The 72,089-nt window shown below is 39.0% G+C and overlaps 1 protein-coding gene across 3 annotated transcripts; it reads right to left on the bottom strand.

The window, feature by feature from the left end:
• Nucleotides 1–395: 395 nt before the first annotated feature.
• Nucleotides 396–47,993, bottom strand: runx2b (RUNX family transcription factor 2b). Of its 3 annotated transcripts, XM_028439557.1 has the most exons (8): nt 47,435–47,993; nt 47,100–47,223; nt 28,005–28,261; nt 26,591–26,747; nt 22,932–23,036; nt 10,797–10,964; nt 6,873–7,034; nt 396–2,396 (listed from the first exon to the last, which is right to left on the bottom strand). In XM_028439557.1, the coding sequence occupies exons 2-8, from the start codon at nt 47,155–47,157 to the stop codon at nt 1,918–1,920; spliced, it is 1,386 nt and encodes a 461-aa protein (XP_028295358.1). In that variant the 5' UTR covers nt 47,158–47,223; nt 47,435–47,993; the 3' UTR covers nt 396–1,917. The 3 variants fall into 3 exon arrangements, with proteins under 3 accessions (XP_028295358.1, XP_028295360.1, XP_028295359.1); XM_028439559.1 differs by lacking the exon at nt 10,797–10,964; XM_028439558.1 differs by lacking the exon at nt 6,873–7,034.
• Between the last annotated feature and the right edge of the window lie 24,096 nt (nt 47,994–72,089).

Genomic DNA, 72,089 nt, shown 5'->3' on the forward strand with positions numbered 1-72,089 from the left:
CGTATGCGTGCAAACCTTCAATGAAAAGTCTGAAGTCCCATCTTTGGACTGGGGCGTGTTTTTCTCAGCTTTTTCGAATTGGGTTATTATATTACCTACATGCACTGAGTATTATGTTGCATGAAGGCAGAGAAAAAGAAATGATTTTTTAAAACAAATACCGACTGCCATAGGGGATCACATTCAACTCCAATGTAAATGGCTTGTTTTGCCAAGTGTTATCCATTCTGTGAGCGAGACTCCAGTGGCGTTTATACTGTATCTGCGCTGAGGACTAAAACCACGGGCCCTGCTGGCAGCCGCCCGCATGTGCTATGCAAAATAAAATAAGAAATAAGTGCTTCTACGAAACAAACATACACAAGTCTCCCGAATTTTTTGGTTACCAGTTTGCCGCCAGCAGCTGAATCCAATCACTTTGGCTTTTTTTTTTTTTCCTTCAACTTAGGCCTCTTTCTCATACCAGAGCCACAGTGATTTTGGGCTGTGGCGGTTATCTGTGAGGAGGGTACATATCTTTAGGGTGAAACTGTGCCAACGAATGCAAAATAGAAAAATAAATAGACATCTGAAGGGATGTCACAGCCTCTTTTGGTTTTTACTGTGTGATTTCCTTCACAAATTTAAAAACATAAAAACTACATAAACCCAAAAAAAACCCCAACTTTTTAAAAATCGAACAGATATTCTAAAAGCTACGATCTCAAGTGTTTTAAGCCAGGAAGAAAATGAAAGAGGAAATGCACATTAAGCTAAATTGTTGGCTCTGAAAATGCATTATTCCAGTTTTCAGGAGGTCATGTACCAATAACTATGCATTTAAATCTGCATCACTCCACCGACCTTTGGCCCGCAGGAGTGATTCCTTGTTGAAATGTAGCATTCTTTCTTTGGAAAAGACGACCATGGTCATGAAATCAAACTTAATTCCCCCCCAGTAGATAATTATTTTCTCCCAGTAAAGCTCACTCTTTCAGGGCAAGTTATTGCTCAATAAATACCAAACGTTTCATTTCTATCCAAAAGTGTGTCAACGCCTTGAGAGGATGTTAGGCTCTTCATGCAAGGAGCAGTTAGACTGAAAGCTACACCAGAAGAAGACATGTTGCAAAAAAAAAAAACTCTTTGGAAATTACATTTCGTATTAGCGATGGTTTGAGTCTTATATAGGATGCTACAAAAAAACAAAATCTGACTTCTTACACTCTTAAATTACCTATAAAAAAGATCCTTTTAACTTAGTCATATAGTTGCATCAAAAATATTCAGATTACATTACTTTGACTCAAGTTTCAAATACAATACATAATTTATGGCTTTATAAGTTAAAATTAAGGAAAAAAAAAACGCCTCAATCTACATCAAAGTATCATCCACAATGTACAAGTTAAATTAATTGGTTTGAAGCTAATTTTGCTCTCCACACTTAGCGTAACATAATTGTTACTCTTACCACTTGCTACTCAGTGCTTAAGTTGCATCTTGATATATCATCGCAGTACAAAAACATGCTTCGCAAAAAAAAAAAAACAACCTTGATGAAATACAAACACTATACAAAAGAGACAGAGTTTCTTACAAATATCATGGAAGCATCCCTTAGCTCGTGGAATATAATAAAACTGGACTAAAGTCTCATCCACATGGGCCAAGTAAACCCAAATAGTCTTTTATTTCATTATTGCTGTGAGAATTACTCCCTTTGTAGTGCTTTGGTCAAAACACATTCCAGGAAGACAAGTTTGCACAAGTCTGGCCTTTGCTTCTTTTAATCTGTTCTTTAATTTCCAAGCGGAAGGTAGAGCTAGCTGAGAGCTCACAAAATCCTCTTTTCATTTAAAAAAAAAAAAAAAAAAAAGCTCTTGTGCTTTCAAACTGTGACATCAGTTTTTTTTGTTTTTTTTGCATTGTTCTAAATCAATACGGCCTCCAGACGGCTTCATCCATGCGACCTCCAGGGTTGAGAATGGTTGGAGAGTTACTGTGGCTCCCGTCACCGTCCACCCCTCCCTCTGTTTGATTGGGCAGGTTAGGGTTCACCAAGGTGGTGCCCGTGGAGGCGCTAGTGCAAGGTGGGATCATCCGGGACGGAGAGCGATCCCCTCCTGGAACCATGGAGAACTGGTATGTGTTGGAGGAGGTCCCGTAGTAAAGATAGGGCGTGCTGCTGGTCTGGAAAGGTCCGCTCTGGTTCTGGGTGGAGCCCGGGTAGGGTGGAGGAAGGTAGGTGTGATAGTGGGCACTACCCAGTGACATGGCTGAGGTGACGGGTGGGGTGTAGGTGAAGGTGGCTGGGTAGTGCATTCGAGGGCTGGTGAAGCGGCTCTCTGTGAGGGAGGAAAGACCTGGGAACTGACGCTCGAACTGACCGGGGAACGGACTCAAGTCTGAAGAACCTGGAAAAGCACAAGAAATATACAGTTTTGTTAGCAATTCACGTCAAGAAAAGCACTATAATTGCACAGTTTGTGAGTTTGAATGGTATAATTGCGGTTTGGACGCCAATACTTAACACATTTTCTTGTAGAGTAATTTTATTTAGGAAACAATTCTCCTAAGAAATGAAATGGTAAACTGATGTGTGATTTCAAGCTTAATTTGTATCAAAACACTTAGAAAAGGTCATGATTTCTGTGTACAAGTTTGTGGGGCGGCAATTATCTCCAAAAGCTGTATTAATTAGATTAAGGAGCATTTTTCACGTCAACTCTTAAGCTAAACACTTGCACACACTGTATGCCTTAATATGTTTACACCCCTGCATATTTATGTTTCTGTGCGAGTTGGCGCATGTTTGTGTTTAACTGCATGCAAATCCGCGTGTTAAGATGGTGTGTGAGTGTGTGTTGAGGGTGGTGGTGGTGTGTGAATACTGTATGCACATGAAAAAGCAGTTGGGATGAATCAGGAGCTGCACATGTGGAAACACTTTGAGCAGAAACAGTTTCCATGAGATCCATAATGAGGCAGGGCTGAGCTCTGATGTGGCTCCTCTCCTCGCCTCCCATCGGCTCCAGCATGTGTGTGTATGTGTGTGTCCGCACGCACGCACACGCGCGAGCGAGCAAGGCGAGGAGGGAAGGAGAGTCGAGAAGGAGCTGCTCCATCTCACCCTTCATTCCTCTTTTCGCTTCATCCCTTTAAAAAATACCCCAAAACCACTAACTGGTTGTGGCGAGCTTCGCGCTGGGCGAAGAGTTTAAGGAGAGAATAGGAGCCCCCTTTTTCTTCCCTCCCGTCTCTTCTTGGTGGTTTAACCCAACCGTAGCCCTCTTATCATAAATCACCAGGCGTCTTCCGTGTCACCATGTCTGCTGCGAGAGGACAGGGGGTGGCGTGAAGGAGGAGGAGGCGGTGAAGGGACACCCGAAGAAATGCTACGTCGGATTTGTCGCTATAGCCTCGCGTAGCATATGCTGCCAATTAAGACCATTACACTTCCTCTTTCCATGAGATCCATTAAAGTTCAGGAAAAATAGCAGATCGGCTTTACTGTACACGCATTTTGATCTGTTGTCTGACTGATAGGACTTCCTGCTTGTGTTTTTCTTGCTGGATCTGCATAAGAGTTCAAAACGTGCTGTAAGGACAAGTTTGACTATAATTGCCCTCTTCAGAAAATGCAAGTGAGGATGCATAAGCTGAACCCGTCAGAGTCAGTATAACCCTCAGTATAACGCCTCAGTGTCAGTATAACCCTCAGTATAACCCCTCAGAGTCAGTATAAACCTCACTATAATCCCTTGGAGTCAGTATAGCACTAAGTTTAACCCCTCGGAGTCAGTATATCCCTTAGTATTTCCTCTTGCAGTCAGTATAACCCCTCAGAGTCAGCATATCCCTCAGAATATCTCCTTGGAGTCAGTATAACTCCTGGGAGTCCGTGTAACTCCTCAGAGTCAGAGTCGGTATCAGCCTCAGTTTAACCCCCCAAAGTCAGTATATCCCTCAGCATTTCCCCTTGGAGTCAGTATAACTCCTGGGAGTCAGTATAACCCCTCGGAGTCAGTATAACCCTAAGTTTAACCCCTCGGAGTCAGTATATCCCTCAGCATATTCCCTTGGAGTCCGTGTAACCCCTTAGAGTCAGTATAAGTCTCAGTTTAACCCCTCAGAGTCAGTATAACTCCTCTGAGTCAGTATTACGTTACAGTAAACTGCATAAATGAATGACCAACAGCAGGGGGCACTGTGTTCATTGTTTCGAAAGGATTGATTGAGAAAATAAAAATGTCATTTTGCCAAATAATCAAAAATGTTAAACTTACAAAAACTCCAGAAGATTGCAGGAGTGTCCTTAGTAAACACTAGTGAGGATACTATACATACACTAATTAATACACTCAGCTAAACCCTATCATGATGCTGTCTATTTCTATTTCAACAGCTCCGAGCATCCATTCTGTGATCGGGATTGACTGTCAAAACTGAGAGTTTTCAAGCTGCACTCAATAAGGGCGAGGCGGGCGGAGTGTTTGCGCATCCATATCAGCTTCTGCTTGTACTTGTCGGGATGATCTGTGAAGGGATCCAGTTACAGAGCAGCCTTGGCGAGGTGTCAAAGGGATCTGCAGAGATCTGAGAACCTTACTCACATCACTTAGGGCGCATTAAGTGCTGGAGGTGTGCGAGCGGGGGGCGAGTGGGGGCAAAGCCCGAAGACGGAAGTTTGAACCACCTGTGCACGGACTCATGCATGTGTCACTTTGAGCAACAGAGGCCAACGCTGGAGAGATGAAAGCGAGCGAGGCGGCGCTAATCAAAGCCGACAAAGGCAGCTGGATGGATTTTAAAACCTTTCTAATGCGCAGTCACACCGCTGCATCACTTAATCTATCACCTTTTGCTTGGGGCGCACACATAAACACACATTCACAAAAGAGAGGGAGGTAGGAAAGCACAGGGAAAAACAGAAGAAAGAAGAGCAGGAAAAACAAAAAAAAACGGACAGAAAGTCAAACAGGTGTAGGAGCAACTCGTCGGCAGCATGTTGGGATTTAAAGGATCTTTCACATAAAGGAGGGGGCGGGGACTGAGACAAATTGAAACAAAGATGCTGCCGTTACTGGAAACACACTGGCTAATGCGATTACCCACAATGCCTTGTGAGAGTACCACTGTAAAGAAGCTTTATTTGTCAGTCACAAGCCTGTTATTATCCCTGGGCCTGTTATTACCCATACTGCTCTGAGATCAAAGGAGAGGAATTTGGATAAAAGGAAACAATTGTTTCTTTTTCTTTCAATTCGATCCAAAAAGCTCTAAATAGACAGTTCAAATAATTAAAAGGCTTGTCAGATTTTTCTCAGTTTCACTTGTTATCTGAATTATTACTGCCAAATTACACTTCTCACTCATCCTCACTCCTCCTACTATACCGGCTGAATGTTGCATCCGGGTTGGGGTCAATTACATGTTTCAATTACAATTACGCCTTCCATTAACCATGTTTAATTACAAGTACATTACAATTATGGTGACCAGCATTTTATCCAATTACAACTAATATGAAAATTATTGTTTTTTATTGTTTTTATTGTTGGAAGTCAATTACAATTACATTCTCAATTACTCAAGTCCAATTACAATTAATCACAATTACTGAGCGTGAAATACAATTCATAACCCCATATAACTTAACTTTCCTCTTGTGGTAGCCTTCTGTTATCATCTGTTATGATAAAGAGTCGGTTTTGACCCATGTTTTAAATCAGCTGTAAAATATTATTTATCATCCATTTGTTTCTCATCTCTTGGTTACCTTGTTAGGCTTCCTCATCCATGAAAATATTGGTATCAATTTTTTTGGTGTGGGCATCTAATTATACCCCTCGATTAAATATTGTTTTAAATGGTAAAATGAGGTAGTGGGAAACATTGATCTGAAACATATTTATACAACTGTTAGCTATGTATGTGTAATCCATAGAACTGTAACATGCAGTAATGGAATGGCCAATGTTTAGTGGAGGCAAACATGCTAACAAGGGGCCAAAAATGGTCGAAAAGTGGCAAAAACGTGGCAAGAAAAGAGTGTAAAGTGACTAAAATGGGCCAAAAGTGGTCAAAAGTGCCCAAAGTGGCAAAAAAAGAGGAACCAGTTGGTGAAAGGTAGTTTAAATGAGCAAAATGTGGCAAACAATAGTTAAAAAGGGCAAAAATGTGGAACAAAAAAAAGCAAAATGTAGGGTAAAAAGGAAACAAGTGGTATTTATTTGGCAAAAGTTAGCTTATTTGAATGGAAATTGGCCAAAAAAGTTAAAGAAAGGACAAAAAATGTATAAAAGTGTCAAAAGAAATTTGCAAAAATGAACCAAAAAAGAGGAAAAAATTATTAGCAAAAGGAGCTAAAATCTGAAAAAAAGTGTCAAAACTTTTTGAAAAGGGGCAAAAATGGGACAAAGGAAGTGGAAAAATAACCAAACTAAATAGGTAAGAAGGGGTTAAAAAGTTTCCCCCTTTTAAGGTTTTGTGGGAAATAATAATAATAATCACTGACTATATATTGGCTTCTACGTGACGTCGCTGATAATGTAATTAATTGGTCTGGACAGAAAATGCCAGGGCTGAATTTTGGTCCCAGTCCACCCCTGGCAACATGGTTCCACAGTTTTGTGTTTCATTAAATTGTAATTGACAAATTTCATGTAATTACATGCCAATTACGATTACAAAGTAAGTTATCTGAACTCTATTACAACTGAATTACAATTACAACAGCACCAGATGTTTTCAATTACAATTATAGGTGTAATAATGTCATAATTGTAATTAATTATCAATTACACGGTTACCATTCTAATTGACCCCAACCCTGATTGCATCTGAATTGATTGTGGAAGATCATGACACAGGGTGAGAAGCGTTTCTACCTGGCAATCGTCTAGGCACGTCACTGATGGCGGGCAGGCCAGTGCCTCGGCTGGAGGAGAGAGGGGTGGTGGAGTGGACTGAGGGGGACGCCATTGGACTCAGGTAGGACGGATACGTCTGTTCGTATGACCAGGGAGGAGAGGACTGGGACTGGCGAGGGTCTGATGGTGGAGAAAGAGGGCAAGGCAAAGAGAACAGGTATTCAAGGAGAAGCCAAAGGAAGGTATGAAGGACACAAAAAACAAACAGAGGAATAATAAAAGAATAATTACCAGTGGGCTTGTTCAAGTGGTCCAATTATTTTTGCTCCATTTTAACTCAATTATATTGAGCAAGTGCAGGCATTATTAGTTTTATCTGTCTCTCCGTACTTGTTTTTACAACTACAGGTAAATATCAGTTGGCTGAAGTTATGCAACATCCTCCATTATGACACATCCGATGTTTACCTTTAAAAGAAGATATACCCGTTTCCCTACTGAGCATTTTAAATACAGTATACTCATGTGTGGCATGGTAGAACAGAAGAAAGCATGTGCAGTAAGTAAATAAAAGCTTGATCACAGTCAAGGGATATTAATCAGGAAGTCAGTATTTGCACAATAAATATGTTGCATCAGAATAAAACTAATCAAAATGAACTTTTCTGTGATTATGGTACTATTTCTATTGGTCAATTCCATTAAGCCCGGGGTGTCAAACTAATTTTGGGCCAGGGGCCAAATACGGCCAGGGGCCAAATACGGAGAAAAATGAGTAAATTATTCATTATTGTGCTCTAGTTTGCACTTCCACGTATAAATAAATTATAAAATATGTACGGCACTGATAATATCCAGATATTCACTTTAAATGTATTTGATTTTGTGACCCACTTTTATGTAATTTGGGGAAATATTGTGGAATATTAGAAATAAATAATAATAATAAAGAAAATTGCAGATTTGGGAAAAATCAAGAGTTCTTTTAACAGTTTGAGATTAAAACTGACTGCCATCATGGGATATAAGCATGGAGGGAAATTATTAATATTAATATTGTGGAGTTTCATTGAATTTGTGAAATGATTTGGAGATATCTAGCTGAGCTATCTACAGATGAATTAGTTTAATTTGCACAATAATAATTGATATATTCTCTGACTTTTTTACTTTCTGCTGCAGGCTGAAATATATGCTCTGAAGGGCCAGATTTGGCCCCCGGGCCATGAGTTTGACACTTGTGCATGAAGGGATCCGAACACAAAAATCTGCCATAAATGCAAAACAAAGAAACCACACATCTCTTTTGCACACGGGTTGTAACGGGTGGTATATATTGGTGCATAGTTCTAACACCTCCATTCTATTCAACCATGCCTCAAATCATCACCGCAAAGCCAGCGCCAGAACATAAGAGAGAGCTAAATAATGACGTGTGATCACCCTCCAGAGGCGAAGCTGATCAGGTGGCGGCTGGTCCGAGCCGTGAGAGATGGTGTTACCTTGTGTGATGTAGATTGATAGAGTGACGGAATAGAGGAAGACAGACGATCTCGGAGGCAGTATAAGTAACGCATCGTTTTTAATGCGCCACCAATGCTTCTATCAGGATGTGGCTCCAGTAAGGGTTTGATATTTCAGCTTAGATACAGCTAGACTAAGTGAGTGCGACTGCTCTTTTGCTCTGACATGACTTCAGGACAACATTAAGGAAAAATGTGGTACGAATGGTTAATGCTCTATGACCTCACCAGGAAATATCTCTGTAGTACTTTTCATGCTTTAGATGTTATTGTCATGATTTCTTTAAAAAGCTTTACTTTATCAGAGTAAAGTGCAAAAGTTCTATATATAAAATAACTAAATGCCGTTTTTCCATCCATCCATGCATTCATCCATACATCCATCCATCCAATTTGTTTGTAGTACTTTTCAAAAGTGTTGGCTGTTATTGTCATGATTTATTTAAAAATCTTTACTTTATCAGAGAAAAGTGCAAAAGTTGTCTCCACAAAATAACTAATCCAGTTTTTCCATCCATCCATCCATCCATCCATCTATCCATCCATGATACGTACCTACAAAGACCTTGACAAACTATAAACCAAAGCCAAATATTTTTCTTTGATGTTGAAAAATGATGTTGTTAAATTGAAGACCTTTATAGGAGAAAAGTGCAAAAGTTCTCTCTACAAAATAACTAAATCCAGTTTTTCAATCCATCCATCCATCCATCCATCCATCCAGTTCCTCTGTAGTACTTTTCAAAAGTAATTTCTCCTCAGCACACGCCAGAGTTAACCATGGAGTTCCACAAGGTTCAGTTTTAGGACCACTACTTTTTACATTATATATGCTTCCACTAGGTAACAATATTAGAGATCAAAATATAAATTTCCATTGCTATGCAGATGATACACAGCATTATTTGTCAATGAAATCAAATGAAACTCATCAGTTATTAAAACTCCAGGCTTGTCTTAAAGACATCACATCCTGGATGGGCCGTAACTTTCTCCTTCTCAAACAAGATAACAGTTATTTTATTTGGTCCAAAACACCTCAGCGAGAAATTATCAGAGCAAATAGTGTCTCTGGATGACATTACTCTGTCACCCACCTCCATAAAATCAGGAATATCTTGGCCCAGAGTGATAACTATTGAAACTCTACTGTCAGGATGTCCCAGTAACTCACTACAAAGTCTCCAGTTAATTCAGAATGCTGCAGCCTGAATACTAACAGGTACAAACAGAAGAGAGCATATTTCTCCAGTATTGGCTTCCCTTCATTGGCTACCTGTAAAATCTAGAATAGAGTTTAAAATCCTCCTCTTAGCCTACAAAACACTACATGATCAAGCTCCTGTATATCTTAAAAACCTGTTAGTGCCCAATCATCTAGGCAGAGCTCTTCGTTCTAAGTTTGCTGGTCTTCTTGAAGTTTCAAAAGTATCTAGAAGTAGAACAGGCAGAGCGTTTAGCTACCAGGCTCTTCGCCTTAGGAATATATTGTATACCCATTACACCGCTCACACTCCTTACACACCATTTACACTGATGTTCACCCCATACTCATTCTTATTCAACTGTATTCTTGTATCATGTTTTTCTGCAGTCTGTGCCTTCTCCTCGCCCTTCTCTCTCTTTTCTGTTTCAGGTGTCTTGATGCTGGAGCTGGTGGTTCCTGATCAATGGTTCACGGCTCAACTAGTCTGGGACACTCAGATGGTCTATCTCTCTATCCTGTTCGGCGGTTTTTGATTCCCTCTGTAGCTTATACTTCTTCATGTGTATTTGTTGTTTTTTTTTTTCTTTTTCTTTTTTTTTTTTTACAAATTTAATTTTTGTTGTCATGATTCTTTTAAAAAGCTTTACTTTATTGGAGAAAAGTGCAAACGTTGTCTCTAAACTTAATCCAGTTTTTCCACTCATCCATCATCCATCCATCCATCCATCCATCCATCCATGACACGCACCTACAAAGACCCTTGACAAACTATGAACCAAAGCCAAATATTTTTCTTTGATGATGAAAAACGACTCAATTTGTTCAATTGAAGACCCGTCGGCAATATTTAACACTGTGTCACCGCTGACAAATGACAAGCATTTAAAGAAATTCAAATCACTTGCAGTACACCTTATTTTCCCAAACTAAAGACAACATGGTGGTGCAATCAACTTTTTATGGATGCCTCTTTCAGTCCTTTCTGTATTTATACAGTATTTATAGAGGTAATTGCATTCATTTATTTATTTTACTGATGAAGCCAGTTCTTGTTTCCTAACTTTGTGCAAATAGAGACTGAATAGCTATGAAGAGAGATGTTTTTTAAGACCAGAGTTCAAGATTAGCCACAAAGTGATCCACAGAGAGACTGTACTGACACTGCACCATCATAACCACTATGGCGGGGGGGGGCAGTCTAAAGGAGCTCACCAGTTATCTGCGTTTGCCCCTGCTGGTTAAAGGAGTTGGCTGTCGGGTTAAGAGTCGGTCGGGGGCCTTGTGTGGGGACTGTGACTCTCACTCTCATCCTCTCCAGTTCGCTGAGGCGGTCTGAGAACAAGCCAGCTTTGGGAGGATCCTCTAGCTTCTGGCGATGCCCTGCAGACACGAAAAACCAAGCAAATTAAGTCACCCTGGTCACCCTGACAATAAACCACTTATAAATTACCACTATTATATTCAATCAGGGATAATTATTGCTATATGGTTGCATGTGAATCATGAATGACTCTAAGATTACATACAAATCTGAATTAACCTGGATGTTGTTCTACTTTATCAGTTAATCTCTATCGGCCACAGCTAAATGGCTAAAGTCGACTGTGGGGTTGAGTTGTAATCCTTCATTCTCCTCAGTAACAAAGATGTACAAATAAATCCATGCTCGGTTCTTACCCGAGGCTTCTTCCTCAGGTAAATACAGGCTCTCACGCCATAGCTCCATTATCCCCACAGGAGTCATAACCCGTGCCAACTACATTATGCCCGTTCTTTTCCTGCATTCCTTTGCTGTCAAGTCAGGTTTACTTCTGCTATAGCCCAGATTTTTTTTTTTTTTTTATGAATTCAGACACAAGTGCTCAGTAAATCTACAAACTCAACACAATGTGTTAGAACTTCTGTTGGGGCCCATTCCTGAAATCTTGTATTGGGAATTGAATCCAAAAGTTGTAGTTTGGAAAAGGCGGGGGAAGACGTGCACGGAGTTCTTTTTTAGCACCGACACAGAACTGTGTCAGTGCGTCGGTCTGGTCTTGCACTGGTAGGTTTCCCTGTAAAAGCGGTAAAGTAAATATCAAACAGAGGAGAGTAGAAACTCCTGCTGTGCTTGGCAGAGCTCCAGCTGGCTCAGGCAAAAAAATAGCGAGCTACTTCAGAATCCTGCCCAACCTGCCTGCTGTCAAGGCTGGGAACAAAAGCATTACACCTATAACCCTGGGTGGGTACCGTGGAAAGAAGAGGAGAGGGTAAACAAAGCAGCTTTAAAGGGAATCATCATTTGTGTTGCTAAAGCGGCAATGCAAAGATCAAAGCGTGGATGAAAAAGCTGCTTCACATGCAAATATCGGTGATAATGCCGACCTAAGCTTTGATGTCACACGTTAGAGCTTGTGATCTTTCTTCATGCTCCGGCTTTTAAATCGTTAAAAAAAAGAAGAAAAGACTATAAGTAATGTAAAATGTCAATTATAATTGCCATCGTGGAGAAAGACAGATAGTACAAAAATGTTCCGTGATAAAAAAATTAAAAAAAAACATGAGTATGATGGCGAGCTACTGGGAGCCAGAAAAAACAGAAATTGTATTACAGTGACGTGACTGGACTAGTATCATCCAGCCCAGAATAAACAAACAATCCAATTTTCTCTTCCCATTCTGATATGGAACAATAGCCAATATCAATTAAACTTCAAAACCCAGACTTTTCTTTTTTTTTTTTCATATATTTTATATCTGTATTTCCAATAATATAATTTCCCCATCAGTCCGACACTTTGGGCCTCTTTTTTTCAAGCTGTGCCTAGTCAATCATAGCGTTTCCATTTTCAGCAGACTGAATTTCTATTCTAAAAAAGCCTTGAGACACAGTGCAGGCTTTGTGCACAGCCTGTCTCCTAGAGATGGGGATAAATAGCAATGGGAGACTAAGGGAGATGAAGGGAGACAGGCAGACACTCAAGAGGGGAGGAAGAGACCCCACTGACCAGTAAATTCAGAGTCCAAACACAAACTGAAAAAGGTACCGCAAAATGGTGAAATAGTCAGAGAAGTAAAATATTATACTTATTTAGGATTTGTGGTGCTTTTGATGTATAAACTTTCCATCTCGAACAACCCAGAAATCTACTGATGCAACAGTGTTTAACATAGACCGGTGAATTTTTTTCTTTCCATAGGAAGGCAACATGTCAACTTCCATAAAAAAAAAGTCCAATTTACACCCCAAACAGCCAGACCTCAAGTCCATTTGTTTCACAGGCCTTGACAGTAAATACAGTTTACCATGAGTTAATTACACCTTTTAGGACAACTGTTGCCAAACACAAGATGTCTCAGCTGTTTTATCGCAACCTTAGCAGGATGGAGAAAAGAGCTGGGGGTATTTAAAGGAGCGGGAAAGGCGAGTAATTTCACTGCCGTAGGGAAAGTCCCTCAGATTCCCATCATCTCTGTGAAAACAGCGAAGATTTTCGATAGTGCCTGGCTGCCACTTCCCTGCCCGGCCAGCAGCCGGAAACACGGACAGATTCAGACCAGATGTGAGACACTTGCACACACACAAAAACGCACACCTTCAAAAAAAAAAAAAAAAAAACAAAAGATGTGACTTAATCATGCACACAAACGCTATTATGCACTTGCACGCGCACAAAAATAGCTCACACATGCATGTTATCAAAGGGATAATAAATGATTAGAAAACAGCAGCAGATAGCGTCTGAAACCACAGACTACTCCTTGAGTCATATTGGTTTAACTAATCCACGGACAAAGCCGGGACTTAACTTAGCCCTGCTGATCTGATAACAGTGAGAGCAAGTTGGCAAACAGATATTAAGTCCTTTAGAACATAGATATTTATTGATTAGATAGCACAGTGGTTCTCAAACTTTTTTTTTGGCTCAAGTACTCCCTTTATTTTACTCCTGGATCCAAACACCCGCTTTGTCCGACGACAACATTTTGCTTAGAAAACTACTTCAAAACAACTATAATACATAATGATGGAATGAGCGAGTGATAACACACATTTAAAAAAAATCTCATTTTGTAAATAAGAGGTAAGAAACACTAATTAGTGCAGTGGTTCCCAACCTTTTTTGGATCATGACCCCATTTTGATATCAAGAATTTCTGGCGACCCCTAAGACATGTTTTCCTACAATTACAAGTTCAACCTGGTAAGGGAAAGGTAAGTTTTTGATCATGTTTGAGCTGATTAGTTGTTTAAGATTGTGTGCTGTTTTCATTTTCAAAAGGAATAATAATAAAAAAAAAAATGTAAAAAATCTATTTTAATTTTTGGGGTCTTGACCCCAAGGTTTAAAAACGCAGATTTAGTGGCTCCTGAATAGATTCATTTCTATAGTTTTTATCATTTCCAGTCAAATCATTCCTGAAGTGGTACCAAGACTAACACTTTATTTGTTATTTTTTCACTCTCTTTATTCTCTAGGGGTCCACGAACCCCCTTTTGAGAAACACTGAGATGGCAGACTGCGCTTACTGAAAATAGACCTTGTACAACGTTTGCGTTGGGACTCCAATGACAAACAGTATCACTGTATTTCTTAAGACTGTGAAACGCTCACAAAGCAAAAATGTTATAAAGAGTAGGGGAATTACATTAAAACATGTTTGGCTTGTACTACAGGGAGTCAGAGATCACTCACGTGTGTCAGCTCTTTCATACATCTTTAATACTAGTTTGTCCTGTTCAGCGTTAATGGGCGCTGCAGCATCAAGATTTACCCTGGCAACGTAGTTTCTAGAGTAGATTTCTTAAAATGCAGATTATTCATTTAACTTTGAGACAAGCTACTTTCAGTGGCCAGAGGTTATTATTAATAATAGTTACCCACCCTTTCCATTGTCCTACCCTGACTCCTTCTCCCCTGTTCCGTTCCCTTCACCAAGGTGTAACACTGCGATCTCTTTTTATATTCTCCATTTAATAAAATTCTTCTTACCCTTTCTTAGGGAGGGGCTGTTGATGGTCACAGTAATTGTATTTATTTCATTGCAATAACAAAACATACATAGCTGTCATGACAAAAAAAAAAAAATGCACCACATGTAGAGTTGACCTTCGACAGCATGCGCAGACGAGGTAAAAATAAAATAAATTAAAAAAATGAGTGTCAATGTGATTGGGGAACGAGATGAGATCACCAACGGTCTTTGATTGCTGTTGCAATTGATTGTGTCGCCATTGTACCGCATGAGTTCATCCAAACTGTAAATAGTTCCCTTAATGGAGAAAATAAGTAAATAATGCATGTTTAACATTTTTCATCTATGATTAATGGAGAAAATAAGTAAATAATGCATGTTTAACATTTTTCATCTATGATTACTCTCGCAATTATAATACTATATTACATAAAAAAACACAAAGGTCATTAAATCAGAGTGTATGCCTCATGGATCAATGAATCAACCATGGTTTGCTCCAAAAAGAAAGAAAAAAAAATCTAAATTGCCGCTTGAAATTTTGTTTTCATCTCGACTGTAAACACTATTTGTTGACATTTTTGGATATTGCATTGTGGGAAGTGGAGTCCCGTGACTTCTTGTGTTTTTTTTTCCCCCAGACAAGGAGGACAGTGATTTGCTTGACACCATTTTTGCTCCCAGTATTCCCAGTGAGATCAGAATGAAGTAAAGACAAGATCTTTAAGACTCCCCAGTGGTCATTTTGTTGACAAATAATTTTCGTCATAGTTTTCGTTGACTCTTTTTCTTAAAGTGACTATTAAAAAAAATAAATGTCAACATGAACACAATCAAAATATATTGATATTTTTCTTGACTGAAAAAAAACGAAACTAAAATTTCATCACATGGGTCGAAATCCAATCAGAGCTCATGTGATCATTTGATTTTACTGTACGTATCTTCAAATGTGTCTGTTTACGTATATTAATATCATCCCATATCAGGTTGATCAATGGTAATTTTATCTGTAAAACAAAACTCTTAATGTGTATATTTTAGTCAACTATCTGTAACAGATTTAGTCGACTAAAATCTTTATCTAAAATCTAAACTAAAACTAAAATAGTCATGATGACTGACATTTTGACAAAACTAGGCTGCATTTTAGTCAAACAACTATGACTAAAAGTAAATCAAAATAAACACTGGACTCCACGTCCCATAATGCAATGCATAAAATGTAACACAAAAGCAGTGGAGATAAAAACAAGCTTTAAAGCGACAATTTCAACCTTTTACATCTTTTTTGAGCAAATGTATGGATCAATGGGGCCTTTAATATGGATTTATGTGATTAAAATGATCATGGGTTTTTAAAAAATCTAATGTTGAGTCAATTTCTCTGACTGCCAGCGTTCTTTCACGTAAAGGTTGTGGGATAAAAACCAGGTATCAGCTAATGCATCGGTCGTGCACTCCTGCCTTACGTGAGGAAAATGCATCGTGTCATAAAATCCTGAATAAACAGCAGAATTTAGAACTTACGCTTCTCTTTAAGCCTTTTTCAGTCTGGCTACAGATCACTGGGTGAGTTTTGGATGAATGTATCTTTGAGTTTGATTCAGAAACAGCTCACCAACCCCCCCCGACTATAACTCTGGAGGATTGAATCACGCGTGAGTGAGCATTTGTCAGTCAGTTAATGGTGGAACGGTACAAGTAAATGAATGAATAATCTGCGTCTGTGATTCATAGTTTTATATGGAGCTTTTCAGTGTTCGTGCTGTATCTGTGACTGTTCAGAAACAATGAATGACTTCACGTTACAATCCGGAGCCTGTCTGAGTGCTAGACTTACATGGGTGACGGCCAAACACTGGTCGGCCATGGGGGTCTTGTATAAAGGGAAAGAGTAGAGGGCGGAGGAAGAGAAGAGAGTAAAAACAGAGCCTAAAGATGGGGAAAAGAGCGAGACAGGAAAAATAAAAGACAAGCGAGGAGAGGAGGTGTGGGAGACGAGGCAGTGAGCGAGGAAGAGGAAAGAAGGGAAGAAGAAGAAGAAGAAGGGGGGAAAGAGGGAGCCGGGCTGTGGTGGAACACTGCCAGCCGTCTGTGTGGTCCATGCGTTTCAGCCTGGAGGAAGCTAGCCAGGCTGGGGAAGGGCACACACACAACAATTCCCAACGGCGATGCATTTTATTAAACACAAACGCACGTTTACACATTTGTACAATAGTGCACAAAGTCTGACCTGTGTGTGGTTGTTTTCTGGCCGGCTCCCTCGGCACCTCTCCACTCACATTAAAGCGTTTTGATTCAGAACTGAAAAGAACAAAATCCCTTGGAGGAGTAACTGTAGCACCTCGGGAGCCAACTCAATCCAGATTTTTTTTTTTTTTTGTAATCTGTATCTCCTTTATGATTCACTCTTTTTTTCTCGGTTCTCTTGTATTCCCCTTTGTGTCTGCCTCCCACTTAATAATGTGCTGTTTCGCCTTGTAGAGGCCTTGGCACCTCATCAAGGAGCTACATTCGAGTGACTTGCTGCCTCTGGAAAAGCTTGAAGTACTTTTTCTTCTTTCACTTTTTTTTTTTTTTTTTTTTTAACTCTTCCATTCTTTTTGTTTGGGTGTAGTTCTTAAGGTAAGCAGAGCTGCAGTAGATAATCCTTGTAAATACGCATCAATAACCCCAAAAGCTTTCTAGACACGCAGCTTTGGTTAGATTATAACCCTGGTAAATTAAGAGCTTTGCTTAATTAGGAAATTCAGGATAATCAAATAGTAGCTGACTGACGTCGTTTTAGTTTTATGGTATGATGTGATCTAGTACAGGGGTTCTCAACCTCTGGGTCAGGACCTCATTTGGGGTCGCGAGACACTGGGAGAGGGTTGCCAGATGCCTTTAAGAAACTAAGATTTTAACAATTTGAGCCAATTTTTGCTTATTTTTACCCTTTTTCTGCTATTTTATCACCATATAGCATCCTTTTAATGCATTTTTGCTGCAGTACTGCCATTTCTGCCACTTCTCCATCAAATTTCAATGCATTTTCTGCACATTTTTTCCACTTTCAAGACATTTTTGGCACTTATTACCCCTTTCCACCACTTTTCCCACCTAATGTCACATATGTTTACCCATAATTGTCCCTTTTGCCAATTTAACCACATCATTTGCCAGTTTAAACTAATTATTCCTCCTAATTGTTTCAATTTTGACACTTTGAAACCTTCTTTACCACTTTTTCTGTCCACTCTAATTTGTAACTTTTAACCAATTTCTATGGTTTTTAAAACCTCATTTCACCACCTTTTCCACTATTTTTGATCCCCATGTTTTTCAGATTAAAACAAGGATTTACATCTTTAAGATGACTTTATACAATGGAGTAAATAATAATAAACCTCATGGATTAGAGTGGATATTATTCAGATCAATAAATAAATGTTGTTATCACAGATTCATACAACAATGGACCATTATTTTGCTGACTTTATGGATGGGCCCCCAGAAGCTCTCCCCTTTATTCCCGCTTATAGATGGCCCTGTGTCCACATGACTGTTCTTGAATGCTCTAGTAGACTTTCAGCTTTTAGCTCTATAACAGCACCCTGTGAGTAGCCGACATGTTACAGCTTGTGTACATGTTTGCGATAACACTGTCGGGTCTTTATATCGTCCTCATGACTAATATCTCCTAAAACACTTACTAATGATTATCAAACCGTCACAGGGCAGAGGATGGGATTACTTTGTCAGTGGAATAATAGGCTGATTCTCAGCAAGCACTCCAGTAAAGCTGCTGTGAGGGGGTGAAGGGGTATGTACTCACTACAAATATAATTACAGTCCCACAATCCATTCAGAATCAGTTTTCAATTTAAAGTGACCCACTGTGGTCTTTGTTTTTTGGCCGGGACTCCAGTTTACCCAGTGCCAAACCACTGACTCCTGTCTCCAGCCCACTGAACTGCAAATGAAACTTTTAACTGACAGCTGAGCCAACTGCACTGAAATTCACTGTCGAACAGAGCAAAGCAGGGATTTTGAAAGGAGACAGATTTGAGAAAAAAAAGAGAAAGTTTCTTTTAAAGTTTTTCTGGCTGTTTCCCTTGGATCAGGATGGATGTGGCAGGTCATTTAGTTGTAACGGTTTATCAGATTTGGGATATTTTATCAGTGAAGCATGACTTCAGCATCCTTTTTGTTATGCACATGACTTCCACTTTTCTTTTTAAACTTAAAAAAATGTACTGGAGATGACACATGTACTTTATTTCAATCCCACTGGTTCTCTACTAAGGATTCCCTTATCACTGTTGTATTATGTGCATTGTTATATATATATATATACATATATATATATATATATAGGTTAATAACTTTGATTTCATGATGATAAAACCACAAACTCCCATAAACTTTAAACTCCAGCCACAGTTGTGCTTAAGATTGATGTGTTTAAAAAATATTCCTTTTTTTTTTATTGTGTATGATCCTATTTCTAGAATATTAATGCTTGTGTGCTGGAGGCAGATAAAAGCTGTATGTGTATGTGAATAAATGGCTGAAAATATATGTATAATATACTATTAAAAAAGAAAATTATACATCATATACTATAAAAGAAAATAAAAATATATATAATATACTATCGGCAGAGTACTGATATACATCCCACTCAAGTAGAAGAACTGTTACTTAATTGAAATTGTACTCAAGTGCAAGTAAGTCACACATAAATATTTAAGTACAAGTAAAACGTAGCTTAATGAAATAGTACTCAAATTAAAAATGTTACTTGTTACTTACACCCCCATGTTTATTTTTGGTAATAAATCTTGCCACGTTCCCTTGTATACAGTAAACATCTCATGTATAAACTTTAAAAGGAAGAGATGAAAACTTGCACAGTTGGAACTTAATTTATTTTCCACAAAGGCATCTGTATAAAAACAAAAACGTTGCCAAAGTGTACAATTATTTTTTTTAAATAAAATAACACCACTGAAATAAATCCAAAATAAACTAATTCTCAGGCTCTAAGTATAGCTACATTTATGAACTTTAAAACTGAGAAAATAACCCCTATTAAATGCTGTTTTGCCATTTTGCCAAAAGGAACTAATTACGTCACTTCTTTTAAAACGTACCTAAGCAAAAGTGGAATTACTGATTTAGAAATATATTCAAAAAAGTACCTATAAAAGAACTCAATTACAATGACGTGAGGAGTACTTGCCATTAGTTACTTTCACCTCTGACTATTGGAGTTGTAATTATTTATATACGCTAAATAAATATATTCTGTTAAATCTCTGAGATGGACAATGGTAAATATATGTAGGGATTACTAATGTCTGTGCGTGGGTGTAAGAGTTTGGCTTGGCACCCTGGTTTACTGAACCACTAATATCATCTACAGGCGTGTATATAACCAAGGACTTTTCACCAGACTTGTTAACACTGTAACCAAAACTGAACCAAAACACGACCCCTATCCCCAAACCCAGAACCCCCGAAACACCCAAAAGCTTCCAATGGCGAGGGACTCGCAGACTGGATCCTGACCACTAACCTTCACCACCGACACACATCTACACACAGCTAACCACAGAAACACCTTGTGGGTGTGATGCCACAATCGTTTTTGTCACCTTCTCTGTTTTTTCTGCCATTAATTAACCATAATGAGAACAGTGGGCTGGGGCAGAAAGCCGTGTTCTACCGTGTTATTACGACACAGCTATTAACGCTCAGGAAGTTTGTCTCGGCTGGCCGTAGTTATAAGCACCAGCAGCAGCTGAGAGAAGACAGAACCACCTATAAAAGCATATTGGTTTAAACAGCCACTCCCTGACTATTAGCTCAAAATGACATTTAATGAGGCCTATTAGCTTTGCTCCAAATCAGCATTATAGCTACACCAACCTAATATCACGCACACACGCAGTCTCCAGAAAGATGTCAGCAGTGAAAACTCAAACAAGTGCCGACACGCATTGTCATTTTAGACGCGAGCGAATAGACACGTATACCGTTGCACGCGCACACGCTACACACACGTATGATGAGTGGTTGGTGCAGAGGCAGACCACAGGGTAACTAAGAGCTGTCAAGCTATTAAGCACAATGCAAGCCACAAAAACCAAGTTTTCCTCCCGTTAATAACTCAGTGGCCAGAGGGTCCTCCTGACGAACCACTTACTGTACGCACACACGCATACACACACCTACACACACACACACACGCTAAACCGCTGAGGAAAATCATACCGCAGATCTTTAAACTAGGCCTCACCAATACCTCTTATACTCTGACCACCCAATTAATTAAGTAAAGCTCAGCTTTTCAGGCATAGGGGGCTCACTCATTCACGGGTGGTCCTGCTTTATTCCTCCAATGATATTAGATGAGAAACCGCCGGGGAAATGACATCCCTCAGGACGCCTCATATGGCCACCATAAGTCTCTTCAACCGCAACACTTCCTTTTCTGAATGAGACACCCACAACCAGGGCAGCCATTAAAAAGATAAAGAGAAAATGTGAATCAAATTAAATTAAATATAAAGACAGAATTTATTTGATTTGATCTTTATCAGCCCTTGCTCACTTTTTTTTTTTTTTTTTTTTTTTTTTTTGCCTTATTAGGAATATGTTTCTACAGGAAAAAAAAAAAGGCCACACAAGTGCTGGTGTCTGTCAGCTTGTAGACAGCATACTGTTCTCTCTCTCAGAGCGGACCCCTCCCTGTATAGGGGGGCCCAAAGTGCCACAGGCCTCCTAATTACCCCCTCGTTTAACACAAAATAGAGCTGTAATAGTTGAGAAAGCCTACAAAAGCCCCCCTCCAATGTCTCAATGAAGCGTTCATCGATAGGATCACAGTTTTTCAGACACACAGTTCTGCGTGTCTGTGCTGAAAACCTGGAGAAGGGGAGGTGGGGGCACATGTGTGTTGTGCCACCCTTCGACCTCAGCTTAATGACCCCTGAAAGGGAGACGTGTTCTGGCTGTAGTTTCTGAGTAAATTATACCACCACTGTAATTCTGACTACTTAACAGCAAAGAAAAGAAGTTCAAGGGTTATGTATGATGACATAGTCTTTATTGCTTGAAATTACTGTCCTGAGACCAAAGGAGAAAGCAGCCAACTTTAACTTTTACGTTTTTTTTTTTGTCTGTAACCGCAAATGGAGGAAAACAATGTAAAAGCCTGTTCCAAACGCCAGAATTCTTTCACCTGCGGAAGTGCCTCGACTCTGTCACATGTTCCAGAATAAAGGCTGGACAGAAAATTCTAAAGACGCTGTCTTCGCATGGGATCGAATTGAGCTTTTGTAAACAAATACATAGTCCCAGCTCCCCATCTGCTCACCAAAATAACATGACTTGTTTAAAAAGTCCTGTGAAGGGGGACGGCAGATGCACAGGAAATACTTTTGATCAAACAGAAAAAAAAAAAAAAAAAAAAGGACTGGAGAGGGTGGGAAGGAGCCGGTGTGATCGCGAGAACATGTGCATTCTGAGGACAAGCATATGTTTCAGGGGCTGGTTGTCCATGAACACTGAAACGTGGAGTGTGTGAGGCTTTTTCTGGCAACGCTGGCAGCCTTTTTTTTTTTTTACAGTTAGAGACTGATGGTAGTGCTAATCCCACTGTCTCCAGGCTCCTCTGTGTCTCCTGTGTGTCCTGCTGCCATATGTGACAGGGCCTGGCTGGTGGGTGGGTGGGTGGGTTTGTTCTATGCAATGTGATTTTTTGTTCATTGAGACGCCACGAGATGAGAATATGTTGTTTTTTATGAATAAGTAGGAGGGTAGTGGAAACAGCTGCGTGCCAGACCAGTTGGCACTGATGGCTACAGTAAAGTTTTTTTTTTTTTTAAACTCCTCAGTTGTTTTTATATGGCCCATTAAAATGAGCTGATGCTAGCACTCTGCTACCCCTGTCTACCCCTCTCACAATCGCTTCACCTCCTCTCATTTTTTATTCCCCTGCTTTGTCTCACATCGTCACATTTCTAAGGTTATCTGTAATTAACAGCTGTGGACTGCTAACAAACAGTTATAAACGTGTTCTAGTAAAATCTTATTGAGAGGAAGGGTGGGGGGCGGGGGCCAATTTCCTTGTTTTAATGGTGCAATTTCAATTTAGCAGAGCATTTACTAGTTTGAGGTACGGGATTTCACACCAATAACATATTTCAAACAACCACGATGCCGATTTTAAAGTCAAAATTATGAATTATATTAAGGTTGGGGCATAGTTCATGACCTTGAATCATTTTCTTGTTTCTCATTTTAAAAAAAACAAGAAAAAAAAAAGAAAAAAAAAGATCTTAACACACCCTGAGATGTCGTGTTGGTGTATTTATCTATGCATTGGAAGGTACTCACTTCTGGGCTCACGTGGTCCGTCCACGGTGACCTTTATGGCTCGGTGGTAAGTGGCCACTTGTGGTGGGTTGGTGAATACTGTGATTGTCAATGTGAAGCTCTTTCCTGCCATGACATCAAACAACATCAAATGAGACACGATAACAATGACGCCCATTCATTCATCCCCGTGTCATATGCGTGGCTGTGATCACACAAAAGCTAAAGCAAGCTAATGGGAGAAATCAAATTTCAAGAGATTATAGCAACACATACAGTATTATTGGCTTTTTGAGAAAGGGGTGTGTACGTGTAGGATTTTTTGGCAGCGTCTAAATGGGAGAAGAGATTGCGTCTTGTTATCCAGAATTTCTAAGGCAGAGTGAGTGGGCGAGAGGCATTTTAATAGTCACTTCCTTTCTCGATAATCCCCTGCAGTTGCTGCCTTGGGGTTTGAGTGTTTGTCTGAGTAAGTGTGTACTGTACACTCCTCCGTGTGTGTGTCTGTGTGTGTGTGTGTGTCTATGAGGAATGTAATGAATAGAGTGCAACGGCCGAGTCAGCGTCGACACTAACGTTGGAGGCATGCGGACGCGTCATGTCGCCATGGTTGCAGGGTGCTAACGGGAAGCTGGGGGCAGGTTGCTGCAGCGACTCATCCCATGCAGCTGTCCATTCAGTCGCAGCCATCTATAACCCTACACCCGCTGCCTCGCTGCGCCGCTTCCGCCCTGCGCTCAGCCTTGTTGTAAACATGCGTCTCAGGGACGATGGAAGATAGCAGATCACAGGTACAGGTGTCCCACATGTCTGATTGGAGGTGCATGAGGGTTCTACAACAGAGCTATTGCCTGTGTTTTATGATTATAAAGGGGCCACTAATGCACTGTGTTACTGCCATCATTACAACTGTCACTTAATATTGATGACTTTGATAATAAGTGACTGTTAGACCTTTTGGTAACACTTTACTTGAAGTTGTATAAATAAGGCTGAAATGATGCTGTCATTATCTGTCATTAGCATGAACAAGGTGTTATGAAGGCTGTCATTATGTGTCGTTGGCTAAATTACGAAACGTTTTGCTAAATGACGACACCTATGGAGCTATGTTGGCATCTTTGCATTAGGCGGAGGGATCTAGTGGGGTTAGGTAGGGTTAGGGTAACAAATGACACTTAATGACAGCCTTCATGACACCTTATTCATAATAATGACAAGTCTCATGTAATAATAATGACTGAGTAATGTCAGCCTTATGTATACAAGTAAAGTGTTACCGACCTTTTTGTTTTGACTTTGTAGTTTGTTTTGTTTTTATGAACAATGAGTCTGAAATATACATATCTATCTATCTATCTATCTATCTATCTATCTATCTATCTATCTATCTATCTATCTATCTATCTATATTGGTGTTTCTATACACAATTATGCAATAAAATAAATTCATTTATTTAGTTGCAATTACAAAACATGCGTTGCTGTCTTAAAAAGATTGCACTTCTTCTAGTGTTGACCTTGTGCAGACAAAGTAAAAAAAATAATAAATTGCTGCGTCTATATCAAAAAGACCATTTTTTCTAATAAAGCTGCTGGAGACAATCATTTTTTATCAGATAAATCCATAGTGTTGGCCTCATTGATCATTAAATCAAAGATCATTTGCTAGAACAAAAGATGGAAAAAAAGTTGAAATTGCCGCTTGAAAGTTTGTTTTTAATCCTCACTGTAAACACTCCTATTATTGGAAGCAATGGCGGGAATGTTTGCGCATGTTTTAACTATATGCGCTATGTGAATATATTGTACTTAATGTTGTTTATACCTCTTTTATATGGACCGAATTGTTCTGAAATAAGGTTGAACTAAAAAGAACTCCGTTTGTTGACATTTTCGCGCATTGCATTGTGGGATGTGGAGTGAGACGGGGGCATAGAAGTGTTTTAGTTCATTCAGACATCAAGATATCATATGAAGAGAATCACTGTCTTCCTTATGTGGCAAAGAAATCACAGAAAGAATAAATTCTATGCATCCACTTACAAGACTCCACATCCCACAATGCAATGCGAGAAAATGTCAACAAATGGAGCGTTTACGATGGAGATAAAAACAGACTTTTAAGCGGAAATTTAAAAAAATTTCCTTTCTTTTCCGAAGTAAATGATATTCGTTTCATTGATCTATGAGCTAACACTATGAATTTATCAAATAAAAATTAGCGTGGGTAGCAGCTTTAGGTTGAATCATTTTTAATCACATTTTTAATCAATGATCACTTAGACGCTCTAGAAGCCCTGGAACGTGTTTCCATCTCTTTCGGCTCTTTTCTCCATGCATGTCTCTCAGCTCTCCAGCATCCTATCAGTTCACTGTACTTATTCGTCACTGGGGGGTATTCATTTCAGTCGCCTTGTAGTCTGATATGCCCTGGCTCCTATGTCACTTCCTGTTACTAGATTTCATGTCACAGCAATGGAACACATGCATTCAACGTGTGTCAATGATTCCCGTCACTGTGCCTTCTCTACCGCCTTTGTCCTCCCTGATTTCACTCGACCTTCAGATATACACACTGGAAGAGGGAGAAGCTGCACCTAAACGCCTAAAAGTTATGCAACTTTGGAAGGATGGGGAGAAATCTGAACCGAAATACTCTAAATACGATTTTTGTTTTTTTTAGTAATAGGATGGTAAACAGTGTAAAAAGTTGCCGTTTGCTGCCAAACATTCAGGGAATGCCATTTGGCTCATAGGGAGTGTTTTTTTTTTTTGATTTTTTTCTGTCGTGACACAATGAATATAAGTGAGAGAGAGAGATCAGCCGCAGGGCGCTGCACCACCCAACATGTTTATTATCCTGAGCTGAGTCGGGTCATGTCAGGTGAACAAAACGCATTTTCAAATTGACACAGTTTACTATGCTCATTCTTAGATTGTAAATCATTTCATTTTCATTCCATTTTAAGACTCCAAGGTTATAGAAAAATACCAAGGGCGTGAGAAAAATACCGATTTGGCGATGTATAGCGATATTTCACTGCGTGATTATCGTGATGAACCAAATGTGGAAATCTTTGTTAATTGAGTGCCAAAACTGTATAGTGAAAAGAGTTTTGAAAAAAAAAAAAAACCCAAACATAATGGGCACTTTTTTAGAAGTATGTGGGTACCGTTTTTTTTTCAAAAAAAAAAGAAAAAAAAAAAAAAGAATTTTATAACTTTACTGAATCAAAAGTTAAACTTTTTTTGACAAATGTAATTTGACACTTTGATAAAACAACATACGCACTGTTTTTGACATTGGTGCTTGAATTACAGTTAGTTACCATTTACTAATTCTCGCAAGTTTAGAAAAAAAGAGAAAAACATGAAATACATTGTAGTTTATATCATTTTGTGCTCGTAAAGGTGAGATTTGTATATATTGACATCGCGATGTATATCGTATTGTTTAGTATCGGATGTATTGTATAGTGACATGCAAATCGTGACATCAGATTCAAGGCAATGCACACCCCTAAAAAATACCATACTGTTTACATGCATAGCCTAATACGTTTTTTTTAATCTATATATTTAAAATGTGAAAGCTTTAACACAACAAACATTAAAGCGCAGCGACATTTGAGCGATGTATAAAGGGGGGATGTGACAAATAAAAACCCAGGCCTCACCTCGACCGCTGCGGCCCACGAAGCGGAGGTCGTTGAAACGTGCTACTTGGTTCTTCATCACACCTGAGGCGTTCCGCAGTTCGGCTGAGTAGTTCTCATCGTTGCCTGCCATCACCGTGACGACAGTCCCATCAGGGATGTCTCCAAGGGCAACCACCTGTCAGGGGCACAGAGGTCAAAGGGCAGATATTCAAGAACCCTATAGGACAAAGAAAATGTAATTTTTTTTACTCATAATACTGTACTTATCCTCTGCCTATACATTATGCCTCATAATATTCTCCCTTTGGAGGTAAAATCTCAAATATTATATAACGTTACAATGATTTCATGTATAAATCAAACAATTATTTCTATTTAAAAGCCAAAAGCTGAGTGAAAGTTTAGCCACACTTGTTTTACATCTATTCATTTCCCTCCAAACCATGTAGATAAATGGCTTGGATTTATTCTCATGACACGTTTTTTTTTTTCTCTTTTCATTCCCCTGAATGTGAAGAAACATCTCAAATACACATACAGCAGTTCAAAGTGAAGCACAGCAGCCTTATGTTCTCGCTTAGATTCTTGGAGGCAGATAAAAGAGGATGAGCTGGGCCAACAGAAACTGCAATAATTACAGAGCTGTAATGAGAACAGTTCAATAACCCATTTGTTTTAAAAAAAAAAAAAAATAGTGTCATATTTGTTTCGGTGCCAGAGCTCCAGCTACAAATTTCCACTTTGGAACACCTTTGATGAAACTTGTAAAGTAATATCTGTCAGCTGATGAACAAGGCTGTAACTGTGAAGATTCTACAAAAAATAAGCACAAGTGCCTCAAGGCCTATATCACACTGTTATATATATATATACATATTCTTTGGTGTTTTTTTTTTTTTTTTAAGAACTTGGAAAGCCTGCTGATTTGAACTTAGAGTAACATCAAGACTTTTATTTTGTCAGTGTTAAAATAACAATGCCTTTAAGTCAGTAACGTGACATTAGATGAAGCAGCTTGCTAAAAAAAAAAAAAAAAAAAAAATTATTACAGAGTAGCATTACAAGTTTAGTTATATGCTGAAGAACATTATTCAGTGTTGTGTAATCAGTTTAAAGGGTATTTATGTAATATTTTAGTAAACATAAATTGTTTTTCCTTTTGCTCACTTGTTGACACTTTTAGTTCCACCAAGTTGTTACTGTAAATTATAGTCCTTTAAACAAATGGTTTGGACTGGTTTTAACAAAAGGATCTGATGTTCCCAGCTGAGTATTATTATTATTATTATTATTATTACAGTAACAGGCAAATAAGAAAATATTTATATGAAGAATAAAAATCCAATTTCAAAATGTAAACATTGGCTTGTCTGTCAGTGATTGTTCGCACTCACATCCAGACTGATCCGCAATGCGTCGCACAACAACTCACCTTAAAGGCGACGGGCAGCGTCTTGTTGCACCGCCAGTGGGAGGGCAGGACCGAGCACAGAAAGTTGGGGCTGTCGGTCCGCACCAGCTCTGCCGGATGGTCCGCGATGATCTCGGCCATGCTGCGGTTTTCGTGGGGACGCAACCTTGGCACCGCCGCGTCCGGCTGCCCGACTGGGGAGCTCACGTCATTCATCTTCCCCGGGACCGGCTGGAGGCTGCTGGAAGGCGGACTAAACCTCCGAGTGGCACTGGGATCTACGGGAATTCGCATCACAACAGCGAGGTTTATCAGAAAAGAAACAAAAAGACAGCAAAGGATCTCCAGCTCGTCTCCTGCTTTCTTTCTTTCTTTCTGTCTTTCCGCCACACACACACACTTTCTGTGGGTGAAAGTCAGAGCGTGCGTCGCTGCTGCTGCTGCGCCTGAGCGCACGTCTCCAAACCAAACCACTACAGACTTTTGCGCAGGCTATACCCCTTTAAAAAAAACCTATACAAATCCCAGTATTTTCAAGAAGACTTTTTTGATGACAAGCTCTCTCCCCCCCCCCCAAGTTTCTAAGTGCTACAGTCCGTTTATCATAACTCATGTCCGAGCGCGTAATAGGCTGATCATTTGTCCCTATATGTAAAAAAAAAAAAAAAAAAAAAAAAAAATATCCAACAATGATGTTTTCAAACGGCTCAGCCAGGAGCTCAAAAAAGGGTTTGTCTGTCTTTCTTTGGTGAAAAGTCAAAGCGCTGCTCCAGGTGCGTCATTGAAGCCTTTGTGTCAAAGTGAAAGGCGCTGTGGAAGCCCGCAGGCTAAGTACACACGCACATAAGAAGAAGTTTTCAAAGTCAAAGGAGAAAAAAAAAAAGCTTTAACAATACATAACAGGGGCTATTTACGATCCCACAACGCCTGCAAAGTGTACGGATTTTTCTGCAAAGTCTTCCGCCACCGCCGCAGGTTTTGAATAAAGGGTTAAAGGAGGTTGATAAAGTTAGAAAAAAGCAGGGGGGTGGGGGGGAAGAAAGAAAATCGCCGGTGAGATGAAGGAGGCGGAAAAACGGATCCCGTTTTTGTAGCTGTAAATGTGGTTAGTGTTTGGAGGCCGGGGTTTCCCGTGCGCAGGCTTTTTGTGGTTTATATAGCTCCAGCGCGAGGCAATTATTGCGCTGATGCGACTCCAACACGTGGTGTCTGGAGTCAGATCCATTCCCTGCGCCATCATCTATCACCGCCTTATATACGGAGAGAGCTCAGAGAAAAGTCCACAGCACCTTCATAAAAACACACATGTTGAGTCTCACACCTTTTCCTCTCACACCGTCCACTCTACGTACCCACATGCTCGCGCTCCTCCAGACTATCAGCGCGTCCCCCACTCTGATGATGCTGGTCATTTCCAGTCAGAAACACGCTGTCCGTCCCATCATCCTCATCATCATCATCATCATCATCATCACACCAGGATTGTGTTACTACCGTCCTGACAATACGCAGCTCAAAGAGGCCAACCCGGGTGAGAAATGAGCAACACTCCACAGAGCAGGAGTGTGCGTCACCGCAGTGCGGTGAGTCAGGTACGGCGCCGGAGTACAGTTTCAAATCGGTCGCAGGGGAGAGCTATTGTACAGGTGTGCAGGTATCTTTTAACTCACAACTTCAAAAAAAGTTCTCAATACATTCACTTTACATGAAGCTTTTTCATATGATAAAGATTGCTTCGAAATGCATCCAACATGCGTAATTACGCACGTTTACGCACAGAAGTTACATTATTGACAGACCACAAGAAAAGATAAAACACTTGTTTTAAAAATTTGAAAGAGTTGATATTTAGCACAACAAATATATAATATAAGTATATTTCAGAAGCCCTACAGCAGTGTTTTTCAACCTTGGGGTCAGGATCTCACGTGGGGTCACTTGGAGTTTAAACGGGGCCGAAACATGAAAAAAAAAACTTTTTTGAAATTCTTTAATTATTGCTCTTCTTTAAAAAAACAAATTAAAAAAATGAATACAACACAGAATCTTAAAAAACTGTATGATACACTTTGTCAAATATAAATCTAGTTCAAATAAAATGCAGGAAAAAAAAAAAAAACATATCTCAGCTGGCACAACTTGTCTCTAATCCTGGCTACTCTGTATTTGTAATACAGTGTAACAAACATGATCAAAAACTAATTCTATAATAAATAAATAAAAATGTCTTTAGGGTCGCCAGAAATTCTTAATATCAAAATGGAGTCAAGATCCCAAAAAAAGGTTATGAATCACTGCCCTAAAGACTTATTTGCCACTGGAAATATGATAATAATAATAATAATAATAATAATAATAATAATAATAATAATAATAATAATAATAATAATAATAATAATAATAATAATCAAGCCAAAGCTAACTTGTAAAATAATTAATTATCCAGGGTAAGCGTTCATGTTTTCTAACAATTGTGCTAAACAATATATTTTATTTAATATAATTTTTTTGTCCATACCTTAGATTCACTTCATGAAACAGTTTTACAATTATTTTTTGCTATTTTTTTTTAAACCTCATTCAACGTTAACTTTTTTAATAATTAAAAAAATAAATAATTTTAAATAAATTTTCACTTTAAATAAACAACAACCAGAAATACAACAGCAATAAATAATGAGCATTAATGTGATAATTTAATGTATTTCTTAAACACATAAGCATAGAAAATAAAAAAAAATTGTGAAAAAAGAGCTCCAAAAGTGGACATAATCTTTATTTTGAGAATTTAATGTTATATATTGTATATTTATATTATGTTGCCAAAGACATACATTTGAATGTTAATTGTGCTGAAGATTCACAGCAAATAACCGTCCAGTGTCTACTGTAGAGGGCATCATCCACCCTCCGTGAGGCTCCACATCTCAGTCGGCTCTCATCAGCCACCCCACCCTGCACCCTGATTACCCATCAGTCTCCCAATGAGACTTTGTGTGCCACATCACACAGCAGCATGTGTTCCTGTTCTGTTGCACCCAAACAGGATTTTATTGCAGGGAGTCTTAAAGAAGAAGGGCTTTGATTTTGCAGTCCTCTTTCTGAAAAAATGGGAGTACTGGGAGGCACAGCTGGGAGTTTATTTAGATCCTGCCAGTGCTTTTGTAGCTTGTTTTTCTCTTGTAAATTTGGGAACAAATATTTTAATATCTCTGTGTTCAGACAGAAGTGCTTGAGTACTTAAAGTTACTTGACTTCTACATTTCATAATCTACGTGCTCATGCATACACATCTGATACGTTGTGTGCTCGTGAGGATGTGGGAGGGATGTTATACGCATATAGATGTATACATATAAAGTCTGAAAGCACTGACACGCATCTGGCACCCCGTCTTGTGGATGAGGTGGGAGGAAAAAAAAAAGTGATTGAGTTACACTTCCCCCTCATGTGCCCCAAACACCAGAAATATGGTTCGCATTGTCCAACATTCTCAAAGATCAACTAACAATTCATGGATGAATGAATGCAAATAGTGGTAATTAAATCTGTAATAGTGATAAACACAGCCTTGCAGGAACCATGGACTCACTTATTCCAACAGTTTAAATTTCAACTTAGTCAATTTAGTGTTTTCCCCTCCTCATACAGTACATGTTCAGTATTAAAGTAAAAACCATGAGAAGTACGGTGGTGGAATCCCCAGACATTCTTTTAATCGGATTTATGCTTTGAGCTCGATCAGATTTGATTAGTATAAGTATTATTATTTAGAGCGATATTGGGTTTTTGCTTGGACTTTATCCATAGGTGCCTATGGTACACATAAAGCTCCCCTGCAGGGTCATCAGCTGCTGATAACCACTCAGGGCTATTTCAGACCTTCTTGGTCAGTTGTAACCCAACCTGCCCCCACAACTTCTCTTATCTTCTCTTCCAAACCATTACCTTTTTTGTCCCTTCTTCTGGCAGTGTTTTATTGGCCTTGCCGAGTCTAGGTCCTCTAAATCTTATGGTCCTTGATAATGTTGTACCGATACCGATGCTAGTATCGGGAGGGGCCTCGATACGGCTTTAAAAGGCTGGCATCGGTATCCGCAAGTACGAACACACGATGCCATTTACAGCATAAAACTCTTCTTCAAATTCAGTACCTTGTTTTTTCTCTCTCCAGACTCTCACTGCCCTGATTACTGATCACAGAAACACGTATGGTTACATGTTTGGTGCATACAAGAGCCAAGATATTGCTATTGGCCCAAAGCTGCCGCTCTGAACCAATAGCGGGGCCGCGTTTTCATGTTGCTGAAAAACAAATGAACGTCCTTACACACAAGAGAAAATGTCGGCAATTTCGAGCACCGGATTTTCGGCAAAAAACACGTAATATATAACACACTGCACTATCGGCATGCATCGGTATCAGTCGATAAACTGGATATCAGTAATAGCATTGGGACAAAAAAAGGGTACTGGAACAACATTAGTCCTCAAGCAGGTGGGATATTAAACTGCAAACAAAGCCTTGAGGTCCAAACACCATGCAGAGTACAACCTCCACTTTCCCCACACACCATGACCAGGTAAGTATGGTTCCCATTTTTCCTTCCTTTATCAGCTCAATCAGAACAAATGATTTGAAAAAATAAAATTATACAGTTTGACAGGCCTATTTGATTGATTCATGGCTAAAATCTCTATCAATTTAATCTCCTCAGGGTGGATGGATGTTGGTGGCTTCCCCAGTATAGACGGCAATGACTGCAATGCCTCTTGGATTTGAACCCATCATATTTTTGCCCCTACACCACCATAATACAACTTTACAATGGCAAAATTCAAATAATGCTTTTGGGATGAAAGTGATGCATTTACATTCTGCTCTATGCTATTGTACATATTCTTGTTGGCCTTGAAATGCTTCCCCCTTCTTTACTGATTCTATGACTTATAATCTGATCAAAGAGTATTTCTCCCATCTGACTCCACTTTGCCTCTCTGCTGGACATCCAGCATTTGTCCTCTGGATAGTCTTTATATCTCATACAGCGAAGGCACTGCTGTCAGGCTTACTGCCATTCAAAGGTAGTAGGCAACTCTTTGGCTTCTTCATTCTAAAGATCTGTGGTTTGAAGTTCCACACAGCCAAAAAAAGGCCTTAATGTGCCAGATTACGCAATTGTGTCAAAATACCACTAATAACATTTATTCCAGCCCAAATCCCCAAATGGCTAATCCCATCTGGATGCTGTAGCATTAGAAATTCTTGACCTTTGACCACTCTTGCTCAGTAATATCATATTTAATTCATAGTAGTCATGAATCTAGTGTTAAGATGTTGAGCTTTTCAGTGAGGCCTGCTGCACAGCTGGGTTGTCTCTTTCAGCTCTGGTATTGTTCATCTACTGTGTTACACTGGCCTGAAGTCATAGAACCACAGTGAAGAACCACCACAGCAGGATGTGTTTCATGATTTATGGTTATGTTGTATTTTTTTCCCCCAAAGATTTCATTCTTTATTTTTTGACAAAAGAATTATGTGATGAATGAACATTTCTGAATCCTTCCCAAGTAGAATTACAAAGAGTGTAAAGAATGTGTAAAAATGATTATATTGGCAGTGCTAATGATACAGTCATCAAAAGTATATATGGACACAGACAGTTTATCTTAGCATGTTCCAATATTCAATATGTTAACAATTACTGCTGAAACTAGATCTAAACTGTACCCAGTTTGTAAGTGAAGCTGACTGTCTCACTTTAGAGACAAGTTTGGTACATAAATCACTTAATATAATATATGTAGGAATATATTTTGAGATCGTCTAAAGGTGGTTTATGTCTTCTTCTGTCTAGGTATTGGTTGAAATGTAAAATTAGGCCAATTTAGGTTTTTCTTTAATGTAACAACAATGTATTGATCCAAATTGCTTGACCTGACTGGATAACCACAGTATTCCAAGTCCTCTTAGATATGGATGACCCATTGCTTAGTACTGATGCCAAATGCCAAGAACTGACCTCAAAGTGTTTCCCCTTCAACGTTTAAACAACAAAAAGCTCCCCAAAATAAGATTACTGCCATTTGGTGCTGCTCCTTCTGGCTCCTTCTCTTTTTCGCAACCCCAACCAATCCTCTCATCATTCAAGAGGAAAAGTACAGCCACTTAAGACTCAGGATTAAGGCTCCATTTCACAGTGGTGCATTCTTCAAGACATTTAATTATAGCCTTCTAGAGGAGCGCAGTGACGAGGCCCAGGTTTTTCAGCTCTAACGGGATGTTTCCATGTTTGGCAGACTACCAGATGCTTTGCTTTCCAGAAAGAGCCAATCAGTGAGGCCACCAGGCTTTAAGGGCAGAAGAACAAGCCAAGGATGCAGTTTGCTATCCTACCAGTTACCCAAAGCCAACCAGGAACACAGACACGCAGTAGTTGTCCAGAGGGATGATGCTGGGCTTAGTCTTCCTGACCTCATCAACACAACCATTGAGCTGAGCCTTTAATGAGTGTTTGTGGACGAGCCCGTGACATCACCCTGAAGTGTTTGGTTGACGATGGCATGCACTGAGGTTTTTGTGTGCATGTGTTTAGTATCTGTGCCTGTGTGAAATTGTGTGCGTCTTTAGGTTGAACTGGAGTATCATTGCCTCTCATTTTTAACATCACTTTACTTTTGATGGGAGAGTTGCAGAGAGGGCTTTTTCTGGTATTTCCCCACATTTTCTGGCATCGCGCAGAGGTCCATGGAAAGTGATGGAGACATGGAGGGGGCGCCTGCTCACTGCTTGTGGCAGAGTGAAGGGAGAGAGGGGAGTGTGAGGAGGGGTACGAAGACAATTTCCCCTGCTCTCTCCTATTGCTCTGACTGTCTGCCGCCTACCGCCTTCATGGAGGTCTTTAATTGAGATCACTTGTACTTAAAAATAGGAACAAAAAAGGAACTTCTGTGGGCTGAAGGAAGGGGAAAATAAAGTAGTAATACGTGATGAAAGCTGCCATTAAAGACACCCAATGATAGATCTGAGCCACTGGGGCAAAGAGCTGAGAACACTCTCCGCAACTGCCATGAACTCTTTAGATGTTGGCATGTCACACACAGAGACATGTGTGCAAACACACTCCCCACCTGCTGTCATTGCGTTAAAACCCACGTGAGACTGCATTTGTAGGAGTTCTATGTGGGTGTGCAGCTCTTTGATCGTTCAGGGTGACAGTCCCTGAGATGGAGGCCAAAAACATGCCAAAATAAAAGAGGGGAAGTTCACTTTTTCCACTTTTGTATGCATGAGCTTGTGTATGTATCTCAAAGTCTGGCAAGGCAGGGATAGTAGACCTTAAAAGCTGTCAAAGACATTAGGCCACCCCTCATGCTGTAGCCTTTGTATCATTAGCTTTGCTATTATTAGTCACTTTAATGCAGCCATTCCACAAATCAAACCCTCCTCCCCACACCTTTCCGGGGTTGATTTTCCGAGCCGTGGTCCCAGAGTGTCCCTAAAGCTGTGCTGGTTTTCCTCTCAAACCATCTATCACTCAATCAGGTTTGATTATGCTATTAATTCAACAATGAGCCCCTGGCTCCACAGAGAGCAGAGGAGGGATTGGTTTAAAGGAAATGCAGCGTATCCAGCATTGGTACCGGACTGTGGCTGGGAACAGGAACCCTGTAAAGAGCGTTTTTCTTGGACCCAAACCCTGTGTAGGTGCTAAAGACAATACAGACTCTCGGGCTAGGCCAACATTCCACCTTACACTATTGCCTTCCTCTGTGTATTTCACTGCTTTACTTCTACTCTGCAAACTAGCCGGCTAGTATCAAAATATTTATAGTACATCTGCAAGGCACGCTGTTCTCATGTATCCAGCCCCGTTTAGCTCAGTGTTCATTATGCGGAGTAAAACTAATACCAGATTTATAGGGGGGATGTAACTCTTGGTTCCTTATGTCCGTGTAGCTCGATTGAAGATGATTTATGTGAGGTGAGTACGCAGGCGAAACAGATAGAGTAACTACACAATGAGAGGTGGAAAGGCGGATGTCCAGACCAGAGGCCAGACAAGAAATGTCTAGTTGCACTTTATCTGAAGCGATGTTAGGAGGGTTTAGGGGAGCTGGCAGAGGGATAATACAGAACTGGAACTGTGTAATAAATATACCATCTATTTAGTTTGGCTATCTTCTCAAAGTGGGCAGTAGGAATGGTCTTTAAAAAAATGCTCTGTGAACTTTCCTTCTGAGTTCAGTTCTGGAAGCTTGAATGAAATCTTTCAGTCTGAAATATATCCAGTATTGAGGTAACAGCCAATAAGATAAACAGAATAGTAGAGACTTTAGCAGGCCGTGTGAAGACCCACCACCGTAAGCGTCAAGCAATAGCACTTAACTTCTAAACATTTGGATTTTTCTCTTTTTTCTGATCTCCTCTTGATCTTGAGCCAGTTCGGAGTGGCTCCAAAACACCAGAGCTGAACTCTGTGACCTAAAGCATACATCTAAATTCCAAAGTGTGCAGATCTGAAGATGGCCTCAGAAAGTTTTGGCCCATAAACCCTTACAGAGGCCTTACATGAACCAGCAGAGTCAGAATAATCTGCATCACATTGTTACACTTGAGAAATGAGTCTGTGTACAACATTTAGATTAGGCTACTGATCAGAATCTATTATTGCGTTCTGGTCAACTTATAAAGAAAAACTCCATACGGACTATCATAAAGAACATCATAGGGTTGTGAAACACAACACAACACAGTCATCCACGGAAAAACCAAATTGATGTTTAGCTGATGTGATCTGACTTATCAACTCTATTCTTTAAGAAACACTGTCCTGCAAGTTTTAAATATTACCATGCAGTAACACACCTAAATATTATGAATTTGTAATAATCGAGGTCTGCAAATTACCTACTATTCGGTTTCAAATGAGTTAAATGTCAATAATAAGATGTGGAACTACAGTAAACTTTATTGTCATGATCAAACATGCTGATATGTGTTCTTGCATAGAACCAGAGGTTTTCACCTTATAGTTAGTTGCAAAGTTGAGTTAAAGCTTTTTTTTTCATCATTAGTTTAGACGTAAGTGGACAACAAAAGAAAGAATGGATGCCTGTACATCTGTACAAAATAAATCATTTCATAATCAAAATAACAGCAAATTAAAAAAAAAAAAACAAAAAACTTTTGGACAGACCCTACATTAGCGATGTAATGCATTGGAATTAATTGCAATGTTCTAAGAAGCATATTTATTGGAAATGGGCGATATTATCGACCTACTAATATTTGCCATAAAATGTATTATCAGTTGACATCGGTATCAGATTTTCCACTAATATTAAAAAACTGGGACCTGCTGTTGTTTGAGACAACATTTCAAAGATAAATGTGCCAAGTTTTTCATTGCTGAAATTGAACACATTTTATTTATTTTTTGCACATATGATGTTTTCCGTCGAACATATCCATTGGGACATCTTATTAAAAGTAGCGTTAACATGTTAATTGTGACTTAAAATTTGGTTGGGGGAGTGGGGTCTATGTATATATTGATATTGGTTAATATTGGAAATCGTGTTGAACAATATATCGGCAAGTCTAACATCTAAAATTTCAATTATATGAAATAATACCAGAGAAAACAGCATAAAATAGCCTTAAAATATTCTCATCAAAAATAAAACCTTAGATAAAGGAATTGTGAGTTTTGGTGTTTTTTGGTCACATTTCATTGTTGACGGTTGCAGACAAGGAGAATCAAAGACTGTTCAGCCCACCTTAACTCCTCCCCACAGGTCTGTGGACACGCCCACTGTTCAGCCAGGCTGTCAGCTTTTACATTTTAAACAACATCCCATTTTTAGTTTCAAGCGTTTCAACAAATGTTCGCCAACGTTCACTCTGTTTTCATATTTATGATGTGCTTCCCTCTCAGAGTCCATTAAACTTTTTTACCCTCGAGCTCGCTCCAATTGTGTCTATGCATTTCAAGTCTGCCTCAAAAGTGCTTTATTGTGCAGATGTGTGCATAATGCATATGGGTGTGTATTTACAGGGCATATGTGTGCGTAGCAGTACAGAGGTTGGCTCCGAGTCTTTGCTTAACCAGACTATAATTTGGAGGCCCAGTGATGACTCCCAGCAGCCTCAGTGTTTGTTTATAAAAAAAAAAAGAGCCCAACTCCACTGTTTCTGCTGCATCTGCAGGGTCCTGCAGGAGTCTGTCTGGTAGGATGGGCATGAGGAGGACTGTGTGTAGGTGTGTTGACAAATCCAAGGGAAAGTGTCTGTAGAAGACATTTTACAGTTAATTTTCAAACTTTGGTGAATCAAAACAAGGCTATACAGTGGCCTGTTGTTCTAAATAAGCAGCTATTGTGCATAGGTGCACATCTGCACAAGATGCTTTTATAGTAAATTGCCTCGATCAGCCAAAAAACAATCCTCATGGGAACATCCTGCTCTCTATCTGTCTCAATTGGGCTTCTTTCCCCCACCAATCCACCTCCCAAATGGGAATAAAAAGAATACAATGCAATTCAAAGACCATAGCTCCCAGTATATATCATTTAGCCGTGACTTTGAATTGCCTTCTCTGTGTGCGCTGTTTTCTCGCATCCTAAAATTCCATCATGAGAGGGGAGGAAAGATGGAGGAGAGGAACTTTCAAAATATTACTGTAATAAAATATTCTGCTCCTCTGAGATCCTCCTTTGCTCATTCAGCATCAGGGGAAGTGAAGCGGAAAAGAGCCTGTTATTGGTCTCCATCCAAAAAAAAAAAGAGAAAGACACAAAGAGAGAGAGACCTATTTTTCTTTTGGGGAAAGACACAAAACAGAGCGAACAGAGCCACAGTTGTAGAGAGACTTTTAACTCCCAACAACAAAAATGAACAACAGACGACTGTAAGGGAGCAGCTGTCTGGGTGAGTGACAGCGTTCGACTCCAGACTGGAAGCTCACTCCAGTGAGGATCAAACATCGCGTATGTCTACAGCCGACGAGCAGACGGAGCTGCTTGTCAGGAGCAATGATTGGATTGAATATGTGTAAACTGAAACAGCTACGAGATCAACGTTGAAAAAATAACAGCTCAGTTCTCAGGAGACATCCTTTGTAACAACCTAACGTCGGGGATTTTTTTTGTTGTTGCAGTTTTGTAACATTGCTGCGGTGGCAGAAAATGACTCAAAAGTTTCCCTTTTTCTTGTCTAAAGATTGCAGGAAAGTTATGAGAAAGAAAACCTCAGTGGCACCACTTTATTTAATCTTATTTGACTCAATTTTATGTTTAACAATGACCCACAGGGAGAAGATCATCACTCAGCAAAAACAAAATATAGCCTAACTGGTGTTCGTATTTAGTCATTTATTTGTTTGGTGTTGATGTTGTGTTTAGCTTAGGATGTCCTGATTAATTACATGTATATTCAGACAATCATTTATCTTCTAAACCTGCTTATCTCTACATTAGTAAAAGTTTCAGTCATGCACATCACCAGTCCATTGCAGGGTCAATACAAAAACATATGACTATTATTCTGATGGACAATCTGACTAAAACTAACCAGTCTGATTCTGGACAGTGGGAGGAAACCAGATTTCCCAGACAAAACCCAAAGCAAACTAACATTAAAACTACGCACAGAGAGACTGGAGCCACTGGGGCAATACAGGACCTTTTTTTTTAATTTATTTTTTATTACACATTAAACATCCATTCATTCATTTTCTGACGCGTGCTTTCCCCTTTTCAAGGTCGTGACACATTAAACAATCAAAATGTGTTAATTATACATATTAATGAAGTCTTCACGACCACACATCAACACCAAACAACCTTTGACTCATTGCATATTGTCATATTTTGAAGAACGTTTGCTTTTATCAGCACTGGAGTGAGAGAACAAACTTTTTTTTAGGAAACAATATCGACCTACTTTTAGTTCAAACTGATGTGCTTTAAATATTTTCATTTTTGCTTTTAGAAAAAAGTTATGTTTAATGTGAGTCCAATTGTTTGTTTTTTTTTAATCAAGTTAGTTGAAGCTTCTCTATATATTGGCATTAAAAAAAAAAAAAAAAATCTAATAACGTGAGGCTGGCCATTCTGAACCTACTGATGTTAACATATCATTCAAAAAGAAGACACAAAGAACTTGCTGGAATTATGATGCAGAAGTCAAGGAAACATCAAAGCGATCAGCAGACACCTCTGAAGAAGACTGGCAGTTTTGACATTCGAAAGATGTCAGGAGATCAAAGTTAAGTTCCTGAATAAATGAAACATATATTATTCAAAAAGAAGATAAAGAAGAACTTGCTGGAATTACTACTGATGTTGCATTGTTCGAACACTTTAAACACACAGTGACGTCTCCAGCACTGGGACACATGCAAACCTTCACGTTTTCATGACATCCATGTTAGCGTTGACCAAAAACTCTCCAACTTCTTTCAAGTGACGTATAAAGACGTTAAAACATGGCCTCTTCAACGTTTTTTAGCTCCTAATCCCAATTATCTGCATACGTCTGTCCGTCTTCCTCTCCCTTTGTCTCTGGTGGCCACTTTACAAATGAGCGCTACCTTTTCTAGCTTCATTGCTCTCCCTCGAGACTTGTCATAGTCAACTACAAACACTATTCTAAGTTCAAAGACTAGCGTTGCACTACACACACCTCCACACACTCCCCGGGCCTCTTTTGTGTCTCTGGGGGCATATTTCATTTCACTGTGCACACATTAGAATAAGACTGTGCATGTGTGTGTGTGTGTGTGCCACAGGTGGCACAGTGCTGTTTGACTCTGATTATTGTGGTGACCAAAGCATCGCCGTCCTGTCACGTTTGTCATCGCCCCTTTTTCTGAAAGCGTGGGTGGGAGGGGAAGGATGAAGGCCGGATTTCAGGGGAAGGAGAAGGAGGAAGAGGAAGAAGGGGTAGCCATTAGGGCATTATAGTAGTTGATGGTAAAAAGCCACCCCCACAGTGCCATATGGGAGGGGGTTTCAGTCATTTCTGAATTTCTCTGGCCTCCAAAGCACAAACTGAATGTCTTACTTCTCCGATGTTTCCCAACTGTCTAACTTACTCGTTTATTTCTTTATTTCCAATCAACACTGGTTTATTTCCTTCTCTGACACCAGGGAACAAAGTGCTGACCCCTCTCTTGTCTAGATGTCACACTCAGCCATAAAAGGCTTGTGGGGGCGTTGTCGAGTGGGTGGGATCTCGGATTTTCAGGTGCATTTCATCTGTTGTGTTCACACCTCTGCACTGGCAGGCGGCCTATTGTGTGGGCAGGTAATTTGATCAAATTAGGAGATGGAGTCTGTGTGCCATTAATGTCCCCCACCTCTCCTTCACTGAACGTCTACCTATTGTTCCCCTCCACCCCACACACACACACACCTTTCTTCACTTCCACCCCGAGCGCCACCCCCACAATAGTACCATCTGCGCCTCCACCCACATTGAGTCCCCTCAAAAGGCACAGTGAAAGGAATGCATATCGTACAAATGCACTGTGATGGTGGGGGATTGGTTCCAGGTGCCCGTTTCAATGTGAGCATTAATCAGGAAGACACATCTTTCTGTCACTAGCGAGGTTTCCATCATAGACTTTCGCAAAATAAAAGCGATATTTCTAAATGTGGACAAATAATTGCACTTTGATCATGTTGTTTTGAGCAGGAGCCTTGAAACTCTCGTGAAATCTCATCCCGCGAAACTTCGCTACATATAGACGGACACTCCAAACTAGGAGTGTGACAATATCTTGATAGCACGATCAATTATTGTTTTTTTTTGTTTAAACCTTTTCTGTTTTTTCACTAAAATGTGCAGGTACGTCTTCACAGAAATGTTATAACTGTTTTTTGAAGAAACCAATATATTGTTTACTGGAATATTGCACTATAATGGTGTCACTGGTAAGAAAGACCCTATTTTTTGTTTACAGAAAGCACTATTGGAGATACTTATTCATTTACATTGGTAAGTTGACACTTATTTACAGAAATGTTGCACTAAAATAGTGTCACTGTTCATAGGACACTTTCAATTTATTGTCCTTCAGAGATATAAAATAAAAATTTTATTTTTTTTACTTAATCTTTTTTTTTCTTGTTACGTCATAGATTATTGTAGATTGATTTCTGACCAATATGTCGATATTTGCAGTATCGTCATATCGTGAGCTTTAGATCGCGTATCGTATCGCGAGGTACGCAGAGATTCCCACCCCTACACCAAACCTCCTTATAACACTCCACATCCCTTTGTTGTGTGCTAATGTGGCAGTAATACTGTTTTTAAGTATAATGCTAAGAAATGTCTTGGCCTCCTCTTCTGTCTACACGTACCGTGCCATGTTTTCTCGGAGAGAAGTGGTCATGTGACCAGGTAGGACACGTTCTGTGAAGGGTAATTGCGTAAAAAAGTGTTTCCATCGCGCTTTTGCGATACATTTTCAATATCGGAACGTTTGAAAAAGCTTCTCATGAAAGCGTAAAATCCTTTCAGCGATACCTGAGTTTTTTTTTTTAAATTCAGGTGTTTCCATTACCAGTTTTTATTGCGCTATTTACATTTTGCGCATTTCCAAGGGTAATAGAAACCCAGCTAGTGACACCTTAAATGGCAAACCAAAATATAACAACTGATAATCGTGACTAACTATCAATCACTTCTTTCATTTTCTTTTCATGTTTTTGACCTTCACCGTTTGAATAAATAGGAATAAATTGTTTTCAGATTTGTCACAATCAACAGGAAAGTAGCGTAGGTATATTTTTAGGAGGCTTAAATCAGTCGATAGCACATTCCTTTAAGATTAAACCAACAAGGTGAAAAAACTGCTCTTTTCCCAGGCACGGGGCAGAACAGGTAAAGCCTTGTGTAGGTGCTGCTGTGGCCGAGCTCTCACTCACATCGCAGTGTTCAAAACCCAAACATCCAGAAAGTTCAACACTCTATATTTTCCCCTTATAGAAACACAAAGCTGTGTGAAAGTCAGGCAGCGGGGGAAAGCTAAACAATGCCATTGGGTTTTTTTTTCTGTGTTTTGACTTCACTTCATAAGCATCGCAGTCAGACTCAAAAGTGTTGAATAAAACCCGAGGGCTTAAATAGAAATAGGTGGACAGGACACAGGAGGAGCAGAAGTGAGTCATAATTGCGGTGTTAAGTTTCATTAGGGTGAACCGGTTCCAAGGTAGACCAATTTTCAAAGTGTTAGGTAGTTACTTCCTCTCTGAGGGCTTATATCGGATAACGGTAATTCGCCCAGCGTGATACCAGTGAAATGAATGACCGGCTGCGGGATCTTGTTAAGTGTGAAAATAGCGCGGCGCTGCATTAAAGGCTTCATTGGTTAACGCAAAGACATTAAACTAACCAGTAATTATGGTGCATACAAAAATCACAGCTCTGCAAAGCTAGGAGTTTGCAGGGTACCCCCAAAAAGTAAACATCAGTTCAGTTTGTATCTGAGGTGGGAGCTGCCAAGAAAGTGCAAAGCAGATTGATTTAAAAAAAAAAAAAAACAGCTTTTATCACATAATGTTTGACACTGGACGGCATAATAAAGCAATTCACCAAATAGAACAGGGCAAAGGGACTATTTACATTAAAATCTTATAATGTTAATGTAGTACACTACTGTGAAACTGTACCTTCTACAGTTTACTCTGGTCAATTCAGGAAGAGAAAAGGCTAAAATCGTACTGACGCAGTCGCACATAGGCAAATCATTTTACAGGAATATTAAGTTAATTATAGTTATTTTTGAGTTTTCTTAAAAAGGATGAAAGAACATATCACATAAATCTTTATCTGGCATTCGTTTTTAAAAAGTGAAAATGACACATAATGACATACAGTGAATACGACAAGGAGGGAATGTAAGAAGATTGCACCGTGATTCATTTACAACCCCAGTAAGTGCCTCCGTTTGCAATCCGACACCACGGCTGCAGTAAAACTACAGAGGGGGGAATCGATCTTCGATTAACCTCCGCACATTAAAAACCGTGTCACCCTGATGATTACTCACAGGAATAGCAAACACTGATCTGTCCCACCAATATGTCCTAATAGCTGATGCAGCGCACAAACACCAACAGCACAATTTTTACTCCATCAACATAACCCTCCCAGGATTAAATAACATGTTTGCTTCAGAGGTACAATTAAGCGACACTAAATAGAGTTCCTTTGAGCCAGGAGTTAAGGGAAGAGTCTCTACTGAACAGTAGCAGCCAGTAAAGCGCTCTGATGCCCCCCCCTCCCCGAAGAGTTTTCAAATTACCTATTGATGAGTGGGCTTCACGTCGCTCCCTCCGCTCGCATAGGGGAAGGAGGAGAGGAGGGAGGACGTCTGGTTCACTTTTAGGATGTCTCCAAGAAGCAGACCTGTGGTTAGATCTAAGGCTACACTCAAGCAACAGAAGCTGCCTTTCTCAAACACATCTACAGTTTCCTTTGCAAATTATCAGAGATTTTCTTTTTTTTTGGGGAAAGTTTTCCGCCTGGAGTCTTTAGATATTTACCCACATCGAACCACTTTTTTTTCTTCTTCTTTTGATCACGGTGATTTGAGTCTGTCTTTGTAGGCATTTCTGTTTTTGTTTGTTTGTGCCTCTGTGAACTGTGCGCAACTTTCCTTTCAAGACGCCCTTTTAAGTTAATTGTTTATTCCTAATTAAGTGTGCAATAAAAAAGAAGAGAGGCTCTTAAACGTTCCCCAAAGAGGCACGGCAGCAGCATGAGTGGGTGCCACACATGCTGAAGATTCATTTTAGTCACTCAATCTTGATCTGCCAGAGTCAGTAGTTATAAGAAAGCTGTATCTGAGGCAATTAGGTGAAAATTGTAGGCTGTAAAATGCAACGACAAATATGAATGAATCCATGGAAATAACTGCAATGTATATTTAAAAAGAAAAGTAACCACATGAGCTCATTTTGACGATATTCATTTTTTGAAGACACAATTAAAACCAACATTTTCCATTTCATCCCAATCTCGAAATCGATGAAACTACTCTCACAAAATGAAATAAAATGAAGAAAATATTTGAATTAAATTAAACTTAAAAATAAATAAAATAAATGTATATACCAAAGCCCGAGTTTAAATTTTTCATTTTCCACACATAACACAGCCAACACATTAATTTACCCTGAAATTTATCCTAAAATAAATATTCTAAAAAAAAACTAAAAAAAACTGGTGGTTTTACCAAATCAAGCGCGCTGTCGAGGGGGACTTTTTGTGGTTACACTGACAGATTTACAGCCCAGATGTTCATAAACAGGAGCAGAGTCAATGAGCCGCAGCGCCGTATCAATCTGCAATAACTTTATGAACATGTATCGATCGTCCTGATTCTACCTGAACATCTGTGCACATCTGCTCACCCTGTCCAGCCTCGACTACTGCATGCTTCCAATTTCCTGTGCCGCTGCTCCTCTCCTTTCTTTCTTCCGCGCTCTGACCCCAGAGACACACCGAGGGGTCAGGGGGTTAACATGGTAATAGGTGGTGGTGATTGGTAAAAACGCTCACTCTACTCCAGCTTGAAGAGCGGAGGAACGGGCCACGCTGCTTCTGTGGTATGGAACAGCTGTGACGGACCACGGCGCGACTTCTGAAAACATCTTTTAAACATTTGATTTGGACAGGAGGCGGCGGGAGGCTGTAGACCGGCACGGGCGGAGGATGGATGGATGGAGTGTTGTGTCTAATAAACTAAAAGGGGTTGCATGAAAATCATAATGTTTGTTTAAAATCCACTGAGTAAACCTAAAACATCCTCTATTTTGCTTTTTAAATTCGATTGTGTAAAGGAGCTGTCACAATAGAATCCTGCAAATTTAAAACAGACTGTAAACTGCAGCATGCATGTTGGCCTTCAAGCCGGGGATTTGAAAATCATTAGATTGTCATCGCTTCTGTTTACTGGTCCTAGATTGATTTATTTTAAATGAAATGATTTTTTTTTTTGTCTTATTTGAAACATGTAACTATATTATATTTTAAAAGTTTTTAACAATATAGCACATAATATATAGATGGACTATTTTGTATAATAAACTAAAAGAGTTGCTAAATACATGCATATATAAAAAAAGATCAGACCTTTCTGACATACAAGAAGGACTTAGACCTTTAGGCTTATTATATTGTATAGATTCGTCCACTTATACACTGCAAGACAAGGGTACAGATATATAAATCTGTGGAGTGAGTAGAATAGAGAGCGGCCTTTAAAAAGTCTGCGGTTTTCAACAAGAACGTACCCCAAAAATGTATATCTCACACTCTGTGGCAATATGTTGCAAAGTAACCCTTGAAATAAGTCTTTATTATAATAATATTACCTGAATGTCAGTCCCTTATCAATTTATTTAACATTCATTGAAGCTCAATTCTAAAGAAGTTATTTCTTGATCTTGCAACAATTGATACAGATTGATTAACGAAAAGCAACAATTTCAAGAAGTACTCCAGACCACACCTGGCCCCATAATCAATGGTGCTTTCCCGAACACAAGAGACACCCAACACACACACCACGCTGTAATCCTCCACATCTTGTTTCAATGCCTTACTGTAAACTGTGCAGCGCAGCGTCTGTTTACGTCTGTCAAAAATATCACCCATGCTTTTGTTTTTTGGTTCCGCAATGGCATCGCTTTGTAAATCTAAGGGTATGTTGCACAAACATGTCATCTTCCTCTTTCAGAAATATTTATAAACACCACGTAAAGTAAATACTGGAACCTCTAAGTGCAAGCTTTTTCTGGTTTTGGTGCTTTTTTTGTATTCACGAACCACAAAAAGCTTCGATGATGATTGGGTCTTTCTACAAACACAAAAACTTGGACCTTGACAGCAGGGTCTTTGATGACCTCAGCTGATCCCCCCCCCTCCCTATCTCCTCTCATCTGGACCAATATTCTTTAATCCGTGCCAAAAAATCTTTACCAACTTCAATCAACCTCCATCCAAACCTCAAGATCTGACCTCAAGTCCTCGCCATGACCCAAACCCCCTTCAGTCTGACTTCAGACAAAGCAGCAAGTAGAAAAATTGGTACTCACCCCAGAAGAAGTTCTGCTGACAGGGTGTCACTGTGCTGAAAAGGCTGTTAGATGCCATGGCTGCTTCTGGTTGCAGCAAACCCCACTTTTGTTCCACTGTGGTTTCTGTGACCCTTGACTCGTCCTAAACCAAGAGCAAGCAGTATGTCATAAAGTAAAAAATTAAAAAGCCTTCCGCAATACATGCTTTACGTATCAACTATTTGAAAGACCACAAGTAACAACCAGGTCTGGTTTTATGGAAAAAAAAATCGTAGAGGCAAATATCGCCTTTGCGGATAGATCAGATGGTGTCGGACTTGCTTGCTTGGCGAGTGTGGTTGGAACGTACTTACTCGCTTAGCGCCGTCCTTGTGACTGGTGCTGGCCCACGACGATTAACCATTTACACTCCAGGTTGCCCTCAAACACCAGCCCCGAGCCGCACGTCTGTGGTTCTGTGGTTGTTTGGGAGGCGAGCAGAGCCCTCACACAACCCAAAAGGCACCAGCTTTAAAACTCGTCTCTTTCCTGCCCTCCATGTGCCGTCACTGGAGAGCCTGGGTCACATGGACTCTGACGTCATCACGGCGCAGCAGTTGAGTGGGACAGCCTACTGTTTGTGGCTTTCCTGCCCTCTCCTCTCGTTTTCTCTCGTCTCCACTGACTTTTTTCCCTGCGCTTCTTTGGCTCCCTACCTTGCGCGTGGTTCGACAGCGTTTCCAGCCTCTCTGGGGAGTGGGGTCTGACGCTCCCATGAGTCAGGAGGCTTCAATGGGGGCAGCTTGTTCAACTGCCTGTGCCCCCGCAGCATATGGGGATCAGACTCTGCTTTGCTCCTCTTTCATCCCCCTCTCCTCCTTCTTTTTCTGACTCTGCTTCTCCTTTCCCCAACTCTGTTGACAGGCTGCTGGGCTGCTTCTGTCCTGCCTCTGCGTAGGGAGAGCTGAGCTTGGTAAGGTTTAAGGGTGTGAGTAAGAAGCACGCTGGTAAGACTGGGTGTGTGCTTATGCAGCTGAAAGAATGGGTACAGACAGTAAAAAGTGGATGAATAAGGGGAAAGTGGAGGTGGTGTGACGCTGTAGTTATTTACAGAGGAGTTTGTTTGTGTTGTGTCTCAGCCTTGAATCTATCCTTGACAGGAATTGGATTATTGTGTTGCTTCATGAAACAGCCCCATTTTGTCTATTTTGAGCATCACATCAAGCTTTTATTGGGGGCAATTCTTGGAAAAGACCAAGGATCATTGGCACCTGTCTGTCTCATAAAACTCTTGCCTTCTCACAGTCTTGCTAACATTAACAAGACACATAAATGCAAACACACACAGACACTAGCTCTTCAACATGTATACCAGACAGGTCATGACAATTAAGCATTGACTCAACAGGCTAAACACAGTGATTCCTGCACGTGCTTACACTGCACACACCTCCATGCCTCGACACACAGCTCGTCTTTGATTGCAGATCACACGGGGTTTTGTCACAACACATCAAAAACGCAGACAGGGTGTTAGTAGAGAGGCAGAGGAATGTGTGGAATGATGCGAGCAGTTCAGTCAGGTTGAGAAGAATTAAAGTACCTCTGTCTTCATGTCACTATAGCCAGCAGGCAAGTGTGACTAAGCAGTAAAGATCAGGAGACATCTTATGGTTTATTTTATTGCCTTTTGATCAGCAATTACAATAAATTATGCCGGGAAATTTATTGGCTGTAATTTAAAGTATTTTTGCTTGGCATGTGTGCACTATGAGTGATATGTTTTTGAAGTTCTTCTTAACTAGAGTAAAACAAAATGTGCTAGTTTCAGAGCTGTAATCGGGCCTTAAAATTGATATATCGACAAGGCCAGAGCCATACAGAATTTGGGCCAAACCTGTTCGAACCCGAATGAAGCTGAAAGAAGTTCACCTCGAGTCACAAACTCACTTCCTACCTGCAAACGAGAAAAGAAAATGAAGTGAAGAAAAGGTAGAAAAAAGCAATTCAATACCTGCGAATACAGACACTATTGCTTTTTGTGTGGACAACAATTGGTGCATGTGTATCTATTATTGTCTTTTCTAAAATTTCCATCATCAGCCATCACAGCCTTTATTTCATTTAATCCCTGTGTATATCTTCGTAAATTGGTTTTGTTCCAAGCAATGGGTAATTTAAACACATCCTCTTCCTCACTGCACACAGAAAATAACCACCTATACTCACAAATTCTCGCTTTAGTTAACTCCTAAACTAGTGTTGTAGTACATTTTGAAGGACTTGGTCTTTTCTTTGGACTCAAGAGACTTTTTTCTTGGTCTTGGCCGGGGCAGACTAGGAATTTTTAATCAAGACCTGTCAAGTCCATCCTACTGTATTTCTAGTCAGAAATATGTCTGAATACTTACTTTAGGTCTCATTTACCTGAATATACCTCATATTTGAAGATAATTTTGGACTTATCAGTGGCTTTTAAATACTACTAAATTGAGCACATTGGTCAAGATTTTAGATTTTGATGTGTTGTGCTTTGAAAGAGTTTCAGACACCTTGTTTTTATTTGTCAATTGTATTTAAAATAAAATAAAATTTAAAGGGGAATGCTTTTTAATTCATCAAACTTTTCATTGTTTTAAAATTGATTTTTAGGGTCTTGGTCTTGTCTAGGTCTTGACTTCCAAACGTCTTGGTCTTGCCTTGGTGCATTTTGGTCTCGGGGAAGTGTTGGTCTCGGATTGTGTTGTCTTCTTGAGTGCAACACTATCTTAAACATTCTGCTAACATTCCATTTTAATGTGATTTTCCATTTAAAATCTGGAAATTACACTGAGCTCATGGTTATGGGGACTTTAAGAGGACAGTAGTACATTTGTCTAATGTAATATTTAGAAAACTGTGGCTGTGCATTCAAGGGATAACAAATAATGGTCACAGCAAACTTGAATTAAGTTAAGCCAGAGAAAATATGTAATATGAAACTGAATAACACAACTATCTATTTTCACAGATAAAGGTCTTTTACATTTTGCCAAACCAGGCTGAACTCAGATTTTTCTCTAAAACCACTTACTTTTATATAAATATACAAAAATAGCTAATTAAAATGTCAAATATAAAATCCAAACACTCCGTTCTCTCCCCCTCAAATTCCAGGGCATAACAGCATTTCCACAAGTCTTTGCCACCTACCTTATTTTTGTGCAGTGAAACATTTTCCTTGGCCGGACAATTTGTAAATATTTGCTGTCTAAAACAAGAACATGCCGCATGAGTTGCTGCACATGTTACAGAACCCTTAGGGACTGGCTATTTGAATCCTGCAAACCTGCCGAATATCACAGAATATAAACAGTAGCTGTTTCCATTTAGAGATTTATTCGATGATGTCGCTCATGCCGCGTACCTTTGCTCAAAATATAAAAGCTCTAAAACCCCAAACTACTGTAACAACGTTCTGTAATGTTGTTGTTTTTTTGGATCAGAGGTAGCACAGCAGACCAAGGCTGAGTATGAAGGTTAGGCTGGTATTTGATACGGTAGCATTTCAAGAATAATATTTAAGGTCGTGTAGAAACATTTATAAGGTTACTTTAAATGGATGCTCTTCTGTCAAAAACAATAAACTTTACGGACAAGGTCCAGCACTAGCGAGACTTCCGTTAAGCCTCACTAAATTATACAGTTATACACATTGTGATTGAATTTAAAACATGAAATGCAAAATAAAACAGAAATGTCAAACTTATCACTCAAATGACAGGAAACATAACACTTTGGGTGGCACCGCATGTGAGAAACAATCTTGATGGTGGAATCGGCCCTACACTTTTGGAAGCGTAAGGTATTTGGGTGGATCAAGCAAAAGTAAATGTTTCACCCTGATGTTTCACCCTGATGCTGTGACAAAGTTTAGTGCATTGCTCATCTCTCACATGAAAAGAGTTATTTTACAAAGACCTTGGATGGAAACACAACTCTGGTCAAGAACAAAGTCCAAGAAATGTATTAAACCCCAATCTTGGGTAAAAATCACAACTTGAACTCTTATGTTTTGTTTTCATCAAAATACTCTGATTTGAATAACTATGTTATGATAGATCTAAATGGTGATACTACTGTATCACTCAGTTCATCATTGGAACAAAAGTGTTTATGTTCAGGCTCCAGCCACCCATGACTGAACTTTAGAAGAGGAGGATAGTGAAAGACGGATAAATGCATCTTGGCTAGTTATGAATAATGAATAGATGGATGGATTTTGTTTGGGGTTGTTCTTTCATCTTGAGGTTGTGACCTTGAGCTAATACTTTGCAAGATATCTCTGTTGCCTCTGGTGTGTAGTTGTTAATGTGAATGGATGAATGAATGGGTGTAAACAGTATGAAGCTCTTTGTTTGTACTCCTTAAGAGGAAAGGCCTTATGGTCAAGAAAGACTCAATGTCAATCTCCATTTCAAAACACTTGGTGCAAGTAAGAAATTTCATTTAGTTTAGTTGCTAACACTTTACTTGAAGTTTTATACATAAGGCTGACATTGCGATGTCATTATCTGTCATTAGCATGAATAAGGTGTCATGAAGATTGTCATTAAGTGATGTTTGCTAATTTTTGACACCTTTGGAGCTATGTTGGAATTTTTTTGTTAGGTGGAGGGATCAAGTGGGGCTAGGTAGGATTAGGGTTACATAGGATTAGGGTAAGAGGTTAGGGTTACATATGGTTAGGGCTACATAGGGTTAGGGTTAGAGGGTTAGGGTTACATAGGGTTCGGGTTACATAGGGTTAGGGTTAGAGGTTAGGGTCACATATGGTTAGGGTTAAAGGTTAGGGTTACATAGGGTTAGGGTTACATAGGGTTAGGGTTAGGTTTATATAAGGTTAGGTTTACATAGGGTTAGATTTACTTAGGATTAGGGTTACATATGGTTAGGGTTACATAGGGGTAGGGTTAGAGGATAGGGTGACATAGGGTTAGAGGTTCGGGTTACATAGGGTTAGAGGTTAGGGTTACATAGGGTTAGGGTTACATAGGGGTAGGGTTAGAGGATAGGGTTACATAGGGTTAGAGGTTAGGGTTACATAGGGTTAGGGTTAGAGATTGGGGTTGCATAGGGTTAGGGTTACATAGGGTTAGGGTTAGAGATTGGGGTTGCATAGGATTAGGGTTACATAGGGTTAGGGCAGGGATCTGCAACCTTTACTCTCAAAGGAGCCATTTTGCCTCATCTCACCTGGATTAAAGTCCTCCTGGAGCCGGAAAAAAAACCTTCTCAATGAAGACAATACAGTGAATGAAATTCTATACAGTTAAAATGACATAGAATACTGTTTGATTTCATGATTTGATTTATATTGATCATGTAAATGGCAACTTAAAAACAGATTAAAATAAAATGAAATAAATTAACATCAAGAAATAACAACTAAACAGTATCTTGCATCTTCAAATTCTTACACATCTCAGTTTACATGAACACAATGTTAATGTATTTAAAGGGCCACAAAAAGTAACTTCAAATTTGATAACACATGATCATGTGATCAACACATGCTAATTTCTCATTTCTTGCCACACATAAAACATGCAAATTTAACCTGCACATTGGTGGTTAAATGAATCCGTCCCCACACTATTAAAATCTCTATTTTCTTCCAGAATAGTGTTTTTGTTGGTTTAGTTATTTACCAGGGATTTAAAACTTAAGGTTAGCCACAGGTGCAGGAAAGTTGATGGTCTGTAGATGTTGCAGGAAGTGAAGTAGGAAGGTGCTGAGTCATTGCACAATGTGATTTATTTTTAGGTTAACAAATTGTTATATCTTGATTTTATTTATCATTAATCAATAATAGCCTCTGTAGGAAAATAACAACTCTTTATTTCAATAGGTTTTTTTTAAAGTTATAGGGAGCCATTGTAAAAAAGTCAAAGAGCCACATGAGGCTCCAGAGCCGCAGGTTGCAGACCCCTGGGTTAGGGTTACATAGGGTTAGGGTCAGATGTTAGGGAGACATAGGGTTAGGGTTAAGGTGCGTTTTTAAGAATGCAATCTCAGCGCTTCAGTAGCTTCCATCACCTCTGTTGTGTTGTTTGCACATAGCGGTGCTTTTTGGTCACTCCATCACTTCATCACTCCGGTGACGCGATCACCAGGGAACTGTGAGATTAAGTGTGTGTGTGTGTGTGTGTGTGTGTGTGTGTGTGTGTGTGTTGAGCCGGTGACAGGGAAGAGAGAAAGAGTGAGAGGGTTGATAACTTATTTTCCTTCTTGCTGCACTTTTACGGTTTAAATGATCAATTTACGGAGTAATTAAAGGATGAGTTGACTTAGAATGTGTTATGATCAGTAGTTACTGTGGTTTTCAAAAAGTTAACCGCTTTAATTTTGCCCCGATAAATTGAGGAAGTTGTACAGCCTCCGCAGCAGCCGTCTGCACTGAAGCGGGAGGGAACAGAAAGTGGCTGCAGCTTCCGCTCTACAGACAGTGTAGGACGAGGGATTTGTCGCTTTAAGTTGCTTAAAAAGTTCAGATTTTTCAACTTTGAGCGACGAGGTCGACCGCAACCTCTTTGCTCAAATTACACGGCACTTCGCTTTAGGGGGGATATCTTGCAATCGCGTCATTTACATTGTATTTAATGTAATCGCGTTGCTTCAGTCACTTCAGTCGCATTCAGTGTGAAAGCACCTTTAGAAGTTAGGGTTACATAGGGTTAGGGTGACAAAGGGTTAGGGTTAGGAAAACGAACAACACTTAAGGATAGCCTTCTTGACACCTTATTCATGCTATGACAGGTGTCATGTCATAATAATGACAGCGTAATGTCAGCCATATATATAAAACTTACGGAAATGTTACGGAAACAGTTTAGTTTTACTTTGATCATATAACACAAGAAAATGGTTCATTGTGGTTGTACATTGAATTCAATAACTAACTTACAGTAAGGAATGCATAGTTGACCCCAAGCATCACCCATTGATCAAGCGCCAACTTCACTAATGTCCTGAGATCATCTATTTAAGCACCAGGAAGCAACCAAACACACATTAGCATCCCAGTGGGAATTAAACCCTGGACTTGGTTGCTGTGAGGCAGAAGTGGTAATCATCATATTACAACAAATAACAAAAAATACATTTCTGGGAAATTATTGCTGAAGGGCTAAAATACTAGAGTACAATATTTCATTCATAACCAGTTCTCCACTGGTGGCCGTACACCCGACTCGTACTCTGTGTGTCTGTGTGGCGCTGAAGAGCTCGGTCGTTCTCTGAGCTCTGGCCAAGGTCTGCCCTGAGGAGTGTGGTTGATGGCCCACCCTGCCAGACACTCTCCCTCTACTACCATTGAGGACCACACACGCACACACCTTCAAATGGACTTACTTTGTTATCTCAAGCTCTCACAGAAACATAATAGAGGTATCATGTGATGGTATAGGCCTTAAAACTACATGTGCAGCATGTGTGCGATGGAGTGCGAACCTTTTTCTCGAAGATGAGCTATACAGATGGCTAGTTTTCAAGTAAATGCGATTTCAGCAGTTATTTCTGAAAAAATATAGATATTTAAAGCCTACAAAAGTAGGAATTAATCTAAAGGTGTGAGGTCTGCATATACAGTACATCTTTGTGTGAAAACTAAAATTGGTTTGATATAATTAGCTTAGGGCAGAACTTACACACGGGAACGCTCACAGTATTAGAAAAGGAAGGACTTATTAATAGTCCTTTTGGCTCGTGTTGTGAACACTCTCTGGCGAGGCATCTAAAAGACTGGGTTGGGAAAACAGGCAGGTACAGTGATTCACTTCAACAGGCGACATCTGTATTACACCAAGGTGGTTTACACTGCGGCTGGGCCCGAAATTAACATGCTTTCATTGGAAACAAACACCACTTGCAATCAGCTTCTGTTGGCCACTGGTGTGAACGTAAATATCTCTTTACAGCGTCGGCCTCGGGTAAAGTGGCGACTTGCAGATGCAGAGCAAAGCAAGAGAAGTTCACTTTTGCCTGAAACCTTATCCGTGACTTCATGTCGCCAAGAGGATGTTGACGTTGTGCGTGAATTGTTTGGTGAAGTACAGCGCTGTATATTCTTAATGAAAAGTAGATATTTTTCTTCTGGATTCCAGCAGCGGTATCTACATCTTCGTCTTTCTTGTGGTGTCTGGACAGCTGTTTTTGGAGTCACAGCTTTGAGGGAAAATAAAGTCGGCCTTTAAGTAATAAGGGGGAAATGTTTAATATCAAATGGCGCTCGCACAACCTAAACACAATAAAAATAGCTGGTGGAGTTGTGATTGCATAAAATTGCTAAATAAGAAAAAAATAAGTGAGAGAGAAAGTCGGATCTTAGGTGGAGGCGGCGATGAGGAGGTTGTGGCTGACCACCGAGTCCTTTTTCTCTTCCATTCCTCATTTTAATCAAGGGTCTGCTCCAGGATAAACAGTGTCAACCTACACTGCAGTTCAAACAGCACGGCCTGCCGAGACCCAAGCAAGGATTTCAAAATGTTCGCTGACAGGTTGGGTTAATTTGTCTACATGGAAGATGGAATTAAAGAAAGACGGATTTTTTAAACTATATTTTGTTTATCATGGATTTATATTTGACGTGAACCTCCTGCTCCTTTATGGCTTTTCCATGCCATGTTAAAGGTGAGGACAGGTTCAGCCACAGACACCTGATGTGAAACTTTAAATCTAAGTGACCATGACCAGGCGCGTCTCACCCGTGGGGGATGCGGGGGATGCGACGCTTGCGCTTTCATAACAATAAAAAAATCATCCCCCTCACTTTTTACAGAGGATTTCATTGTTGAAAACCGTATTGGTCCAGTTAGATTGATTGAATAGTGATCAAGCCAATCACAGCCAGACATTTGAGGAAGCTGCTGTTCCAAGAAGGTAAACAAAGAGTGTGAAAAAAACAAAACGGCAAAAAATGGCACAAAAGTGGAAAAAATGTGGCAAGAAACGAGAAGAGAGGCAAAAATAATTGACAAAAAAGAGGAAACCAGTGGTAAGTAATGGCAAAAGGTAGCTTAAATGAGCAAAATGTGGCAAACAATAGTGAAACAACAAAAAGAGGCAAAATGTAGGGAATAAAGCAAACAAGTGTTTATAGGGCAAAAGGTAAAGCTTATATGGATGAAAAGTGTCAAAAAATGTTTAAAGAATTGACAAAAATTGGATGAAAGTGTCAAAAAGAACTTGAAAAAATTGACAAAAATTAGGAAAAAAGGGATATTTATTTGCAAAAGAAAGCTAAAATCTGAAAAAAACAAAGGTTTTTTTGGTGGGGGGGCTTTCTGGGGAAATTATAATTAAAATTAAGATATAAAGAGCCACATGGTGAGTATCACTGACTTAATAACAGCTTTATCATGTTTTAGTAAATAGATTTCATGAACTAAATTGGGAGTCGATGGTTGCCCTGCCCTTGAAATTGCTGCTCCACCCCTGGCCGTGACTAAATGTCTTCTTTAACTCCTCATCTGCAGCCGAAGTCCGTCCAGTACAGCTGGACTAAAACCCTGTCATTGTGTGGTCAGTTGGCAAGATTTCTACACTAAGCGTCCAACAAAAGGTCAACAGAGTCCAAGTGGCTGAAATGCTAAGTCAGCATTGTAATGATGATGATACAATTGCCTCCAAAGGATGACAGTCACATGATGTTGTGGGTCGCCTGAAGTAGTCACTGTCATGTGACGTCATGAACAGAAATGACAGTGTGCAATGAAGTTAATGCTGTTCTGTTCCGTCTGTGACTCAGATCCCAGAGTCATGACAGTTGATCCCAACCTGAATGAGCTTATAGATGTTTTGGCCATGATGGTTTTGAGAAGTTGAGCTTTGCGAGCTGAGAAGAACAAAGTGCTCGTGATAAAGATCGACAGCTCTCTGGAGAAACAAGCTATTATGAGGAGGAGTTCGGCCCTGTGTCGCTGACAATGGGGCAAACAAAAGACTGTGTTGTGTTCTGCAGTCTGGGGGGATTTTTTTTTTCTTCTTCTGTGGCGCTTTTGTGATGGATAATTGCTCTCTTCACATGATTTCATAATGCTGTGACTCCTTTTTCAGTCCGTGTAACACAATAACAAGACAAAAAAAACAAGAGGGATCTAAATCTGAATTTTTGACATTGTTTAGAAGTGGCTGCTTTTCTTCATTGTGGTATATAATTTTAGAAAGATGTGCGAGCAGGGCTGAAACCGACTACAGCCTGAGGCGTACGCAGACAGGCTCGCTCAGAGTTCACCCGCTACATTGTCTTTGGATAACTGCTTAAAAACAGTGGGCCACACTCTGCGCTCTCCTCAGAGCTTCCATTCGTCGCATAGTAGTTTCCACTAAAATCCTACACGTCCCATGATTCTTAGCACTTTTTTTTTTAAAGGTGTTGCTATTTCGTAGCTCGTCTGCCAGTCTCTCCTCTAAGCTCATGTTTCACCACGCGGGTGAAATGCAGGTGGGTGCTACATTTAATGCGGACTGACGGACTCCGAAAGGACAACATTTTCATCCTCTAAAAGTCAATTACAATTACGGTCTCAATTACGACATTTCAATTACAATTCATCACAATGAAATAAATAACCTAATAAAAGTTGACCTTCCTCTTGTGTTAGCTTTCTGTCCTAAATGCACTAAAAACAAATGTCTATCATCTAATTTCATGTGTCCTTGTGTGTTCCTTAGCCGTAACATATTTTTTTTTCAAAAATTAAAACAAAATTAACTTGCTGGAATCTTCATAAAGCACATTGAGTTTATGCTTATCATATAAAATGTTCTATATAAGTCCATCTAAATTAGCCAAATTTACTTTGTTGTAGCTATTTTAAGTAAAATAGTGAAGACATGCAAAGAGATCAAATAACTTGTTAAATGTTTAAATCTAAATCCACTTCTGGTTAATATTTTGTACCAGTTGTTTTCTAAATGATGGTAAACGCCATGAAACCAACTGAGCCAAGCATTTTGAAAGGATGTGTGTGCGTCTTTAGCAGGGTTGTGGTCAATGACACTTTTTCAGTTACATTTACTCTTTCAATTCATTAACTAATCAGTTAAATCAATCATTTGATTATTTATCCTCAAGTCAATTACAACTACGTTCTCAATTCCAGAAGTTCAATTACAGTTAATCATAATTACTGAGCCTGAAATAAATAACCTAACAAAAGTTAACCTTCCCCTTGTGTTAGCTTTCTGTTAGCATCCCTTATGATAACAAGTACTAAATCAGCTGTAAAATACATTAAAAACAAATATCTATCATCTCATTTCTTCCCTGTATCTTGGTTGCCTTGTTAGGCTTCCTAATCAATTAATATATAGGTTTGAATATTTTTGGTGTGAGCCTTTTTTGTGTCAGTAAATTAAAATTAAATGTTAAAATGTGGGAAAACTTGATCTCAAACATATTTCAGTAATTAAACTATATATGTAGAACTGTAACATAGTTGCCCAGTTTTGCGTTAAATTTTAATTGATACTTTTTTATAGAATTTTCATAGCAAATACAATTACAGAAACAATTATCTAAACTCAATTACAATTTCATTACGGTTACAACAGCAACAGATTTGTTAAATTACAATTACGCCATAATTGTAATCAAATATCACTCACGCAGTTATAAAGATAATTAACCCCGACCCTGGTTACAGTACTCAGGCTTTTATATCTAAACTTTTACGTATTGATTTAATATAGGAAGATACAAGTCAATAAGTCAATACACACAAGTAGCTACTGTACATTGGTGTAAATACAGTTGAAATCTGTTGCAGTCGAGTTGCCTCATGTATGAAATGTGCTATACATTTGCTTTGTGCTGAAGAAACTTGCAATACAATAAAATCAATAGACAAAATCTAAATATTACCCACTTATATGATACATATTTTTGACAATAAGCATGAATCACACACACACACACACACACAAAGTGAGCAGGTGATGTCAGAAATGTTGTCATTTTAGATACTTTACACCACGTGTGACAGTTAATTTATAGAATTTATAGAAAGTAATTGTAAAAATTAACCAAAATTAAGGAGAATATAAAAAAACTATCACAGCATACTGATGTTTCATCATAATTTACATTCCATTATTAACATTAGAGTTGGTTTCATTTGAATAGTAAGAAGGCTTTTAAATTGTCCGATATGCTCTAAATGTTTTTTTTTTAACAGTGTCTATTGATACGTGTTCCGCGTTCTCCAAACTTTGTCTATATAAGCATAATGTGCCTATGTATTTTCACTTTATGCCAATTTAGTCATATGTATTTTTTTCATTTTAACATATTTAACACTGCAAATTCCACCTTTAAAAATACATACACGAAAAAAAGAAAAAAAAAACATTTTAGGGTATTTCCTGGTTTGGGGTTAGGGTTAGTGATTGGGTTATGGCTAAAATAAAAGGGTTAGCGGGATAGCTAAAAATAAATATGAGCTAAAATAAAACTGACGGAACTTTAAGTCCTAAACTGACCAAAGAGAGGCGCTTTGAGTCTATTCATACACTTCCGTATGAATAGCCACGGCCTTTTTTTTTTTTTTTTAGAATTCAATCACCCAAAGTTAGTTTTTCAAAAATAGATGTTGAAAACACACATATAAAATCTTTTTTTAAAAAAACATGCATTTCACAACATGCCTGTAAAAATAAGTGTTTCTTTCAAAATAAAGGACAAGTCCAACATTAGAGACGTTAAGTCTTTATTTATTTTTGACCAGCTGTCTGCGACCCACCCAGCACAGGTCCGCGACCCACTTTTGGGTCCCGACCCACCAGTTGAGAATTGGTGGTTTAGAGCTTGATAAATTATGTAATCAGCTGATAGAAAGTTGGGCTTTCTCTAACAGCAATGACACACGAGTCACCAATAGTCACCAAAACAACCAATGTTACTATCGATACGGTAGATATTGACAACGTAGAAAGTTGCCGTCATTGGTGAATGGATTACTGACCAGTTTAATGAAATGGAAAGCCATTTACATGCAGCTGGGAAAGTCATTCATGAGTTTAACTTACATCAAAATGAGCCAAAATCCTTCCTTTTGCTTTCCTTTTCCACTTGCCCGTCTCATTGTGGTAGTAGTTGAATCTTCTTAATGGTGTGCAAAGCTCAATACTTTGGAGTCCCAAGTAAGGTTTTCCAATATGTGCTATTTTACGCTTAACGGTTGTTTTGCTGGATGTGTGATTGTGAATTACAATGACTCCCAACTTTTTTTTTTTTTTTTTCTATGTCAAACATTCCTGCAGCCAGAAAGATTAAATACTGGAATCTGAGGCATGATGCTAATTTGAAGACAGAATAAATCTATAAATCTGACGTTCCTGTGGATATACAGCCATGATAATTACAGGTTGACTTTACAGACATGCAGACATCTCTCATCTGTTTTGCTAATAGTATAACCAGCAGGCTTCTACGTGCTCACTCAATGTCTGGCGGTCGGGGTGAGCAGAGGTAAGCTGTAACAATGATATCATTATAGGGAGAAGTGGATGGTTCAAATTGCATGTTGTTATTATAAAGAATTATTACAGATAAAAAAATAAATAGTTTGTTCGTTGGGGGAATGCGAGCCATAGGGATGATTATTTATAACCACGAGTAGGAGTTTTATGAGATGACAACATGAAATAAAACATAATAATCTCAACATTCCCTCACAAACAAACAAACAAACAAATTCAAAAATATAAATCTCTCCGTGAAGGATTTGACACAAAGAATAGCAGATGATCTGTGAAGACATTGATGCATCTGGTTTCAGTTAAATCCTTGTTTTGCTGTGTCGTTCAAACTGGGTGCCATGGACCCAGCTGCTCCAGTAAGTAGAGTTCATGTGAGCGCTAACTCAACATGTGGTGCCTGGAAGGCTCCCCACAGAGGTCAGCTACAGGACTCGCCAGGCTCGGAGACAACGGATCAGGACAGAGTGAGTTTGGCTCGTCGATGCGAGCCATGAAAATGCGAAAGCAGAAAGGCTTACGACCGTATATAATGCACCAGTTCCATGCCGTGATCCTTATTGGACTGGAAATCTGCAGACAAGGCACAAATTCAGGATTTCTGATGTTTCCTTTTTTGCTGTTATGCATAATTTTACTGACATTTTACCAGACTTCACCTCATACTTAGTGGGTAGGCTGGATCAGAACCAAATTTGTGATCACACTTGTACAAACTAATTAAATCCATCTAATAGTTCATGCAAAATCAACAACATCCACGTCTAACATTGGCAACGACACTTGATCAGTTTGCGTTCAGAGTTTATTGGAGGGAACTATATTGTTTTTGCCCAGTCGGAATTTTGAGGGTATTTTCGCCGTTTCCTGTTTGCACACCTGGTGAATACGTGAAAGTTTGTCTTGGGTCATGTGTGTTTACCCACCTCCCAACCCCAGAGGTGACCCCATCATGCCACCGACACAGAGGCCAGTATACTTACATGTGGTGACTTCCAAAGTGGCCAAGCTTGGAGGACTGCCTCCCCGCCTGTGCTGGCTTCCATTAATATGGCCCCACTCCAGCTGAACTGGCTGGGCTTATTGGTGAAGGAGGTGGTGGTGTGGTGGTGGTGGTGGGGGGGGACTTGTTGGCAGGATGCTGTGATGTTTGGAGAAGCACAGCGTTCTGGCAGCATCTCTTAATATGATGAAGAATATGCCTGCTGCTAATGAAAGCCAGCAGTGTCGTCGTCCCCCAATTGGACAATGACCGAGAGGACATTATGTAACTGAGGTAGTGTAAACATTTCAAAATGATCTCTCGAGAAATGATCGGATTTGATCTTTTCCACTTTGCATAATACTTTTTAAACATCTTGTAATTGAAGAAAAAGCTTTAAATGTTGACTAATGTTGTTTTGAAACCAAACACGTGTCCAGTTTCCTATTTGACGTCCATCAATCTTTTTTGTCCTGCGTACCCCTCTCTTCATATCATAAGTACCCTCTCCATAATTTCACACAATTTTGGAACAAAGTGGAACAGCGGGTTCTATCTGTGTCTCCAACATTGGTTCTCTATAAGGCTTAATCTACGAATTTAAAACAATGAGTGGAATTATTTATTTATTTATTTTTTAAATACTAATGCAACTGTTATGTGATTACTTCAATAGTAAGTAAATACGTTCTCCTATGTAGAATATATCTAATTATTGTCTCCTATTGTCAAAAGTGTAATAAAATGGCCTCTACAGCATAAGATAAACCTGTTTCAATAAATTACAAAAAAATATAGTATTTTATTCAGAAATTGTACAGTTAGTTTGTGGTGAACTTGTTAAAAAAAAATAGCTTAAAAAGGAACTGGGAACATTTCCAGATTATTTTTTAAATTCATTGTTAAATCTTTCCAAGTACGCCCTGCAATGTGCTCCTGTAAACCTAGGGCAGGGGTCTGCAACCTGCGGCTCTGGAGCCTCATGTGGCTCTTTGACTCTTTTGCAATGGCTCCCTATAGCTTTCAAAAATATTGAATTAAATAATGATTTTCTTACAGAGGGTATTCATGATTAATGATTTTGACACCAAATGAAATCACGATACAACAATTTGTTCACCTAAAAATAAATCACATGGTGCAATAACTCGGCAACCTTCCTACTTCACCTCCTGAAACATCTACAGACCATTAACTTTCCCTGCACCTGTGGTTAACCTTAAGTTTTAAATCCCTGGTAAGATAACTAAATAAACTCAAAGACTATTCTGGAAGTAAATAGAGATTTTAATTGTGTGGGGACCTATTAATTTAACTGCCCACATGCCGGTTAAATATGCATGCTTGATATGTGGCAAGAAATGAGCAATTGTTATCAAATTCAAGTTATTTTTTTGTATCTATCATCTAAAAAATATATTTATATACAGTATATATATTTATATGACATTATCCGATGTAAATTTAACTGTATATAATTTTATACACAATGTTGTCTTCATTTCTTTCAGCTCCGTAAGGACTTTAATCCAGGTGAGATGGAGGCAAAATGGTTCTTTTGAGAGTAAAGACTGCAGACCCCTGACCTGGGGGTACACGTACACTGAAGTTCTTTGTGACATTTGCAAAGGGATTCATTTTAATTTGTGGCTTTAGGTTAGCATTTGATGTTTTATTTAAAAGATGTCATTTAAGTTCAGTCGTACTAAAAAAAAAAAAAAAAAAAAAAAAAAAACCTTCAAAAAACAAGATCCTGACTTATCAGAGATGTGCAAATACAGTATTTCTAATAATCAGCGGCTAGTGAATGCTGCACTCTTTCCCCGACGTTTTTATAGTGGTGTTGTTGGCCTGAGCCCAGCACTGCACCTACAGTGTGTATTAGTCAAATATTTGTCTAGGTCAGAAGTATGATTCTATATTAAGATGGGAAAAAAGTGGGGAGAATGGTTCAACGTGCACACAAGAGGAACGTCTCTGATGCTGTTTTTTTCTTCTTTTTTTTTTTTAATTCTCTCAGAGATCAGACACTCGAGCGTTTGTTTCGGAGACCGATTGGCGCCAAGATTCAAGACTCACAAAAGGGACAAGTGTGCAGATGACGAACAGGGTCTGCGTAGTAATTATTACTCATCAAAGCAATTGTCAAAGGCAGGATGAATTGTTGCAAGGCTTGCGTATGAAAGATTTACAGTTTTTCCTCCTTTGCGTCTTTCCCAAAGGAGCGTGGGTGGGTGGGTGGGTGGAGGGGGGGGCGACATTTTTTTATGTCTTTCCACACATTACCGCTGCACAATTAAACACAAGACGCACATTATTGGAGGACATATCTTTAAAGGCTGTGAAGTTAATCAAAATGCGGAGACATTTGCGGACTTCTACAGTGTCAGGCTTTGATCCGAGTGAAATAACAGGAAAGAAACATAAATTTTGTCTTATTTTTAAAAGAAATATCAAAAATCTTCTTGCTTAAATGTGTATACCTCCAATGAGTACAAAAAAAATCTAGATTTTCCAGTGTATTAAAGAAAACAGACAGATGTATTTGCGTCTTGAAAGATCTTGCTGTATTTTGGATCTGAGAAACCATAATTATCAACTGTCATAAAATGTAAGAACAAGATTAACATTCACTATTTAATACTTTTTCTTCCTGTCATGAAATTTGATCAAATGTTCCAAGTTGTCTATTTGATGGAGAGCTACAGAGATGAATATCTCCAGGAAGTAGGACTAAATCAACTGCTTAGAACGCCTGCGTTTGGAATTAAATGTAACATTTGACCACAACAAAAGTCCCGATGTAAAAGAAATAAAAATCTCACCCAAGACTCAACTCAAAGTGACACATTTGCCATGGCTAAAATCACCAGTGAGAAGCAATTTTTTATTTTTATTTTTCTCATTCAAGACACACAGAGACAGAATGTATCCAGCATTCCAACTACCAAAATATGTCTAGGGTCCCATTTTATTGCCAATAAAAGCCTTCATCCATGATGGCATAGACAAAGGTTTCTCACACTTTAGGGAGGAAAGGAATCCTTTAACAGGGGAAATAACTCTGTCATAAATGTCACATCAATTACAACATGTTTAATGCAAATTGTTCAACAATGAGACAACAGGGATTTTTTTTTTTTTTTTTAGATGTGTAATGTTCAGTCCTTTGGACCGGTTTATTAATCAAACGTAATATTTAAGAATAAAACAAGCAATTGTGGGTGAAAGTGAAAGTCACACATCAAAGACTCAGCTGGAGTTTTTACGCTAACAACTCATGTACAATTTGTAGACGTGTTTGTCTTATTTTAGCTTGTATTTTGTCACAGATGGAACTCTTTAAACTGCAGGAAGCCAAGTTATGGCAGTTGGACTGATAAGGATCCCCTTACCCCAAACTTTTTCTGTTGCACCCCCCCCATCGCAACAAAATTTCAACCAAACGGCTAAAAAAATGTCCCTTTATTGAAAAAGGTAAAAAAAAAAAAAAAAAAACTTTTTTACAACACTCACAAATAACATAATAATAATAATAACAAAAAATCACATAACTATATATTTTCTAGCAGTAATAATAAAATACTTGAGTGCGAAGAAATTTTTTTATTTTTTTATGCTCAATTTTTAGCAAGGCCATTCTCACGTCACTCCCTGTTATGACATCACAACCCCCCCCCCAGCCCCCATTTTGGAACCACTGCCCTAACCTGACTGGATAATGACCAGTTCACCTCTGATAAAACTACTTAAATTTTTTCTCACTCTCAGTAGCTGAGATAAAAAGATACTTTGGAGGAAATGTGATGTGATTTACGTCATTGTTCCCTGGAAAGAGGCTCAGTACATTTTCAGGAGGACATCAAAAGTAGTTTTAAATCAATAACAGCTTCTTTATTATCCAGAGGAGCTGTTTTTCTTCTCTGAGCAAAGATGCTGGTGAAATAATGAAATCTGTCTCTATGTGACACACAACGACAGCAATACATAACATTTTTGTTTATAAATGTAGAATCTAACATAGTTTTTCATTCTGATGACTAATGAAATAGTAAAATAAAGAAAGAAAACGTCTTTAAATGATAAACACAAAAGCCTGAGATGCTTTTAGAGTGAAAACGCCACTGTTTTTTTTTTTTTTTTAAAACGCCACTGGTTTAAACTTATTTCATGAACGTGCTGCCACTCTCTGCTCACCCACCGAGCAAATCTCACACTTGTCGTGTGTTTCACAGCATGTGTAGGCAAGCTGCTGCTCAACGCTGACATATACGTTTTTTTTAAATAGCGCACATAGCTCATAATCTTGAGGTGAGGTTATGTAAAAGAATACCTGTTGGAATGGCCTCGTCTGTGTTGCAGTAAAGAAGTACTGTGGAGGTGAAGTAGTTGGAGGAAATGACACAAGAAAGTTACAAATGCCGCTGTTTCTCTGTTTTTACAACAAGAAAACCTTTGGCTTTGGTTAATTGCTACTAAAATGTAAATGGTTAAGTCGTCTGCATAGTATTGAACATTCTATAAACTGTGATAAAGCCTCACATAAACCTCACATTATGACTTGAAGTATTTAGGCTAATCAACATTTCACACAATATGTTAGGCTGATGTAAGATTATTTAATTATTATAGGGATGAAAAATTGATCTGCAACATCTATCGCTATAGTAGCTTCTAAATCTATTGATTCCCATGCTGTTAAGCAGCAAATCTTATGATTGTGCTACCTAGCAAGAAATCATTATAGTATGCATATATTTATATATGTGCATACTATAATACAAATGTTTGATACATTTATGTATATATACTGTATAAAACCTTTTTTGTTAAAGATTTTTGCATGAATTAGATCATTAAAAATTCTGATCTCTATTGTGTGTTTTCACTGTAGGATTTTTCCAAGCATTTTGATTTAAAGAAATGTAATTATAATATTTTCCAAATTTCCATCCATCCATTTTCTGACCCGCTTGCTTCTTTTTCAGGGTCACTGGGATTTTCCAATTTTGAAAAATATAATAACTATATACATTTACGCATACAGCATGTGTTTATATTTTGTTAGCACAACAATTAGAATTTATTTTTAAAAAGCAGCACGGATATAATTGTCCGTGAAACTTCAGAGGGATCAGAGCAAAACCTGGGTGGCCCTGAAAAATGAAATGTGACATTCAGGCCCATTCATGCTTCCATTCACAGCAGTCATTACATCAGCACCCTAATGATGGTTCTCATTTTAATGGTTAGGATTATATAAAAGGCCGCAACGTTTATATTGAATCTGTTTCACCTAATTACAGTAGAATGGTGGGCCTGCTCATTCACTGGCACTAATTAACGTCACATACACCGTATACGGTAACTTTTCACCCCATCAAGCATGAAAATAAATGAGGACATTCATTGCATGTCATATGATTTAGGTATTAAGTTTAATTTGTCAAGATGTTGAGTTTTATAGTGCGAGGCATCAGGGAGTTCAGATTTCACTGGTTGGAGGCCCTGAATTTGATATTATCTTGTTTTGTAAAAGCTAAGTTGCCTCAGGGGAGTCATTTGAGGCCCGATGTGATATAAGAAAAGTCTCTGAACAGCAGACGTTTTTACTGTCTTTGAACGGCATTCTCAGAGCCTTTAAAACTGTATCATAGACCAGTGTTAAAATGTCAAATGGGGGTACGTGTACGCCTAGGGGTACGTGATGGCATTACAGGGGGTACTTGAGAGAGAGAGAAGAAAACTACCAAGTGAAAGCATTAAAATAATGGGGGTTTTATAATGTTTATTTGTAGTTAAAAAAAGATAATCATACTAAATATTACCAGCAACTCACAAAAACGACAACAAAAACTTTACAAAATGAGAGAAAAACATACTGCATAATAAAGAACAGACGAAAAACAACAAAATACACAAAATGACACCAAAAACACACGCACTAAGAGAGACCACAACAAAGACACACTGAATGAGAGGAAAATGCACAAAATCACTACAAAATACACAAAAATTACCAGAAACATACAAAACGGCATTTAAAAAAACAGCCAAACGACACCAAAAACACGCATACAGCGAGAGAATGACTTAAATAATACCAAGAACACACCAAAACGACTACAAAAACACAAAATGAGAGAAAAATATACAGAATAAAGTAAATAACAAACAAACAACAACAAAATAAACTAAATGACACCAAAAAAACACAAAATACTGATAGAAAAAATCTTGATTAGTAAGTATGTCAAATGTATTTGTATAGCGCTTCTCAGAGACAATAGTCACAAAGTGCTTAATAGTAAATAAAGTAAATAAGATAATAATTAGAATAGAACATTAGAACATGAATGAATAAATGAATTAGAACATGAACTGAAAATACAAAGGTCAGTCTTGGTCCCACACATTAGGAGGGAGATGACCGTCAATGAAAAACTATATAAATAAATCTCTTCAAGAGGCACTAAATTCTGTTTGATTCCACGTATTTACAAGATGAGATTCTTTAACATGTGTGTTATCACTAATTCATCCCATCTTTATGCTATATACTGTAGTTGTTGAGAATTCTGAGCAAAACGTTGTAGTCCGACAAAGGTGGTACTTGCATTCAAATGGTCTTCAAATGTCATGGCAAAGTGTTTCAAATTGGGAATACATAAACCGTGTGGCGCAACAAGCCCCTAAGGGAACAAGGTGCCACCCACTCACTTTCTCAGCTGTAGAACAGAAAGACAGACTGCAGCAGATGCTCCTTTTGTGTCTTATAGCTGTATAAATGTATCTCTGTGATACACAAGTGACTCATCTTTTTCTAAAAAAAAAAAAAAAAAAAAAAAGCCTTCGTTTTAATGTGAATTTATTGTCCTGACAGCTGCAGGATGAAACACCCCCAGAGTGCAGACTTTGCCGTGCACAGTGGATGAACACGCACCTACTGTGTATAAGGCATGACTGAATCTCAGAGCTGCTGCACAGGGAAGGAGATCTCTCTGCTTAAACAATATGAAATAATTTAATCCCTGAACAGTCAACTGCACGTCGGCGTTCCACTCTGTAGCGATAGCTGGACTCTGCTGATGAGAGAGAGGAGAACACTGAGGCCCCTGAAACCTCAGGGGCCTCAGTGGCTCAACTCAGTAATCTGGAACAGGCACGGAGTTGGTACACGGATCAAGAAGGTATACAAAAGAGAGACAAACAAATGACTAAGACGTGTACGATTTCCCCTCCATTTTTATGGTTCATTTGTTTGAGTAAAACGACTTCTTACTGAGAAATAAATGCACGGATAAAGAATCTTAGTGTTTGATTTAACTTAATATCCTAATTTGAAAACTTTATAGAGCGGGGTGGGGGGGATTTAAACAGGGTATTAGGTACAATTTGAAGGATAAATATGAAAAGGAAAGGAAGCCAAGACTAGGAGGGACAGAACAGTTCCTCCAGACATTTGTAGTAACACAACTTACAATATATTTTGTGACTTGCAAGTTTGTTGATTGACACAATTGATCAATATTTGGAAAAAGGTAATGTTATAATGTCCAATATTATGGATAAATGCTCCTGAATAGAAAGAAAGAAAGAAAGAAAGAAAGAAAGAAAGAAAGAAAACAAATGTATGTGTCGAGAGTGATTTTGCAGAGTCGTCAAACATGAAGCAGCAGATGCCAAAACAGAAAGTGCTGCAATAAAATACTCATTTACAGGAGCTAAAAATGGTCAAATGTACCCAACAGCCGACAAAAGTGTAGTCATTTAAATCCTATATTCTACACTTTGAAACGGTAATGTGAAATAGAGGCTAGCATGGCTGCTAAAAGGCTACTTGAGAGGCAAATACATGAGTTTATACGTTCACCCGTTGCCTCACACAGCTGGAAACGCTGTTGGTTTTTAAGAGTGTGGACAGACTACGGGTGCCTGTGATTTTCTATTTTTGTATGTTCTCCCTGTGATAATAACATTGTGGGCCTGCTCATAGTGGATCCAAGTGCAATGTGTGCACAGAGACTGGATGCTTTGAGTCCCTGGGAACTAAACGTGAACATGTCCCACTATAGCTGCTCATTTCTGGCTGTAATTCAAACCAAACGGCACAATTGATGGCGCAGTTAAAGATTGTAATAGCGGGTGGTAAAAAGCACACCAGGGGATCCGTTTTATCCGGGTTAGTGGAGATATTCGGGACTATAGACTCAGTTGCGCGGACCACATATGTTGACAGTGTGTTGCTGTGTAACGCTAGCTTTTAGATGTCTGTCAGCTGCTGCTATGGGAAATGTTCAGACTTGTAGCTGTAGCACTTTTTCCACAAATGTAGCCATAAAACAGTTTTATTCTCTTGTGAGAAATGGGGGGAATATGAAAAACAGCAGCTAAATGGGACGTCCTGGTCATGGATTTGCCTTCCTGGTCTAGATTTTTTAGCTTTACAGACGTGAGCTACTGCCAACATGAACTTTTATTTATTCATTCAGTTGTTTCGTTTTTTACTTACTTGTGTGTCAACAAAAGATACTGTGTCCATTTAGGTGCATATATAGCTATGCTTTCGAGTGTTTTGACCCAATTCTATAACGCAGCTTGAGAAATTACCCATCGCCTCGTTCATATCAGCTTTATTGAAATAAAATGTGCAGCACAGAGCATCCACTGTAGCTCATTTAAAAGTTGAAAGACTTGTTTCAGCCTGCAGTTTCTTCAACTTCCGGACTATATAGGTCAGGGAAACCTGCCAAAAAGCCTTCCTCCATATTGGGCACACGTGTTATGCCACACATCAATGTCTTGACATTTGATGTGTTCTACCTCTCCACTTCCACCCCTCCCATCCTCAATGCCTTTTAAGGCTCCTCTCACCTCTTGGTGCTGCTCTCCTCTCCCACTTTGTGTTTCCTTTTTTTTTTTTTTTTGCCTTTTCCTTTGTCTCCCCCCCCTCCCCCACCCCCCCCACAACACTTTCCTACTGGCTTGTGCAGAGTGGTTGATCCGGTCGGCATATGTTTGCCATCGGCAGCAGATCTCCTGGAAACGGTGGAAGGACAGTGAAGTCTAATCACAATCTTTGATCCTTCGTATAACCCTCAACTCGCATGGCTCTGATTTTCCCGCATCGCTGCCACGCTGAAATGAGGAGGCCTCGCCGTTCTGGAACTCATTTTAGGCTTATTACTTAAGCCTCAGCGAATCCCCATTGTCTTTGCAAGCACGAGGAAAGACTGGAGGCTGTGCTTCTGTGCAGCGGTGTAGGCCGAGGTGTAAAGAGTACTGATACATCCTACTCAAGTAGAAGTACAAGTAAGTCATGCATAATCATAAAATACTCAATTAAATAATACTCAAAGTAAAAGTTACGAGTTACTTTGAACCCCAACGTTTATTTTTGGTAATAAACCTTGCTACGGTTCCCTTGTATACAGTAAACATCTCATGTATAAAGTTTAAAAGGAAGAGACCAAATCTTTCACAATTGGAGCTTAATTTATTCTGCACACAGGCATCTGTGTATGTGAAATAAAAGGTTTGTTTAAAATGTGTAATTCTTTTTAGAATAAAATAATACCAATATACATTTAATTCAAAATAAAAAAAAAAATTCAGGCTCAAAGTATAGCTTCATTTACTAACTCTATAAATTGAGAACATAACGAACATTCAATGCTGTTTTGGCGCCGTACATTACGTTTAATCTGGTTGGTCGGTAATATTGTCATTTCATTTTGGTAGTAATGTCAGTTGATCATTTTAAAACAAAAAATAATAATTTACTCAGTAATGTTGGGTGTAGAAACGTTACAAGTAATTTTTCTTCTTTTAAATTGTATTAATTACTGATTCAGAAATATCCTCAAAAAAGTACAAGTACCCATAAAAGTAACGCAATTACAGTAACATGAGTACTCGATCCATTACTTTCACCTCTGGTTACAGCTCAATGTAAATGTTTAGTTCTCAATGGTAAAAATGTATCTGCTTGGACTGTTTAGTCTTACTTTACGTATTTATTTAAACTTTATTTTTATTTAACAGGGGCAATGTACAAAATACATTGATTTTACGAAAAGATGCTTTGTACCAGATTTAGCTCATGCTATTTTCCATGTGCAGTCGCCGGGCAGGTGCACACAGTGTTAAAACATTACATTACAAATAACTGTCAGTAGCACGAACAAATGCATTGCAATATTAGCTGAACAGTAATCTTTTAAAATGAATCAGATGGTTTATTTTCAAGAAATCATCACAGCTTAAAATCTATACAGCGTAGTAAAAAACGTTTGCCACAATATTACATTTGTAAAATTTAAGTGTGCTGGTGCTGACACAGCTGGTCATCGAGGACGAGGATTTCTTACATTCCAAATTACTACAGTTAAAATTCAATGAATCCCTTACAACGCCTTTAATAAATAATCCAATAGAACTTAACCTTCCTCTTGTGTTAGCTTTCTGTTAGCATCTCTTATGATAACGTATTAACGGGTCACTTTGACCCATGTCTTAAATCATCTGTA

The sequence above is a fragment of the Gouania willdenowi genome, chromosome 24 (genome assembly GCF_900634775.1).
Source record: "Gouania willdenowi chromosome 24, fGouWil2.1, whole genome shotgun sequence".
NCBI lineage: Eukaryota > Metazoa > Chordata > Actinopteri > Blenniiformes > Gobiesocidae > Gouania > Gouania willdenowi.

Bases quoted from the DNA above. Each gene is read 5' to 3' on its own strand.
- runx2b (XM_028439557.1), bottom strand. From the start codon at position 47,157: ATGGCATCTAACAGCCTTTTCAGCACAGTGACACCCTGTCAGCAGAAC. The intron at 26,748-28,004 runs GTGAGTTGTTGT...TGCCCCTGACAG, and splicing joins CGCTGCCCGTCGCCTTTAAG to GTGGTTGCCCTTGGAGACAT. The intron at 2,397-6,872 runs GTAGAAACGCTT...GTGCTTTTCCAG, and splicing joins CGTGCCTAGACGATTGCCAG to GTTCTTCAGACTTGAGTCCG.